Genomic DNA, 72,089 nt, shown 5'->3' on the forward strand with positions numbered 1-72,089 from the left:
ATCCTGTAGGGAATTTCATACCATGCTGACCAAGGTGGACTGCTATCACATTGTGAAAGGGAACCCCCATGCTGATGGTCTCCCCTTTTAGTGTGACCAGACCAGTCTGGCATAGTCTGGTGATGGTTACTGTTTTTGCAGGGAGACACTATGGTCCTTATCTTTACATTAGCAGTAACCAGCCCAGCCAATAGCACTGAGTTCATGATGTTCGTTTTATTTACATTTTTATATTTTTTTGTTGCATGCCGACAGCAGTTGGAAATGGCTGCACTTTAGATCAGCTCTGTGTCCTACCTTCCACTGGATCATCTTTTTACAAATATAAATCAATTAAAGATTTGTGATAGCAGTGGGAAATTACATAGTAGTATTGAGTGAGGAGTGTCGTCACAGTGAGGACACCGAATACCATCTCAGTTCAGTTGCTGGACCCGGTGAGTTCAACTGCCATTGCTGTCAACTGTTGCTTTATTATTGGTGACTAATAATGCTGCTGCCTTACAATAGACACATGCACTTGTCCCACTAGTAGCTACAATTGTTATACTGCTGCCTTATGTATCAAGTGTTCCCCACATATCTTAGATTGTAAGTTCATTTGGGAAGGCCATCTTTACCATCTGTTACATGTCATTGTATGTAACTTCTTTGTGATATGATCTCCTCAGTGTACAATGCTGTGTAGTATGTCAGAACTTTATAAATATAAGATAATAATTTAATTTTACAGTAAATTGAAATTAAATTTTAGAATTAAATTTAAGTTTAGAAATGAATGACTCTCATGTTATGAGGTAATAGTCCCCCTAAGCGGTCACCACTAGCACTATTGAATATTGACCTAAATTTTCTGCTCAAGTCAAATATTGTATTAGTTTCTATAGTAATTGGTTTTTAGAATATAAGTAGACATACTAAAGCCTACTCACCATAGTTTTCAGAGTTAAAGATTATAATAAAGACCACTCATACCCACACCCAAAGTCATTCAGCTCTATAAAATTCATTTTACTCATTTTTTATTACTTATTATCTATATTTTTAATTTTCTATAATGTACTAGATCTAGATACTTTTATATCAGATAAAAGATTGAAATGACGCCCACACATTTCATATGAGTCCCAATTAATGAGGAGGAAAAAAATCTGTATCTCAGCAGAAAATGTTTCAGCTCTCATTTCTGTGCATAACTAATTGAATGAATCCAGACTTTAAACACTTCCTTAGATAGACTGACAGATGTGGATTAAAACCAGATGCTTGTTAATGAGGTGAAACTACCATAAAACGCAGAAGTTTGTTTTTCACTTAAGAGCTACAAATAAAAATTTCAAATGGTGCTACACATGTAATTTTTTAAATAACTACAATTTTAAAATGTGACAATTACTACGTCCAGTCTAGTCGCTATACATCCTTCGAAATTGGCCCTCTCTACACTCTGGACCTCATTCATCTTTGAACGCAATGTGAATGCAACTTGCATTTTTTTGAAAAATGCATGAAACTTAGACCTGTATTTCCATTTCAATCTGGGTACAAATACGATCTGGCTATTTGTTACTTGTGGCATGTAGACAGACAGAATGCACATGCAGGATATGCACATGCTTATGTGCAATAAAGTCCCATCAGAATGCTTGGCAAAAAAATATTTTATAAATAAAATTAACAAATCTTAATACCATAATCATTAATAAAAATATGTTTTTGTATTTTTTTTACATGAAATACATAAATCCAGATTCATAATGTATAATATACGAAAAATGCGTTTTTATAGTTTCTCTTACTTGCAAACATATGTTCTGGTACGCATATATAGACATCACCCCCATTCTCATCCCCCCCAGAGAAATCTGCCAGTCTGCCCCTGGCACAAATGACATTTACTACAACTTGAGAGGCAGAACAGGGAAGGGGAGGGGAAGACTAATGCAGCCCAAACACAGTAAGGGCATTCTGGTAAGTACACTTGTTTTTAGACGTATGGTTTGCACCCACTCTAGAGCAATTGTAAGTTATAATGATGACCAAACACAATTTATTTGGAATGATTGCCAAATAACCTGAACACCTGATCCCACTCTTCTCATCAAACAACTAGGGATGTGCACCGGCGACTTTTGGTGTCTCGTGTTTTGTGTTTTGGATTCGGATTTTCGTGATGTTTTGGGTTCGGATTTGTTTCGCAAAACACCTGCCGAAAGGTTTTGGTTCGGATTTAAGGTTTTGGATTCGGATTTTTTTTGAAAAAAGCATAAAAAGTTCAAAAATCAAGTTTTTGGGCTTATTTTCACTCCTACGCTATTATTAACTTCAATAACATTCAATAACAAGCATTTCCACTAATTTACAGTGTATTCTGAACACCTCACAATATAGTTATTAGTCCAAAACGTTGCAACGAGGTATCTTTCTGGACTGCGTAGTGGAATGGTCCCCACAATATAATAAGAAAACCATCAACTGGTATGAATCGCACCGAATAATGTACCTGGACTACGTAGAGGAGTGGGTCACCACAATATAAATTAAAAACCCTGAACTTGTATGATTCGCACCAATAAATGTATCTGGACTGCGTAGAGGAGTGGGTCACCACAATATATATAATAAGAAAACCATCAACTGGTATGAATCGCACCGAATAATGTACCTGGACTGCGTAGAGGAGTGGGTCACCACAATATAAATTAAAAACCCTGAACTTGCATGATTCGCACCAATAAATGTATCTGGACTGCGTAGAGGAGTGGGTCACCACAATATATATAATAAGAAAACCATCAACTGGTATGAATCGCACCGAATAATGTACCTGGAATGCGTAGAGGAGTGGTCTGGTCACCACAATATAATTAATAAAAAACCCTCCACGGCTCTGAATTTCCCCCAAAAAAATTCTGGACTCTGTAGTGGGGTGGCCCCGGTACTAACTTTGATACCGGGGCCACAATATATAAATAGTTACACCCTCAACTGGTCAGAATTCCACCAAACAAGTATCTGGACTGCGTAGTGGGGTGGCCCCGATACTAAATTGGATACCGGGGCCACAATACCTCCTCTAAGTTCCAAGTGTAGTGTTTATAACATATTAACACTACACTAATTCTAGCACGTCAAACCCTCTTGTTTAAAATAATGACAGGGCATTTAAGTTTTGATAAATTTTTTTGAATTTGTTGACATTTTCTAATTTTCTTTTACTTTTTGAACATGGCAAACGACTGTTGAATGGTCACATAATGCCAAAAAAATAGTTGCAAGATGGAATTGTCCTTGGGCCCTCCCACCCACCCTTATGTTGTTGAAATAGGACATGCACACTTTAACAAACCAATCATTTCAGCGACAGGGCCTACCAAACAACTGTGGCTGAAATGATTGGTTTGTTTGGGCCCCAACACCAAAAAAACAATTCATCTCTCCCTGCACAAACTAAACAGGCTCTACTGAGGAAAGATGTCGTCCTCATCCTCAACCTCTGATTCCTCTCCCCCTACAGTGTGTACTTCCTCCTCCTCAGACATTATCAATTCGTCCCCGCTGGACTCCACAACCACAGGTCCCTCTGTACTATCTGGAGGGCAGTGCTGTACTTCATTGAGGAATTGATTATTCATTTTTATAAACATCATTTTTTCAACGTTGTGAGGAAGCAACCTCCTTCTCCGCTCACTGACCAGGTTCCCCGCTGCACTAAAAACTCTTTCCGAGTACACACTGGAGGGGGGACAACTCAGGTAAAATAGAGCCAGTTTGTACAGGGGCTTACAAACTGCCTTTTTTTTCCTGCCAGTAACAATATGGACTGTCTGACATGTCTATTTGGATGGTGTCAGCAAAATAATCCTCCACCATTTTTTCAATTGTGACAGCATCCAATGCAGCGACAGTAGACATGTCTGCAATAGTTGGCAGGTCCTTCAGTCCGGACCAGATGTTATCAGCATCCCCACCAGCGGCTCTTTTAGGAAAACTGAGCTTTTTCCTCGCAGCCATAGATGTGGAAGAAAATGAGGGTGGAGCTGTTGGCATGTCACGGTCCTCTTAAGAGGACAATCTCCTGACCAGAAGGTCTTTGCACCGCTGTAGACTTGTGTCTGCCGGAAACAGAGACACAACATACGCTTTAAACCGTGGATCGAGCACGGTGGCCAGAATGTATTCCTCTGACTTTAAAAGAGTGACCACCCGTGGATCCTGTCAAAGCATACGAAGGGCTTCATCCACAAGAGCTACATGCTTTGTTGGATCGCAATGCTTTACCAGCTCCTCCCTCACTTTCTCCAGCTGCTGCTGCAACAGCCTGATCAGGGGAATGACCTGACTCAAGCTGGCAGTGTCGGAACTGACTTCTCGTGTGGCAAGTTCAAATGGCTGGAGAACCTTGCACAACACGGAAATCAGTCTCCACTGCGCATCCCCACTCCTTTGCCTATGTCGTAGGTGGCTGTGTAGGCCTGAATGGCCTTTTGCTGCTCCTCCATCCTCTGCAGCATATAGAGGGTGGAGTTCCAGCGCGTCACAACCTCTTGTTTGAGGTGATGGCAGGGCAGGTTCATGCTTTTTTGATGTGCCTCTAGTCTGCGGTAGGCACTGGCTGCATGCCGAAAGTGTCCAGCAATTTTGCGCACCACCGCAAGCATCTCCTGCACACCCCTGTCACTCTTGAGGTAATGCTGCACCACCAAATTAATGGTGTGGGCAAAATATGGGACGTGCTGGAAATTGCCCATATTTAATGCCCGCACAATGTTACTGGCATTGTCTGACACCACAAATCCCCATGAGAGTCTAAGTGGGGTAAGCCACTGGGAGATAATTTCCCTCAGTTTCTCTAATATGTTGTCAGCGTTGTGCCTCTTATTAAAGCCTGTAATACACAATGTTGCCTGCCTTTGCACGAGCAGCCATTTTGTAGATGCTGCTACTGATGCAGCTGTTGCTGTTGCTGCGGAAGGCGATGCATCTACCCAGTGGGCTGTCACAGTCATATAGTCCTTCGTTTGCCCAGAACCACTTGTCCACATGTCCGTGGTTAAGTGGACAGTGGGTACAACCGCATTTTTCAGAGCACTGAGGACACTTGATCGTACTTCTCTGTACATTTTTGATATCGCCTGCCTAGTGAAGTGGAATCTCGACGGGATTTGGTACCGGGGACACAATACCTCCATCAACCCTCTAAATCCCACTCCACTGATGGCGGACACCGGGCGCACGTCTAACAACAACATTGCAGTTACAGCCGCAGTTATACGCTTTGCAATAGGGTGACTACTATCGTATTTTGTGGTCATGGCAAACGACTATTGGACGGTCAATTGTTTTGTGAAAGACTTAGCGGTCTTACGACTTCCCCTCTGGGAAGATGACCGACTGACAGCAGCAACAGCAGCAGTGGCAGTAGTAGGCGTACCGCTGCAGGATTCCTCGGATGAATCCCATATTGAAGAGGACTCAGTCTGGCTGCTGACTTGGGCTGCAGGACTCAATCTGATGGAGATCATGGAGGAAGTTGATGAGGAGGGTGTTGCGGTGTGTATCTAACTGGACCACGGGATTTAGGTGTCCCTGTACCAATGACGGTCCTAGCCCCAGTTCCTGAACTAACCACTGAACTATGAAGGTTATTCAGGTGACGTATAAGGGAGGATGTCCCTAGGTGGGCAAGATCCTTACCCCTGCTTATTTGAGCTTTACATAAGCTACATATGGCCATACATTGGTTGTCCGGATTTGGATAAAAATAACTCCAGACCGAAGAGGTGCATTTTTTTGGTCTTCTGACCAGGCATGACGATGGGTTTTTTCATCCCATGGACATCAGCTGTTTCCCCACCTGGTGCCTCATTTACAATAACTACTTCACCATCCTCATCATCAAGTTCCTCCACAGCGCCAGCTACATCATCAATAGCCTTCTCCCGAGCCACCTCTTCCCGTACAGTGATGGGAAGGTCAGGCTTGACAACCACCAACACCCTTGGACTCGCCTTGGGGATTTGTGATAATTTCTCTTTAGAAGGCAGAGTTGTTTGCTGTTTTGTTGCTGACAGCATAACTCTCTTCAATTTTTTGTAGGGGGGGAGGAGGAGGAGGGCTAAGATCCTTGGGTGAAGATGGACCACTAGTCATGAACACGGGCCAGGACCTAAGCCGTTCCTTGCCACTAAGTGTCGTAAATGGCATATTGCCAACTTTACGTTTCTCCTCAGATGATTTTAAGTTTCTCTTTTTGCTTTTTTTTGAGAACTTGGGCTTTTTGGATTTTACATGCCCTGTACTAGGAGATTGGGCATCGGGCTTGGAAGACGACGTTGATGGCATTTCATCGTCTATGTCATGACTAGTGGCAGCAGCTTCAGCATTAGGAGGAAGTGGGTCTTGATCTTTCCCTACTTTATCCTCCAAATTTTTGCTCTCCATTATATGTAGCACAAGATACTGCAGAATGGTAATATTGCAGTACCAATGGGCTTATACTGCAGGATTGGTTTTGCAAATTTTGTTGAAATTAATTTTTTTTAAAAAAAAAAAAATTTGTATTTTTTTTTATAACTTTTTTTTACATTTTTTAAACACTTGGGAATATTGGGGAAATAACTATGCCCTTAGAAGCACAGAGCACGGGACACAGGACCACTGGACTGAACAGGACACAGCACACAGGACCCAGCAGCACCACTGAACTCAAAATTGACAGAGCACAGCACACAGCACCACTGGACTGATACTGCAGAACACAGCACAGCACAGCACAGCACAGAACTAAACAGCACAGCACGAGATCTACCAGAACAGAGGACCACCTAACACACCCTCCCTCTACCCTGATAAATGCCCGAGTGAAGATGGCGGCGACTAGCGGGGAATTTATAGGTTCCGAGTATCGCGAGATCCGACAGCGGAATTATGACTCCGAGCCTCGATTTAAATTTTTCATTTGGCGCCAATACCCGGATCTGTCTCGGATCCGACTCGGATCGGCAAAGTTCGGGTGGGCTCGGATTCAGGAAATCCGAGTGCGCTCATCTCTACAAACAACACTATATAAAACCATTGCATGGGGACACCTATTATATCATTTTGTTTCATCACACAGACACTTGAAGTCCGTCTGAAAGAGGTAGGTGAAACTTTCACATATGCGTCTCAGTAACAACAAGCATTTTTTTTAAGTATTTGCATTCTTTATAATTAGCATCTTTATAAGCATTTGCATATGGGTTTTAAGTGTATATTTGTATTTAACAAAATTTGTCCAATTACACCCTTTGGTTATACTGAATTGCAATTACATTTTGTATTATCTAAAATATTTTTTAATTTCCCATACCCAGAATCTGAAAAAAAAACTATTATTAAAATATGGAAGATGTGCTACTAGTATGTATTTTTTGGCTAGAATGAAAAATTTTCAATGCATAAAGAAATGTATTCCTCTTTTCTCCCTTCTTTCTCACATTTAGCCACATGTTACAAGGTCGTCGGCAGCCCAGGAAGTGTATCTTCAGGCCACATGTCAGCCTCTTTGTGATGTCAGGTACTGTGGTGATCTGTCTCTATTGACTTCCATATTTTATCATCATGTATACTCTGTTCCTTGTGTAGAGTGGACTAAAGCCTCTGTGCAACATCCCTACAGTAATACCATTGCTGACCAAACTGTTTGCTGTGTTACATTTATGTGCGGCTGGGCTATTCCAGACCACAGGAGGTGTCATGGCAGGATTATCCGAGCCCATCTTTAGTGGTAAAAACAGAGAAAAATGTTGTTTATCGTGTAGCATTTAGAGATTTATCCGTCAAGATTTTAAAATAGAGCTGCGTATATATTATTAACCAAAAATGATAGTTTATCTGTGCTTTATTGAAGGTGATCTTTAGCATGTTGAATCCAAACTGATTACTTTGCAAATAATTTGTGAAGATTATGGTTTATTTGTGCAAAACTTGATAGAAACTGATCTTAGAAGACAAAGCCAATCACTTTGTCAAAATTATTGCACAAAGTAGACTGGGTTCCAGGCCAAGTGATAATTTTCTTTGTTTATAGAGTTCTGCCACAGTGGGCATCGGCAGTGCGCTGCTTTGGGGATCTATTACAGTCCATAAATATTGGGACAGCGACACAATTCTCATATTTTGCGCTCTATACGCCACCACAATGAATTTGAAATGAAACAAACAAGGTGTGCTTTAATTGCAGACTTTCAACTTTAATTTGAGGGTATTTACATCAAAATCAGGTAAACAGTATAGGAATTACAGTGCCTTCCACTGTTTAAGGGACCAAAAGTGAAGGGACAATCGACTCAAAAGCTATTTCATGGCCATGTGTGGGCTATTCCCTTGTTATTTCATCATCAATTAAGCAGGTAAAAGGTCTGGAGTTGATTCTAGGTGTGACATTTGCATTTGGAATCTGTTGCTGTTGACTCTCAATATGAGATCCAAAGAGCTGTCACTATCAGTGAAGCAAGCCATCATTAGGCTGAAAAATCAAAACAAACCCATCAGAGAGATAGCAAAAACATTAGGTGTGGCCAAATCAACTGTTTGGAACATTCTTAAAAAGAAAGAACGCACCGGAGAGCTCAGCAACACCAAAAGACCTGGAAGACCACGGAAAACAACTGTGGTGGATGACAGAAGAATTTTTTCCCTGGTGAAGAAAAACCCCTTCACAACAGTTGGCCAAATCAAGAACACTCTCCAGGAGGTAGGTGTATATGTGTCAAAGTCAACAATCAAGAGAAGACTTCACAAGAGTGAATATAGAGGGTTCACAACAAGATGTAAACCATTTGTGAGCCAAAAACACAGGAAGACCAGATTAGAGTTTGGCAAACAACATCTAAAAAAGCTATTACAGTTCTGGAACAACATCCTATGGACAGACGAGACAAAGATCAACTTGTACAAGAGTGATGGGAAGAGAAGAGTATGGAGAAGGAAAGGAACTGCTCATGATCCAAAGCATACCACTTAATCAGTGAAGCATGGTGGTGGTAGTGTCATGGCGTGGGCATGTATGGCTGCCAATGGAACTGGTTCCATTGTATTTATTGATGATGTGACTGTTGACAAAAGCGTCAGGATGAATTCTGAAGTGTTCGGGCAATATTATCTGCTCATATTCAGTCAAATGCTTCAGAACTCATTGGACTGTGCTTCACAGTGCAGATGGACAATGACCCGAAGCATACTGCAAAAGCAACCAAAGAGTTTTTTAAGGCTAACAAATGGAATGTTATGCAATGGCCAGGTCAATCACCTGACCTGGATCCAATTGAGCATGCATTTCACTTGATAAAGACAAAACTGAAGGTAAAATGCCCCAAGAACAAGCCGGAACTGAAGACATTTGCAGTAGAGGCCTGGCAGAGCATCACCAGGGATGAAACCCAACGTCTGGTGATGTCTATGCATTCCAGACTTCAGGATGTAATTGACTGCAAAGGATTTGCAACAAAGTATTAAAAAGTGAAAGTTTGATGTAGGATTGTTTAGTTTGTCCCATTACTTTTGGTCCCTTAAAAAGTGTGAGGCACATATAGAAACTGTTGTAATTCCTACACTGTTCACCTGATTTAAATGTAAATACCCTCAAATTAAAGCTGAAAGTCTGCAGTTAAAGCACATCTTGTTAGTTTCATTTCAAATCCATTGTGGTGGTGTATAGAGCCCAAAATATGAGAATTCTGTCGATGTCCCAATATTTATAGACTTGACTGTATATTCACTTTAAGTAGTGTGCTGAAGGTGGTGTTGCTGGCTTTCCTGATGTGCATCAATTAGTTAATCCATATGTCACTGAATAAGGAGTCCCTTGTGCTCATAAAGCAGCAAGTTTCCATCCTAATTGGCTTTCCGCACATTATAGGTGCAGTAGATGGTACATATATAGTCCTGATCCCATTGGGTGGAGAGTAAGCTATTTTTAGGAATAGAAAAACATTTCCACATGATAGATGTTCAGGCTATATGAGATGCATCTCTCCATATTCGATGCCTGGTTGCTAAACGACCTAGAAGCAGCCATGAATCTTTTGCCTTCAAGCAATCAGGCATGTGGCGCAGATTAGAATAGAGGCAAGGAGACCAAAGGCCAGATGGAGATGCGTGGCTATTACGTACTTATTATTTTATAATAATTGGATATCGTAAGCCCATTTTATGTCCTACATATATTGTTCAAAATTGTATCATTCAAAGGTTTGTTGTTTACCATTACAAAATGTGACAAAACTGTTTAAAATTGTATTGAATTGTGTTTGATTTTAATAGTGACGGTGACGACTATATATTACATCTAATCACTGATTGTTATTTTCCCTTGAATTTTCATGTATGACAATTAGAGATGCTCAGGCTCATTTCCCCGAGAACCGAACACACCCGAACTTAGCATATCCGAGTACGGAGCCGAGTTGGCTCTGTACTTTCGCGCTTTTTCGAAATCGAAAACAAGGCAAAATGTCATCATTACGTCGTCGTATCTCGGACGACACAAGTTTTGAAATCTATAAATACCGCCCTCCATGGTGATCTAGCGCCATTTGAAAGAGGGACACAGAAGGGGTAGCAGTAGAGCAGTTGGGCAGCAACATAGATAGAATTGAAAGAGGAGGGGGTAGCAGTGTTCAACAAAGTTTACAGTGACATTCAGGAGAGCTCCAGTGCTCCATTGCTAATTCTCATTGCAGAAAAATACAAATACTAGTGCTGGCAGGCTTGGTGTAATTCTGCAGTCATCTTCTACTGTGTTATATAGGTAACACATAAAGAGGAGAGCTCCATTGATAATTCTCATATCAGAAAAATGCAAATACTAGTGCTGGCAGGCTTAGTGTAATTCTGCAGTCATCTTCTACTGTCTTATATAGGTAACACACAAAGAGGAGAGCTCCATTGCTAATCCTTATTGCAGAAAAATATAAATACTAGGCCTAACAGGCTTTTCTTCTGACTTGCAGATAAAATGTACCGTGCAATATAGGTTACACACAAAGAGAAGAGCTCCATTGCTCCATTGCTAATTGTCATTGCTGAAAAATACAAATACTAGGTCTGTCAGGCTTTTCTTCTGAATTTGCAGTCACAGTGTATGGTGTTATCAAAATAGATTCACAGCAGTGCACAGAAGAGCAGGAGCACCAAGCAGCTGCTGGTACCAGTTACGATGATAGTAATCCATCTACGTCATCTGGTAAAGCCTATTTAAAAGTGCATAGTGTTTTTAAGTCAGGGAAACAAAAATATAAAAAACACCCTTTACCTTGGTAAAGAAATAAAGATCTGTAATCCAGGCAAAGTTATCTGCAGAAAAAAATAATATTGCCAACATGCCATTCTACACACGCAGTGGCAAAGAAAGAATGTGGCCTTCACCTTTCTCTATGAGTGTGAGTTCTGCAACTGTCACTGAGGCATCTTCTTGTAAGATCAGTCGTGACCAAGCAAGACCTTGTCAATCGGACAGCAAACGTGGTGCCCAAATCCTTTTATGTGTAAAAGCCGAGCTGGAAGAAAACAGTAAGGCATTAGAGGAAAATGTATGTTCAGATTCAGAAATGACACAAATCCCTGAGGAGAGTCTATCCACGAGTGCTATGTGTAAGCCTGACCTTTCGAATAGTGTACCCATAAAGAAGGCCCCTTTCAGCATTTCTGCAGATGTGTGCCTGAACAGCCCAAGTGTAGCCGGTGATTCACCAATTGAGGATGCCACTTTGGAATTGCAACAGGATGATGGGGATATTTGTGTAGCTGACAAGAGCGCTAATGTTGGATGTTGATGAGGATGATGGTGTTTGTGTAAGTCCTGCACCGAAGGAAGCAGTTCTGGCACGTGATAAGAAGAAGGCCATTGTCATGCCTGGACATAAGACCAAAAAATCCACTTCTTATGTGTGAAATTATTTTTACCCAAATCTTGACAACAGTTGTCTAGCCACAGTAATGTAAGCATGGATGTCTAAATAGACGTGTATATGTATTACCTTCCATTTTGCTGCTGTTTCATCAAGTGTTTGTAATCTGTATTTTACATCAAAGGTACCTAAATGGATTATAATTTTGTGGGATTTGGGGCCGATTTGAAGCTCACTGATGAACTCGTTGTTTGCTGGGAATTACAATGGCTCTTTTTAATACATTGTCTTGCACCCTGGATTGGTATGGGTCTAATAAAAGCATGCATCCCTGGGGGGGGTCATCGCTCATTGCCATGTATTAGCTGTAGAATTACCTCAGTTATCCAAGAAACTGGTGGAGCGATCAAATTAACCATAACTGGTTTCATGATCCAAGGACAATTCCATCTTGCACCACTTTTTTTTCTGCCACTGCTGTGTGCCAATGTTTCCTAGATGTGCTATGAACTGCTGTGCGTTTGAATCATTGCTCTGTCGCTTACCATCCAGCCAGGTCGCTGCAGTATTTGTCCAAAAGTGTATGAAAATAATATTGTGACCTGTAAGGTGGTCAAAATTGACTGCAAATGACTTGAAATTAGTGTTATTCAGGTTAATATTAATGTAGGAACAAAAAAAGTGCAAAATTATGTGATTTTAGCATATTTTAGGATTTTTTCTAAAAAAATACATATCCAAAACCAAAACCAAAACACACGAGTGCGGTTTTGCCAAAACCAAAACACGAAGCTTATCCAGATCCAAAACCAAAACCAGTTCACGGGGGTCAGTGAGCATCTTTAGTATATTGTATGTAACATTTCCAAACAGTGAAACATAATGAAAACACTTGAAAATTATTTATACACAATTGTTCCCCAATTTACTGTACATGTTAATATTAAATTTTTTCTCCCTTCCATTCAAAGAACATACATACCCTTTGCGACCTTGGCTCCTCACTCCAATTTTTCATCCACAAACAGAGCAAGAGGTTGCATACAATTCTGCGCATTCCACTATCAGATCAGTTATACAACAGACCTTCGGGCTTTTAAAAGCCTGAAACGGTTGCCTTGACCGATCTGTGGGAGCACTTATGTATGCACCCTTTATTGTATGCAATATCATTTCTCTGTGTGTTATATTTATTAAAATTGCTATGCAGAGTGGGGTTCCATGAGGTAAAGATGCCAAAGTGCCAGGAACCAGAAAAACAAATAAAGTAACAAGATTTTTTGTTAAACAGTAAAATGGTTTATTGAAATAGTCAATCAAAATAGAAACAAAAGTGGAGCACCCAAATCAATATGTTTTGCACAATCTCTTTGCCACCTGGCCCAATATTTGATGCATTGGAAGGCAGCTGTCTCAGAGTCACCTGAGCAGTGAATGGGACAGGGTCAGAAGCAGGTGGTACAGCCTCTGGCTCAGCCTGCTCAGGCTCCCTGGAAGCAGCAGGAGCAACAGGTGCTGGTGTGAGGGCACTCTGTTTAGTAAAATGACTGACCATTGTCTCACAAAACTGCTCCAAAGTTTGCTGCTTTTTCAACTGACAGTCTGTCAGGTTCTTTAAATACTGACATATCTGTCTTAAAGAATTTTGGGCTTGGCTGCTGGTCTCCTGTTTCACCAACAACATTTTTTGGGTGTCAGGGACATTTTGCTACTGATGAGATGTTGATAGAGGCCTTTCTGGAGGTTCTTCATCTCTTTCATCACTGTCACAGGATTCCTTGCATTGGTCACAGGGTTCTTCACCAAGTACAGCTCGCATAATTTATGTTTCAGGCTATTAAATGACTTTTACATTCATCATGAACATTATAATCTACTTTGTACAACATTTGACATCATATATTTCAATTTGTTTACTAGTAAACCTCATTACACACATTGCTAAGGTAATGTATCAAATGTATACACTTTTTGACATGTGTGTATATGTAGGGGTTAGTGGTTAGCACTTCTGCTTCACGACACTGGGGTCATGAGTTCAATTCCCATCCATGGCCTTATCTGTGTGGAGTTTTTATGTTCTGCCCGTGCCTGCGTGGGTTTCCTCCGAGTGCTCCGGTTTCCTCCCACACTCCAAAAACATACTGGTAGGTAAATTGGCTGCTATCAAAATTTACCCTAGTCTGTCTGTCGTCTGTCTGTCTGTGTGTATTAGGAAATTTAGACTGTAAGCTCCAATGGGGCAGGGACTGATGTGAATGTGTTCTCTGTACAGCGCTGCGGAATCAGTGGCGCTATATAAATAAATGGTGATGATGATGATGATGATGTAGGGTACTTTTAAAAACAGCCAAAAAAACAGTTATTTTTGATATCCATAAAGTGAAAACTACCATTTTGTGTCTTTGTAGCAACTTATGCAGGCATTTTAATTATTTCAAGGGACAATCACAAAAAATACATAATAAACTTAAGTGTTTTATATATAATGCATAATAACTACATGACTGTATGTGTTTCTAAAATTAGAAAAGCTGCTTTGTTACTTTTTTATCTTTATTTTAAAATAATGAGCTGCCAATGTCTGATCACTTCATTGAATCAAACAGTATTAAACAGCATCAAACAGCATAACATATATGAACAAGTGTTCACTAGTTTAGCTCCATTTATTTAGTCCCACCATTAAAGTGTTTTGAATAGTTAATGTATATGATATGCCAATGCTGTGCGCACTAACTTTATCAGGTCCAGAGATGCCATTGGTTCACCACCTGCCTCCCTCCCCTGCATTTTTGCGGTTCTCACAAGTTTCATTTTTAAAATCGTGCTACCCGTGTAACAGTTTAGAATATTGGTGTGTATAGTGACAAATATCTGCAAAATACAGGTGCAGATATATTTATAGATATACTGTATATCATTATTTATTAGCACACAACAATTATAGACAGCAACTCAGCCATAAAAATAAAAGAGGTCACAATTAAAATATGCAAAATGTTGAATTATTTGCTTGCTTTGTGGTTGATATTTATTACTTCAGAAGAGATCCTATGACAATATGAAAAACACCTGCCGTAGCATATTTTTTCACAACATTTTCGTTGATTTTTTGGATTTCACTCACAGATCTGCATATGGGAACCACAGCCTTGACCTGCTCGGTTTTCTGTTTCCAAATACATAATTTTATCCCTGAGGATATCTGCTGGAGAGTGCGGTGATTCCTATTTACCATGAATTGCACCTCAGCTTAACTTGTCGATAGCCGAAGCTGGGCTTTTTTGGGCGCTTGACTAGGCCCAGGTGTCTCATTCTCAGGCTGGGACATGTTTGCACACAAAACCCCCACAAACATCTGAAGTCCGCAAAATATCAAGTTGGATATGATCTCTCTCTCTCTCTCCCTCTCTCTCTCTCTCTCTCTCTCTCTCTTTCCCTCCCTCTCTCTCTCTCTCTCTCTATATATATATATATATATATATATAGCACAACAAATAGATATTACAGCGCGTAACTCTGAATAGATACAAAAGTCCCAATATAGTCTCCATAGAATAACGTACTGCCTTTGTACAGGCCAAACTTTTGTTTCTTTAATGAGGACTTTTTCTAAGTCCCAGAAAAGATTATCCACATTATTATGTGGTTCAAAGGGAATATTAACATCCTCAAAGATTTTATGACAGAATTCTGAACTTTGGCTCACTCTGTTACCTGTTCTCCACATGTTAGATAATTATCTAGTATATCAACCAGAGTATGCAGCTAATATCTATATTACCAATACAGAACGTAGAAATAGCACAACAAATAGATATTACAGCTCGTAACTCTGAATAGATACAAAAGTCCCAATATAGTCTCTATAGAATAACGTTCTGCCTTTGTACAGGCAGGTGTCGATTCCCAAGGTCCAGATGGTGAACTGAAAAAATCTAGAGCAAAACAGAAGGGATGGGGTGCCACATAGTTTAATACTGTATTTCTAGAGGCACAAATACAGTGACTGTTCCACAAGCCCAGAAATGACAACTTCCACTTGAATATGCTGGAGTGACAATGAAGGGTAACAGAATTTGCCCGGAGATCAGTGAAAAAGATGAAAATACAAAGAGTGATCACCACTCTAAAGCACCAACACCTTATATGTGCAATATCCGTACTAGATATTGAAGCTTTATAGCTTATCTGTACAGTGCTATATAAGATTATACACACTTTGAAGCGCCAACACCTTATGCATATAATATATGCGTACCAAAAATAAGATCTTTAAAGCTTATCTGTAACGTTTGCAGCAGGCATCTTTTATCAAGCAGGATATCTGTGTTGGTCTCAATATTAGAGAAAAAGAGCCATCATGGTGTAGTATATTAAAAATACAAAATTTATTACAGTAAGAACCTTGAGGTATCAAACTCACATTATAAAAAATAAAAAAACACAGTGTGCAGGAATATTCTGTCCACAATTCAGATCAAAAGCCAGAAGGAATGTATCACAGACAGAAACTGCTATTTTCAAATATACTTGCAGTCTTATACTGTGACTCCGCTGATATAGAAAGTCCAAAGTTCCTCAACGCGTTTCGTCTTGTTAATATGACTTCATCAGGAGGGATTAAAATTCTATGACTCTCCTAGTCACGGCCTTAAGTAGTGTGCGCCGCGCCATCTTGCGCTTCCGCACAATGAATGTTCTCCGACATTCAGCGTGGGGGCGGCACACAGACATGCCCTGAGTGGTCACATGACCAAGCTTACAACAAACTTTATGCCTAACACAGTGAAAAGACATCAGAGCTCCGTATATCTGCCCTGGATGTCACAAATTGTAAACATTACAGCGATATATCTGCCCTGATTATTATAAATTGTAGACATTGCAGCAATAAACTCACACAGAGCAACATACTTTTTAACGGTGATTCTAAGAAGGCGGTTACATGTATAAAATATATAAAATTCTCAAATCAATACAGGCTGAAAAATAAAGATAAGACATATTACTAATGTTAAAAATTATATAACATATTATAAAAATGGGGCTATATCGTAATTATCATTAAACCCTTGAGGTGATAGGGTACCTAATGTATATATCCAATACATCTCTCTTTGTGAGAAGTGCTTTTCCAAATCGCCACCTCTCACACCCAACTCCACATGTTCCAGAGCCATTAACTTCAGAAATTGAGGGTCTGATTGATGTACTTTCTTAAAATGTTGTGGTACCAAGTGACTAATTACTTTATTTTTAATATTTCTCACATGTTCCTGAATGCGAACCTTCAACTGTCTCTTAGTTTTTCCTACATATTTACGACCACAACTGCACTCCAAAAGATATATAACAGACGTGGACATTCAGTTCATCAAATGTTTAATCTTGAAGCTTTTACTGTTATTGTGGTTGTAGAACACCCTGTTGATAGGGGTTGTATATTTACAAATATTGCACCGATTGCATCTAACGCTACCTTTTATGTCTAAAAAGGAAGAAGTATTCGTGGTAGCTGTGCATTTCAGTAAGCTAGGAGCTAATATGTCTTTAAGATTTCAATTTTTATCAAAGATGATGTTCGGGTGTTCAGGAAGAGCTTCATGAAGGAATGAAGGACAGGATCTTTTTTAAGCACACTCCAATGTTTGGATAAGACTGATCTAATTTTTCTCTCACCACCACATTAAGTTGTAATAAAGGAAATATCACTATTGTTCTCAATAGCTTTTTTAGAATAAGATAAAAGCTCTTGTCTATCAAGTTGTTCCATTTTGACAAGCATTCTCCAGTAATTCCTGAGGGTACCCTCTCTTTCGGAATCTCTCAGAGTATATATTTAGTTGTTCCTTACAATGATTGTCATTGCTACAATTACGCTTGATGCAGTAAAATTGAGAGTATGGAATATTTGTCTTCCATTTTTTGGCATAAGAGCTTTGAAAATGTAAATAACTGTTAGTATCCACGGATTTGATATAATTTTTCGTAATTACTTTCTCTTCTTGTGCTATAAGGATGAGGTCTAAAAACTCAATTTGTGTAGGACCACACTTCATTGTAAAACTAAGATTAAAATCATTCTCCCCGATGTATAGCATAAAATTATTGAGAGATTGAATATCTCCTTTCCATACAATTATTATATCATCTATGTATCTTTTAAAAAGAATGATATTATCAGAAAAAGTAGTAGAATTGTACACATATTGTTCCTCCCAATCACCCATTAGTAAATTTGCGTAACTGGGCGCAAAAACTGTGCCCATCGCCGTCCCGCAAAGCTGTAGATAAAATTTATCAAGAAAATTAAAATAGTTATGAGTTAATATAAGTTCGATCAACTTACAAATAAAAGTCTTGTGTGCCTCTGTAATAGTGTCATCAAATTCAAGGAATTTTTTGACTGCCTTGATACATTTGTTGTGTTCAATGGATGTATACAACGATTGGGCGTCGATTGTTACCCACAAGTATTCACTATTCCATTTAAAATTATCAAAGATTTGGAGTACATATGTAGTATCTTTTATATATGACTCTAGCTTACTAACATATTTACTTAAAAATATGTCAACATATTTAGATATGCGTGAAGCCAAAGAGTCTATCCCCGCAATTATAAGTCTACCTGGTGGGATATCTAAACTCTTTTTTTTGGCAAATGGTAAAATATTGGTATGACTGGATTACTTGTCATTAGGGATTGAAATTCGTCTTTGATGATAATGTCATCATGTAGAGCTCTAGATAGTATAATTCTGAGATGGTTCACAAAGTCATTAGTAGGATCTGTAGCTAGGGGAGTGTAGGATACAGAATCATTTAGTAAACTAAGTGCTTCTTTTACATAGTCTATACGTTCTAGTATGACTATACTCCCTCCCTTGTCTGCTTGTTTGATGACTATATCGGAGTTGTTTTGAAGACTCTCTAATGCTTTTATTTCATTAGTATTAAGATTACGAGCGATATATGATTTGTCATCTGTCTCGCATAAATCTGTGGTGACCAATTCTTAAAATAATTCAATATGTCTACTTTTCGATTCCAACGGGAAGTACTTGGAAGTGGGTTTTAGACCTGATTTTGAATAGATATTATAATTATTTTAAACAGCCTGATCTTTTTTAAGAAAATGTCTCTTCAAGGTTAATTTTCTAATGAATTTGTTGATGTCTATATACATTTCAAATTTGTTGGCTTTTTTCACTGGCGCAAAGGATAATCCTTTACTTAAAACTGATATTTCTGGTTTGCTCAATGTATGTTTAGACAAATTAAAAATGCCTTCTTGTTTTAATTTTTCGTGTTCATTACATATATCTCCTCTTTTGGGGTCTTAAGACCTCCGCGTTTTCCTCTCCTTCTGTATGTCTGCGTTTTAAGGGAGAGGCTAGTTTTATATTCTCTCTGAGTGGCCGCTTCCACCTCTCTTTGGGCGTCAAACCTGGAGATAAAAAACCTTCAGTGTCACTGTCAATGCTTTCTAGTACAGAGAATCTGTTTTTATTATTATAGTTTTCTCTGTATTTGGGATGTTGTTTCTCCTCATATCTCGAATTTTGGAATAAATTGGGTCTTTTATAAGGAACCGTGTTCCATTTATATCTATCTGCAGTTGGATGTTATTTTACATCAGTATGCATTGAGTTCCAATTTTTCACCTGATTTTTTTCATAATCAGTCTTATCTCTGATAAATTTTCTTTGTTTGATTTTGATAACATCTGTCTCAACTCTTTCCAATTTTTTATTTAGTACTTCTTCATTCTCTGAGAATATCCGCGTGTCCTTATGGGACACAAAGCTTTTTCCTTTTCAGCAATTTCAGTTTCTAGATTGTGAAAGATTTTCTTTTTTTCACAAATAATAAGTTTTAAAAGGTTTTTAGAACACTCATGCAAAATTTGATCCCATTCTTTGATAAAATTTATGTCGTTAGTGCCAAAAGAAGAGATTTGTTAATCCTCAGGCCTCTAGGTATACAATCTACTTTTACATAGTTTTCTAGGCTTTTGATGTCCCACCAAACTTTTGTTTCTTTAATGAGGACTTTTTCTAAGTCCCAGAAAAGATTATCCACATTATTATGTGGTTCAAAGGGAATATTACCATTCTCAAAGATTTTATGACAGAATTCTGATCTTTGGCTCACTCTGTTACCTGTTCTCCACATGTTAGATAATTATCTAGTATATCAACCAGAGTATGCAGCTAATATCTATATTACCAATACAGAACATAGAAATAGCACAACAAATAGATATTACAGCGCGTAACTCTGAATAGATACAAAAGTCCCAATATAGTCTCTATAGAATAATGTTCTGCCTTTGTACAGGCGGCTGCCGATTCCCAAGGTCCAGATGGTGAACTGGAAAAGTCTAGAGCAAAACAGAAGGGATGGGGCGCCACATAAAATAATACTGTATTTCTAGAGGCACAAATACAGTGACTGTTCCACAAGCCCAGAAATGACAACTTCCATGTGAATATGCTGGAGTGACAATGAAGGGTAACAAAATTTGCCCGGAAATCAGTGAATTATACATATATATATATATATATATATATATATATATGAAAAAATATTCATTAAAATAATAATTGTGACCATTTTTTCAGAATGCCACCAACACCTCAGAAGGGAGTAGAGTGGTAGACGAAGGAGGAAGCAAGGGGGAGGAAATGCAAAAGTAGCCACTGGAGGAACCATAGAGGACCCCCAGAAGATACCTCAAAACGAGCCCCAGGAGAACCAGCTGGAAGGCCAGAAGGAGACAGGTTGCCAAGCTTAGGCCCCTAAAGAATGTAGGTATTTTGAATTAATCACAGAGTAGTATATTTTAGTGTGTTGTTTGTATAGAAAAGTATATTCCTCATAAAATGTGTTTTTGGTACTTCCTTCTTAGCCTGAGCAAATGTTGCTATTATACAGGTGTATGAATTAATGGGCCTAATAACTGGTTGCCCTTAAATAAAACAATCCCAATACAATACAGCTGCATGTTTCTCCAAAATGCAGTACTTTAGCTAGTACTGCGTTAACAATCAGTTCAATCTTTAGGATCATTTATAGTAATATATGACCTGTCAACTGTATAGAGCTTGAGAAATGTGGTATCAAGCTGCAGTAATACAGAAGCATTGTAATGTAAGAGCCATGTCCACGGCATACACCTGCTAATTAGAGATGGTCAGGCTCGGTTCCCCGAGAACCGAGCACACCCGAACTTAGCAGATACGAGTACCGAGCCGAGCAATCTCGCTACTTACATGCGCCCTTGGAATTGAAAACGAGGCAAAATGTCATTGTTACGTCATCGGATCTCAGGAGTTTTGGATTCTATAACTACTGCTCTCCACGGCGATCTAGCACCATTTCACAGAGGGACACAGAAAGGGTAGCACAGTTCTTGGCAGTCTCTAGGGCAGTTGGGCAGCATCATAGGTAGAAAAGAAAGACAAGGGGTACCAGTTTTCTTCAAAGTCTCCAGTGACAGTCAGGAGAGCTCCATTGCTCCATTGCTCCATTGCTAATTGTTTTTGCTGAAATAGAAATATTAGTCCTGGCAGGCTTGGTCTTCTAAATCTGCAGTCACATTGTACTGTGTTATATAGGTAACATACAAAGAGAAGAGCTCCATTGCTCCATTGCTAATTGTAATTGTTGAAATACAAATAATAGGTCTGGCAGGCTTGGTCTTCTAAATCTGCAGTCTTTGTTTGAAAGTCTATGGAAATAATATTGTGACCTGTGAGGTGGTCAAAATTCACTGCAAATGACTTGAAATTAGTGTTAATGAGTTTTTTAATAATGTAGGTGGGAAAGAAAGCAAAAATATGTGATTTTAGTAAAAAAAAATAGGGATTTTAGAAAGAAATCATAATCCAAAAACAAAACACGCAAGAGCGTTTTTGCCAAAACCAAAACCAAAACACAAAGTTAATCCAGATCCAAAACCAAAACCAGAACCAGGGGGTCAGTGAACATCTCTACTGCTAATATAACCCATATAGCAAAACAATGTATCTAACATGTCATAATGTAGCGCTGTTTAAATATAGTAATGTTTTTTGTTTTTTCCCCCAGTTTAACTACATGATTAAGTATACCAGAAAATTATATCCCTCCCTTTACTCATAGAAAATAAAATTCCCAAATTGTTAAAACATAAAGCAACAATTAAAAGTTATATTTCTCAGAAAAATATGTTTAATTCTGATGTTTATGTTATCTTTATTTGTTGCAATTTTGGTTGTTGTTGAATAAAATTTGTAATTTGGATTCATTCTTGTATGTTTGTTTAATTCATGAAAAGCAAATGTGTAATAATGAGACTTATTTAACAGTAAGGATGTGATAAACGGGTGGTTAATGAGACACTGCCTTGAAAGAGTTAATGGTATTTAATTGTCAGGAAACTTCACTGTTTTAGAACTAATAAGAGCAATTAAAGACATGAACACATATGCATTCAGACAGAAGAGAGTAAATATGTGTGTAGAGGAAAAAAGAGCAATTGCTCCAAACACAAAAGAAAACAAATAAATGTATACACAATTACACTTATGTGTGATTTTCATCTTGTAAATGATTTACTTCCATACTCAGCTAAGAACTTATGCAAGGAACCGTCATATTAAAAAATCAACTTATGCTCAAGTTTTGTTCCGATTTGAATCAGGCCCATAGTAAGCAACACCAATTGTATGTGTATTCAGGTTTATTGCTGGTATCATAATATAAGGAGAATTCTAAGACTGTAATGTAAAAAATATGAGTAATGTTCTTAACCTTTAACATTTTGCATTCTATAAATAAAATACTAGCCATCCTGATTGGTGGCTATGTCTTTGCAAAGCTTGAATGTACGCAAGCATACAAACAGATATTATACAACCACGTAAGTAAACCAAGTAGGAGCATCAGGTAATATAGTGTACACCTTAGAAATATAGCAGAAGACTAAAACATTAAAAAAAGGCTTCTAGCTTATAAAAAATTGTTTATTTAATATTAAGAGCAATATAATGTTAATAAGTTAAAACCTCAAAAAATTACTATTACATAAAGGTTCAACTGCTCATCAGTAGAAGTCAAGAATCTTGACATCAGTAAAATGCAAAAATCCCATTTACCATCATACATTTACTCATTATCTTATGATAGAATACTTCTATATGCAATATTGGTAATAACGTTGCTATTTATCAGAAACATATATACTGAATATTACAAGTGAAATGATGGTAATTGCAAACGTATATTTACAGTATCTCACAATAAATTGTGCTTACTACTCTGATGATTTCAATGGTACAGTACAGCGGTATTTCATATAGAAAGGGTTAATTAGGTAGAGGACATAAGTGGCCGGCTCACCTTACTCACCAATGGGCAGCACGGTGGCTTAGTGGTTAGCACTTCTGCATCACAACACTGGGGTCATGACTTCAATTCCCAACCATGGCCTTATCGGTGTAGAGTTTGTATGTTCTCCCGTATTTGTTGGGTTTCCTTCCAGTTTCCTCACACATTCCAAGAAACATACTAGTAGGTTAATTGGCTGCTATTAAATTGACCTTAGTCTATATAAATAGCTGATAATGATGATGAATACTGCATCCATTATGATGGTGATGATCCCAGCTGTAGTTAAGAGGTAACCAACTGTTTCAGAATGACTTGTCCCCTTCAATCAGTGATGGAAGCCGCTTGATTTGATTTCACCCCCCTCCCCCACAAGCTCCATCCTTAGAAGGGAGCTTATGTTTATGTACTTGTGTAAAAGATATACCGATGTTGATTACTTTATCAAAGATTTACTAACAGATATTAATAGATATGGTTGTTGAGGATGCTCAAATTATCAGGCACCAAGGGAGAACATATTTAAAGTGTGTTTAACTGAGTACCTTATTGTATTCAATTTTCATCTCCTGCTCAATTATGTACCAAGATTATTAGCCTCTCAGATCATCAGAATGTTTAGAGGATAGCCTGTCAGAATATTGGAATGTTCACAGCATTATTCAGAATCAATGCCAATTTATTAATTCATCTTGGCCACAAATAGGGGAATTATTACATTATAAAATTAGGTTATCTGACCTAATGCAGAATATGTGTACTTTTATAAAAGTACTAATGCAGACATCATTTCTGTCATTATGTGATATCCTGATTTTCTGCCAACAACTCCAGCAAAATATACAAATATTTAGTGTCTGTCTGAGTTAGCTCAATTTCTGTATTACGATCTGGATGGGAATCATCAGTGTTACTCTTAGAGAAATTTATTTAAGACCAACAACTATTATTACTATTATTGCAAAAATTACCAAGGGAGAAAGTCAGGCCCATACTTAAAACTTCTACTTAGATTTGGGAGAATATGATATATTAATTACTTGATTATGAAATATTAATTGCCTGATTTTAAATTGAATACTTACTATCATTATTTTTATTTCTTCCCCTAGTATAGTTCATTGCATTCCATCTTATGACTGTGTTCCACAATGGTCTTTTTTCACTTTGACCACCTAGATCTCCTCTTTTTTTAAAAAAATATTCTTGTTTTAAATTCATCAAGGGTGTAGTCGTGGATGTTTGTTAACCATCACTAACATCACTTTTTCAATGAGTCACATTACCAGAAATATTATTTTGTCTCTACTCTTATAGACCATCGCTACATTACTTTTAAAGTCTTTGTCAGATTATTATATGGCACTGAATTTAGTAAAGGTTTCTGTGGTTTGGAAAATACTCTACTATGGTAATCTTATCATTACTGCCTTGCTGTACTTTTAAATTACAGCACCCCGTTTAATATAGTATATTAAAGGAGTCAGTATACCAATCTATCATCACAAACAGACAAAAAACATTTCTATGACATACCTCCTAACTTTCTGTGGTGGGAACGAGGGTCAATAAAGGTAATTCCGGAACTGAAAATGGAAAAACAATAGCACAAGTGATTTGTGCTTTGTCAAGTGTCTACTTTTGTGCGAGTGCACCTAGTTTTATAGGATTTTCAGATCAAGGGTATAGCATCTGCAAGACGGGAGTGCAGACTAGGTACATGAGCATAACTAATCAAGGTTTAATTTTGTGGAACAGGATTATGTAAATGATATAGTAGAGGATAGGACACATTTACTGGGGCATTCACTGCATTGAGGAATGGCACAACTTTTTTCCAAGCAAAATTTTCTGAATTCTCCATCACCTCTGAGGTACCAAAAATCAGATTCTAATGTAATAAAAAGCTTGAAACACACAAAATAACAGTTGAAATGTTCCCTCACGCTCGCAATTTAAGCCATAATTAAGGCTAAATTCAGCAGTAGTTTAGGAGAAAAACTGAAAAATTGAATAAATAAGTAAATATGAGCGGTCCTAAAATGGTTTTAGGATGGTGTTAAGAAACATGGTTGTCACAAATGCCCAGCCTGCCCCAGATACAGCAATCGGAACAGCTGGCAGTGACTGATGTTACTTAACAATGAATACACCTTTTCTGCCACCACAAAGGATTTATTATGATGTCCTTACGTTCACCAGAACCACTTATTAATGTTTCACACTTAAATCACATAGACCTGTAGCATGAGCCTCCCTGGGCGTCGAAAGTTCACAAATAATCACGGAGAAATACGCTAAATTAAATATGTGTTTAATTTGAAAAATATTTCCAAGGCTTATTTACAAAAAGGTAATAAACAGACATACATTAGGTTGCACATAAGTTTAAAAAAATAAAATAGGAAATAAAATTAGAGTACTACTTACGAGGTAGTCTTGCTGTGTGTGAGGGAACACAAAGAAAAGTATGGGACATTTCAGTCTTGATAGACCCCTCATAAAATACACAAAGTTATCGTCTAAGGCAGAAAATTTTAAAACCTTCTTACAGGCTCTTCACCCCCACCTTAGGAATTTCAATTTTCACCTAAGTTAGATCGATGCCCAAAATGACATAGGGCTTCGAATAAATAATAGATGTCCTGAGACCCAGCATTTTCACAGGACCTGGAATCTCACCTCTGCTCTGCTGCTTAAGTAGTTTACAACTTTGGGCTTCAACTCACCCAAGATCCTATTTCTCCCTAGTCTGGATATTTCACAACACCATTAACACTTGCCTAGGTCAGACTCAGGCCAGTTGACAAAATAAAATTGGAAAGGTTACATAAAATATTCATAGTGTTATACAAAAATTCAACAGAAAATACAGTCATTAAATATACTACATTTCATCACAATGATGATCACTCTAGCAAGCCAAATCGGTTGCATAGCAACAGTGGCCAACGTCATCTCTGTGTCAGGCAGCAGTAGGTTGCATCTTGACGTGCTATGTGCTATCTGATCACCTCCGCATACCAAGTTGATACTTATGTCCTTTCGCTGTCAAGTGATTATGGATTGCACTCTATTATGCTCAGGAACTTTTGATCACCGTTTACCTGTCAGATTGTGTAACCGGTATTGCCTCCTGACACCCGCTTACAGTATGTGCCCTCATATGTTTCTTATGCAGTAGTCTCCACCGCATGTCCAATCAGTAGTCAGCATTCTTCTTGCTAAGCGGCAGTAGTTATGCTAAGATCCTTAATTCCGCCACTGCACTTTAGACTGTTGCTTGACAACCACACTAGCGTCCTTTCAGCTCATGCAGCCGAAGTTTCAGTGATTCAGTGGTTTGTGGGTAAATAGCAACCAGCCCCCCTTCAGCTCTCAGTCTGGCAGCATCAGCTGTACAATTACCATTACACTCATGCCACTAATAACCCTGCAGTTCTGATTGGTGCTGCTACCTTTATAAACCTCTTTCTGGATAAATACCTACGCTGGTGATAGTTACTGCTTGACCTAGTTTGCCTTGCATCCTGTTGCATCCTGACAGTTCTGTTATCAGTGTTTGACCTGGATTGTTTAAAGACTCTGCTGTCTTCTCTACTCCTGGCCCTTGGCTTGTTAAAAACACACACATATATATATATAAATATATATATATATATATATATATATATACACACACCTGTCTTGACCCTTGTTTAAAGGTACTGCTGTATTCTCTTATCCTGACCTTGGCCTGCATCATATTTGCAATAACTCCTGCCTGTCTGATTCTCAGTTGCAATACTAAGCCACCTGGTTGCATACCACCACCTACCGAGATCTGTCCACTTCATCAGGCAATTGTTAATCAACAACAACTACTACTCAGGCTTAAGTCCTGGGGACAATTGATTACTGTGAAACAAATCAAGCTCCTCAGGCAGTGGCTGCTATAGGCGAACATCTCAAGAAGCGGTTTTAATAGTTAAGGATCACATAAAAATTGCCCTTAACAGTTGGACTTTGATTTGAGGTACAGAATGATTTATAGGGTTTTTTCTTGAAATGTGTTTAACAGACATGAACGCACACATAAAGAAGTATTGTGAGACATTAGATTTTGTGGTACATAATTGATCCGTAAGGTGTGGGGCCACAGAATTTTTATACACGAACACTGGAGATCTTCATGATCATCATGACCCTCAATTTTCAGAAACCTCCAAGACAATTGATCAAAAGTAGCTGTGATAGGTGAGATATTGTACTGGGCAGCAACTGTCATGAGAGTTCCCCATGCCAGGACAATGAAGCACAATACTTGACAGATTGGGGGGCACCCATTTTATTGACACAGAAGGGAAACACAAATCAGTCCCTGTGTGGGGATCTATGCTAAAATTTAATAATAGCAAGTTTGTTAGGAGCCATTTCCATCATACATGTAATCACATTAAGATAAGAGTTGCTAATCTATTATTACTGAAAAATGAATAACCTTGTACATATGAAAAACATGATTGTGCCTACATCAAATGAACACAATAAAACAACATAATAGGGTGGAGTCGACAGATAATTATATATTGCCAACTAACAAAATGCTAACTGCTTCATTATAATAAGTGTTATAATTTATCTAGTAATGAGATTCATGGGGAGGGTTAAAAGTACAACTAAATATATTATAGTTAAGTACTAATAGATGATGGAGGCACAGCAGATATTTGAATTGTGGTTGTTTTCTCTTTTTTTCTTTACATGAAGTCCATAAGAATGTTTTAATTGGAAGCAAATCTGAAACGCTTGTAAAATTAACAATCCAATAGAGCCTAAACAATTACAGTATTATCTCTGTTGGGTGCATTCTTTTTAGGAGACATATTGATTGCTGCACATTCATGAGACTGTATTTTAATAAGTTTATGGCAGAAATCAATTTGTGGCATTTGATGTTTTGTACACACTTTGCAAGAATCATTTAAGCTGTAGAGAAAGGATTCAGGTTAGCATTTTCAGAGGCAATGCCACATAACCCAAAATACACTGAAGATAAGGTCATATGCTTTATTTAATTACTTATTTGTACTATTTTTAGTTAGAATATGATGAAAGTAGACAATAATATATTGGCTATATTACTCATGTTACAATATAAATTAAATATGTGGATAATACTCAGTTGGTATTTCAGTTACTGACCTCGAAATGACTTACAGGGAAAGTATTGGTTTGTGTGGAACCAGACAAGATTAATGAGTATGTGTGCAGTTCCATTTTATTCATGATTCAGCCAAATCCATTTGTAATAGGGTTGTGAAAAATGGACATGCACTAGAAATTGTTATTATAATTTTCCAGTGTGCTTTTTGGAGATTTTGTAGGACTATGTTAAATTGCTAAGTAATTTCTATTCATAGAAAATAATCATGTTCAGATTTCCCACAGACATTTGACAAGAGAATCAAGAAAATTAAGACTGGTGGGTTGCATGTCTGGATGTCTAAAATCCATAATAGGGATTCTAATGAATTAAGATTTTAGGCATTTATTTTGAAGCTGCTGTTATATCTTAATAATTACTTTTGCTCTTTGGCAAACCTGTAAATTCTATTTTTAATATGCCATACCAGAATTAATTACATTGGAGCAAAATTTTCAGATTCTGTACTGTGCACTTTAGTGGATGCATGTTTCTGCTGCAAATTAAGGAAAAGAACGACAATTGAAAACTGAAAAATACACATTTATCCCCTTTTTACATTCTTTATAAAACAAGCCAATCATAAGAAATAATCACATAAATACAGAGAGTGCCAAACAGCATAGGGTCAGCTATAAACCCAATAATCTATTATTGGTAATTTGGAATGTATAACTAGGTAGCAAAAGTGCAACAAGGTAACATATAATGTAATGAGGAATATATCAGAGTTAATAATATGAATAGACTCCCAATATATATATATATATATATATATATATATATATATATATATATATATAGTAATTTTAAAACATTTCACATTAATGTATCTTCAACAATAAAAATGCTATTTCACTGAAACTAGAACTGCAAACTTCAGATAGTGTATATTGGATATAAAAAAGCACATAGATACACGCAGCACAATGTGAAGTCAGAAGTATGGCAAATTCCCTCTGGATGTGGATGCAGTGATCTCTCTCTTGTGTCTTGATAACAATGTAAATCCATGTAGGTACTGTATAAATTTATAAAATGTAAATACGCTATATATACAGGTATATTTATTTTTTAATAAAAAATAAAATTACTGCCACATGTCAGAGAAAAAGCATGCAAGTATTTATTAGCTTTCAATAAAGAAGTGAGTAGAAAGTTGGAGACATGCATTTAGATTGTCACGAGCCGCGGCGGCTTCAGGCACCACCGCGACTCGCTTCTTTCTGTGCCCCGACCGGGATGTCACTTCCACTGAGTCTCGGGACGCTCTGTGCAGCAGCACCGCATCCCGGCTGTCCTTCCCTCTGATACGAGGGATTATTCTATTGGGCCACATCACATATATAAGGCAGGAAGGTGCAAGCCCTCCCTGCCGGTTATAGTTCCTGCTTGCTGCATACTAGCCTGCTGTGTCTCTTGCTCTTTGCTCTATTTGTATTTTGATTATTATTGCGGACCCTTGCCTTGATATCTGACTATTATTGTTTGCCTGTGCCCCTTGATCTTTTGCCTGGACTCTGACACTGCTGTTCTGCCTGTGACCTCTGACCTCAGCTTGTTTATCGGATACTCTGTCTGCTGCCGGCCCTCGACCCTTTCCTGGACTTCATTCTGCCTTCCTGGGTTCCCCCCTACTGGTACGCATCTCTCGACCCTCTGTTAGTCTGCAGCCAAGTCTGTCTCCACCACTAGGGGGCAACAGTGAATACCAGACTCTCAGAGCAGACTCCGGGTTTTGCCGTACTGGTTTGAAGGGTTCCTAACAAAGATAGATATCATCCATATATTAGTATATATTGTTTTTTTTAATTACTGTCACACAGATGAATGTTGTATAAATGAAATTAATTTTGTCTTATCTATACTTTACTGGTGGATTTTGCACAGAGAGATGTTTTTTGCCTAATCAATGCTTGGAGGTTGTCAAAATTTGTGGGTTTTTTTTTGCCCACCTGCCTATTGAGGATTGACCACAAGTTCTCAATGGAAATAAGGTCGGGGTAGTTTCCTGCCCATGGACCCAAAATTTTGATATTTTGATCCCAGAGCCACTTAGTTATCACTTTTGCCTTATGGCAAGGTGCTCCATCATGCTGGAAAATGCATTGTTCGTCACCAAACTGTTCTTGGATGGTTGGGAGAAGTTGCTCTTGGAGAATGTTTTGGTACCATTCTTTATTCATGGCTGTGTTCTTAGGCAAAATTGTGAATGAGCCTATTCCTAAGGCTAAGAAGCAACTGATGGTAGCGCTCACCTTTACTTCTCTGGACAAGTGTTTTTTCCAGATGCCCCAAACAATCTTAAGGGGGATTCATCAGAGAAAATGACATTACCCCAGTCCTCAGCAGTCCAATCCCTGTACCTTTTGCAGAATATCAGTCAGTCACTGATGTTTTTCCTGGAGATAAGTGGCTTCTTTGCTGGCCTCCTTGACACCAGGCCATCCTCCAAAAGTCTACGCCTCACTGTAAGTGCAGTTGCACTCACACCTGCCTGCTGCCATTCCTGAGCAAGCTCTGCACTGATGGTGCCCCAATCCTGCAGCTGAATCAACTTTAGGAGATGGTCCTGGTGTGTGCTGGACATTCTTGGGCGCCCTGAAGCCTTCTTCACATTGAACCTGTCTCCTTGAAGCTTTTGCTGATCCGATAAATGGTTGATGTAGGTGAACTATCAGCAATATCCTTGCCTGTGAAGCCATATATGTGCAAGGCAATGATGACTGCACACGTTTCTTTGCAGGTAACCAACTCTAACAGAGGAAAAACAATGATTTCAAGCACTACACTCCTTTTAAAGCTTCCAGTTTGCTATTCTAACTCATTCAGCATAACAGAGTGATCTCCAGCCTTGTCCTTGTCAACACTCTCACCTGTGTTAACGAGAGATTCACTGACCTGGTGTCAGCTGGTCCTTTTGTGGCAGGGCTGAAATGCAGTGGAAATGTTGTTTTTGGAATAAAGTTCATTGTCATGGCAAAGAGGGACTGAAATTAATTGTAATTCTTCTGATCACTCTTCATGACATTCTGGAGAATATGCAAATTGCCATAATAAAAACAGAGGCAGCAGACCTTGTGAAAAATATAATTTGTGTCATCCTCAAACATTTTGGCCATGACTGTATATAGGTTGTTTAGAATTGATTTAAGATTCAAAGTTGTGTTCCAGAACGCACAGATTAAATACTATTGATACAATCGTGGCAGTTGTAGATCGGATATTGTTGAGAGTGTCTAAAATTCTGTCCCAAAGTATTGAAGTTGACCACAATACCATTCTCTTGTATTCTTCTGTACAACAGGGTGAAGAACTTTTTTGAAGTCTGAAAGGATATTATCTTGCAATTCCTTAAAGAATGATCCTTTTTGGAAAAAGGAAAGCAGCAGCACGTTATTTAGATATTACTGCCCAAGACTGTATAATGCTATTATCTGATCACTTCAAGCCATACCATGATAGTGAACAGATGAAAGCTAAATCTTTCGTCAAATAGTCAAGGATCAAGTATCTAGCATCATCATTAGACTATATTTACCTCTATAATTTGTGCTACACCATGGAACAATTTGTCTTGAAGTGGTGGATTCTATGTAAATAAGTTGTTGTGATAAAAGTGATCACAAGGTACGTGAAGAATCTGGAAGCTTACTTTCAGTTCATCACAGCTAAGAATTAGGTCAATGAACAGGATACCTCTCCAAATAATACTTCTCAGAATCCTCACTACTCCCCCAACTTCAAAACAACCAGTATTGGAGATGCAATCAGGCCTGCTTGCGGCCACCTAACCACCAGGCCTACATAGAAAATTTTACCACAGTGGCCAGACAGAAATTTTCTATGTTCAGGAAGATATTGAATCAACAGCACAATATCTGACTCTTCCTGTTCAGAGGAGGATGCAAAGAGGCATCCTAATAATTTCCAAGTCTATAACTGAGGTTGTTATTAAAGTTCATTTTACATTGGTTTTATTTGATTTGATTTTATTAAGTTCCATTATTTGTCATATATTCTACTAAAAATATCTCAATGAGATGGCTTTTCAGTCTAAAGGACAGATGGAATTAGGAGTTTTAAATTCTAAATCATACTCAACTATTGAAAACCATCGAGTGACTGTGATCCTATGGAGACAATAGACAAGGTATGTGACACTGGTAACCCTTGTGCTGCCCCAGTAAAACTAGGCATCAACTTGGAAGCTGTGTTGACTTCCTTCAAGAAGTTCTCAGTGGGAGACAGAGTTACATCAACAGGTCAAAAGAATCTATCCTAAGGTTTCAAAACGTTTTGATATCTGTCATCAGCTATTTCAGAGCACTCATAGAAGATTCCATTATGATTAGAGGAGATTTTGCAAACAGCTTCTTCACATCTAAATCAATTGGAAATAAGAGCTGTGTCCTGACAAAAAGACCTGAAAGCATAATTCAAGGGTCATTGGGGACCCCAGAAAGGATTGGTGTTCACTGTGGTAATAGTAAATAACCTTTCACACACTTTTCATCTGGTGGTGATCATTCCCCACCACAAGATGTCTTATTTTCACTCTGAATTCCTATGCTAAGATCTTCAAGGTGAAAATAGAGTGAAGGACCCTTCCCTCCACATTATCTAAATGCAGAGAAACGCAGAGAAAATAGAAATGTCCTTTGTAGAGCAACTGGATGTGTAAATTGTACAGACTGCTCAATATGGCATCAAACTGTTTGATTCCATTCTTTCTTATACTGTAGGTCCAAGTGACACTGGGGGGCTGTGGAATATTCTATAGACAATGATTCTGAAAACATTATGAAGAATAGAAGAATCTATGCATTCATTATTAATAATCTTAGGTAGAAGGACAAGTCGTCCACCTATTTGTTGACAACTACACTATCCTTGATCAGTATACCATGTCCAAAATTGAAGATACTTTGGAAGCTTTAAATGATAGCAAGTGGTTCACTGTGCTGGACCTGCACTCCTGGTGCTGCAAAGTCCAAATGAGATCTTTAGGTAAAGAGAAGGCCATATTCACATGCCATGGACTTATCAGTTCAAAAAAAAATGCACCACCCCATAATAGGTGGATAGAGGTGTTGGCTTAGATGTTTATTAGCTAAAGATTTGAATTGCTGATTGGTCTTGTACATGGTTGGACAGCATGAATTACACTCATATGTCTAAAGAAAAAACAACAAGTAATTGATGCTATCACAAATCAAAGACTGGGAAAAATTTCACTTATTCAAAATCCTTTCTATAGTCCTTCCACTCAAAACCACTCCCAGCTAGGAAGATAAATTATTCAAAGCAATGTATGAAAATATCCTTTGTGGACTTTTTTCTAAATATTTAATTTGAGATGATTTCTTTGTGACTCAACCCATTTGATGTAACCTCAAGAAATGGGTATGCATAAATTGTGTAAGTGTGTATACAAAAAAAAGGTGCCACCAATAGTGTACCAATGGAACACATATGACCTATAATGTTTAACACACCCTCATTATGTTAGTATAGATAATTAAAGGGTCACCTTATATCCCCTTAACCTAACTAAAAAAAAACTTATTTATATAAGCAAACAACTTACATAAAATGTAATAATTCTTTATTGAATATGGAATACAGTTCTGGGCACCACTCTATAGAAAAGATCTTGGAACTAGAAAGGGTTCAGAGAAGGGAGACAAAACTGATAAAGGGTATGGAGTCATTAAGTTATGAGAAAAGGTTAGTCAGTTTAGGCATGTTTACCGTAGAAAGAAGGCGTCTAAGAGGAGATATGATTACTATGTACAAATACATTAAGGGTCAATACAGAGAACTTTCAAGGGAAATTGTTACCCCAAGGACTTTACACAGGACACGTGGTCACTCCCTAAGGTTAGAGGAGAGGAAATTTTACAACCAGCAAAATAAGGGTTATTTACTGTAAAGGCAGTAAGATATGGAATTCATTGCCAAGTAAGTTTGTGATGGCAGATTAAATAGATATGTTTGAGAAAGGGTTAGCACTGTACAATAGAAAAAACAGTACATTCATAAAATAGAGACATACAAGGTAGATAAATTAAATTCAGATATGAAAACAAACGGTATGGAGGGCCCTTCATTACATTCTAAGTGACAGAGGGAATAACTGAAACAAGAGGAGCAAGTGAGGCTCAGAGAAGAGATTAGGACAGTTGTGAGGGTGCATTAGTGTGAGTAGTACCATTGGGGATATAGTAAGCTGTAAAAAATGATATGGGTTTTCAGAGAGCGCTTAAAGGCTTGAGAAAGCCTGAATGGACATGGTAGAGATTTCCATAAGTGGGTAGCAGCACAGAGGAAGTCTTGTAGGTGGGAGTTAAAGGTGGTTACCAGGGACAAGACAATGTGCAGGTAAGAAGTAGATCTAAGAGGGCAAGAGGGAGAGTATTTTAGTTTGAGATTTGAGATGTATGGAGGGATGGTGTTGTTGAGGGCTATGTAGGGAAAGGTAAGTCATTTGAATTGGATTCTGTAGAACATAGGGAACCAGTGTAGGAATTTGAAGTGGTGCAGCAGATGTGGAGAGGAAGTCTTTCAGTTAGGATGGATTGAAAGGGAGATACATGGATTTCAGTATGCCTGATAGCATGAGGTTGCAGTAGCCAAGATGGGGGATGACGAGAAAATGGATAAGAGTTTTGGTAGCGTGTCAGGTGAAAAAAGGGCGTATTCCGGCAATGTTCCTAAGGTGAACTTGACAGGAGAGGGATAGAGTCTGGATGTCAAGAATAAAGCAGGGGGTGGTGTCAAGTGTGGCACCAAGGCAGCAGGCTTGAGAGACTGAAGAAATGCGGTGACAGTGATGGAGATTTGAGGAGAAGTGGTGACTCTGAGAGGAGAAATGATGATACATTCTGTTTTGGACATGTTGTGCTTTAGGTACCATTAGGATATCCATGTGGAGACAGCAGAAAATCAGTTTATTACATAAGAAGTATAGAAGTGGAGAGGTCAAGGGAAGAAATATAGATTTAGGTTTCATCAGGGTAGAGCTGGTATTGGAGACCGAATGAGAGAATTAGTTCCCAAAGAGAAGAGGTGTACAGTGAAAAAATTACAAGAGACAAGAACAGAGTCTTGTGGGACCACAAAAGATAGTGGTAGTGGAGGGGAGGATGTGCCTGAGGTAGAAACGTTATAGGAGCGGTTAGAAAGGTAGGAAGTGAACCAGGAAAGAACTGTGTCATGAAGGCCAATGGAGTGAATGGTGAGTAGGAGAAAAGGGTAATCAATAATGTTAAAAGCAGCAGAGAGGTCTAGGAGAATGAGTATGGATAAATAACCCTTAGACTTTTCAGTAAGTAGAACATTAATCACTTTTGTGATAGCAGTTTTAGTGTAACATTGGGGCAGAAGCCTGTGTTTAATGAATTGAGAATGGAGTGAGAGGAGACAAAGTGTGACATGTGGTTGTACACCAATCACTTAAGCAGTTTGAAGGCAAAGCAGAGGTGAGAAATAGGGCGGTTTTTGGAGAGACAGGTGGGATCAAGAGATGGTTTTGTTTAGAATTGGTGTGATGAGTGCATGCTTATAGGAGAGTGGAGATGTGCAGTGGAAAGAGACAGGTTACAGAGGTGAGCTCCAGGTGGGCATGTAGTGGCGGAGAGGGAGCAGTGAAGTTGAGAGGAAATAAAGTCAAGGGGACAGGTTTTATGTTATGATAAGATGAGTGCAGAGACTTCGGGCCTGAGTGATTAAGGCAAACAAAGCATAAAAAAGGAGTAACATTGCACCTGGGCAAAACCATGTTGCATTGGAGGGGGAGGTAAATTTAAAATGTGGGGACAAATTTATAGTTGGCGTAGGGAATGTCCTAGATCAACTTTAAATTTCAGTGTAAAAATAAAGTTATCAACAATTTGTCTGCTAGATGAAAAAACAGCCAGTATTTAACTTATGTGCAAAATAATAAACTAATTTGCACCCCTTGCATTATAACATGATTTGTCCTGGAGAACATTTACTTTTTTTGCCTTATTTTCCTTAATGATTTTGGCCCTTCATCTTCAGTTACCGGAGAGGAGGAATTGAGGGTGGTTTGGGGAGTGTAGGTGAAGATGGAAAGAGTGGGTTGAGTAGGTGGAGCTCAACATAAGAAAATATCTTGTAGAATAGTGTCAATTTTTTCTTTGAAGTAAGTGGAAAAATTATGGGCTGTGAAGTAGGAAAGGGGAGATGGTACAGGTGGCAAATAAGTGAGTTGAAATAGTAAAGAGATGACATGGATTAGAAGACTGGGTGGATATTAGAGATTTTAAGTATGTTTATTTGTCAATTGAAAGGTCTGTGCTATAAGATTAAATAATGGAGTTACAGTGGAGAAAATCAGGATATGAATGAGATTTCCTCCAGTGGTACTCTGCAGTGCAGGAGCACTTTTGCAGGTAGCAGGTCTATTTGGTGTGCCATGGTTGGGGTTTGGATCATGGGAGACTCTCAGCCTGATATTCAAATGCAATGTGAATGCAACTTGCATTTAAGAAAAAACATACCTATCTTGTACACACTTACACCCGTGCCTTGTAGCTGGTGCAAAACATACAGCTAAACAAAACATAATGAAGAGATACCCTAAACTTAAATCTTTTTGCATCTGCATTAGCATGCCTCAGCACGTCTTTAATGTACATTGCCTACGTCTGTCTGTTCCTTCCCACTCCCATTCCGACCTTCAAGTCATAGGTATTCATAAGTGTCAGTTGCTTTCAGACATGAATTGCATGCATTTCCGTTCAGGGGCATAAGTCCCATTCTGGCGCATGCATAGAGCATGCGCCAGAAAGGAACGCAAGATATACCATGCAAATGTACTTACGTCTGAAGATGAATCAGGCCCTGTATGCAATAGTTGGAGCTGCATTGCTTAGGGCAGGATAATGCAGTCATAGGAAAAAGTAGTTGTTTTAGTGAAAATGAAAAGAGGATTGAGTTAAGAGTAGAAATGAGTGGTTCGGACTCGGTGAAATCCAACAAGATTTGACATTGTTACTCCGAGTAGAACCAAAACATGACTCAGTTTCTCGTGCCAAAATCATCTCTAAAGCGAACCAAAATGGGAAAATGACAGTTCTCACGAGTTTTTAATCAAAATCTTTCTTTCAGGTATATCTCTTCTTTGTGTTCTCATCTGCCATTTTATAAAAGAGAATGCAGGGAGGAGATTGTCTGCGAGGCTGTGCTCCTAAAATCGCGTTTACTCTACAGTCTACAGCGTGAAGGAGGGACAGAGTAAACAATAGAATAGCTGTGATTATATTAACAAAGTTTATTTCTGTACAGATCAGTCAGCTAGAATAGCTAGCTGATCAATTGTGTTTCAGTCTGTCAGAGAGTTTAGAGTAGTGGCATTTATATATAGTACTATAGATATCATTCTGAACTAGTATTTAGTGGAGAAAAACAGGTTCTTTTGCTGTATGACTCTTCGCAGAAGAACCCAAAAAACAATTAGATGTATTTATTTTAAAATCTAAAGTGTTTTAGGTGAAAGTATCAGTGTCAGTGACATTTATTTAGCAGGTAAAAAACAGGGTGCTGTTTGAGAATCACCACCAGCACCCCCAAAAAAGCATACATATTTGTTATTTTTTTTATTTTAAAACTCTAAGGGGGGTATTCAATTGTTAGCGAGACGGGTGAAAATCCCGCGCTCGAAAAAATATTACCGTTAATACGGTAATTTGCGCGTAAATACCGTTAATACAGTAATTTACTCGCTGGATTTCAGCTCGCAGCTCAGGGAGCTGCGAGCTGAAATTCAGCGAGTAATTACTGTATTAACGGTAATATTTTTCGAGCGCAGGATTTTCACCCGTCTCGCTAACAATTGAATACCCCCCTAAGTTTATTTCTACCAGTCAAAGCAATAGTTACGTGTCTCTGAGTGACGTTCAGTGACTTCAGCTCCTCTGTGACTGAATGAAACTGGGTCAGCCGGTTTAAAAAAATCAAGATCCTGGTGGGAATACCAAAGCATTTTTATTTTCCTGACCAAAGCCTTATCTATGTGGAATTTGTATGTTGTCCCCGTGTTTGCAAGAGTTTTCTCCGTGTGCTCCGTCTTCCTGCCACACTCCAAAAATATACTAGTAGGTTGATTGGCTGCTGACAAAACTAACTTAGGTCTGTCTGTGTGTGTTAGAAACTTTAGACTGTAAGCTCCAATGGGGCATGAACTGATGTGAATGACCAAATAATATTCTCTGTACAGTGCTGCAGAAATGGTGGCGCTTTACCAATAAATGTTGAAGTGAAGAAATGAATAGAATGATGATTATTTTCCTTTCACTACCTGCCTGGTTGTTTGCAGACAACCTTGTACCCACTGGAACAAGCCAAGGAGATGGTGGCCTTGCAGCTGTTGAATGGGGATGACTGGGCAGGGGGGCAGGGGACCAACAAATCCTTATGAGTATGAATCCAGTTGCTGTAAAGTGTGGAGTAGACTGGACACAGCCCACAATGAAACTGTAAAAGCAGTCTGGAACACTTCTGCAGCCCCCCCCAACCCACCTCAGACATTTTTACCTCAAATGTTGAACTGTGACAGTAAAAATGTTTCGGCAATGTTGAACAACCACTTTTAAAGATAACTGTGGTATCTTTGCCTTTTTGCCTTTTCCGATTGTTTGTGCTACTGTACAGATTACAAATGTATAATTTCCTGATGTATGGGAGGCATACTGATCCTGACACTTTAACAGTTTTTTGGGCTACAAAAGTTGCTTATACTGAAGCAATTAATAGATATTGGGCTAGATTTGCTAAGCTGCGGGTTTGAAAAAGTGGGGATGTTGCCTATGGCAACCAATCAGATTCTAGCTGTCATTTTGTAGAAGGTACAAAATAAATGAAAGCTAGAATCTGATTGGTTGCTATAGGCAATATCCCCGCTTTTTCAAACCCGCAGCTTAGTAAATCTAGCCCATTGTCTTAGTGTTTTCACAGGCTTGAAATTGGTATCATATTCTGTAATGTTTGAATTGTCGCTATCAATAAATATTGTCCGCTACGATTATTTTGGTTCCAAAGCACAAAAGAGATATAATAGCAAAATTTATCAGATCACAATAATAATAATAAGTACAACCAATGCATACTCTGCGCAGCCCCTGGATGCGGAAACAGTCTGGATCCTTTAGTGTGGACTAATCTGTTACCTCTCCCCACATTCTTCTTCACTGGGAAAATTTGCCTGTTAGCTGTGCTGGATGTACGTATTTAAATTCCTTCTTGCAATAACCTTTCAATTACAGGATACACCCATAATTCCACCTCTGGTTTTGATGGGTTCTGTAAGATTCTTGGAGCAGGCCTGGCACTTTTTAAATGAACCATTACAGGAGTTACAGTTGCCATTTATACAGTGTCCTGTCCATCTTTGGTCCATGGGGAACCCGGTATTTGTGATAACATTTCCTCTACCTGAGATGGACATTGTTCTAGAACAGTAGAGTGCAGCATTAGCTTTTGTGGGGTGCCTAATATGTCCTGTACTTCATGTGCGAACTTCCCTGGAATATCCAGAAATACTCCATCAAGGGTGCAGTAAATAAAACATCCCATCTTGTACAATAAATCCCTCCCAGTAGGTTAGTAGGAACCGCTGCAGCCAAGAGAAATGAATGTTTGGTATGCAGGGGCCTGATAGTAACCTCCGAAGGTTTAGTCAAAGGGAAATACAGCACTCTTCCCATTACTCCCATAGCTGTAACAATTTTGTTAGTAACCTGTAAACTTAAGGGAGAAGTTATCAAAGATCTGGCCGCCCCTGTATCTACAAGAAAAATTTGTATTACACCAGATACTTTACTGTCACTGTGGGTTCTTCCCTAAGATTTTCAGTTAATCTAACTGGTTGTGGGATACAGGTATGACCTAACCCCTAGGGCTAGATTTACTAAGCTGCGGGTTTGAAAAAGTGGGGATGTTGCCTATAGCAACCAATCAGATTCTAGCTGTCATTTATTTAGTACCTTCTACTAAATGACAGCTAGAATCTGATTGGTTGCTATAGGCAACATCCCCACTTTTTCAAACTCGCAGCTTAGTAAATCTAGCCCCTAGTGTTGATCATTGTTTTCTCGCAAAGCATTTGCTCCTATAATGTGCACGGGCAACTGCTGGGAAACCTCTGAGGTTTGTGTATGTCTCCTTTGTTGTTGGTACCAATGTGATTCTTTCCTAGGTGGCCCGAATATTCTATTGTCCCTCTGTTCTCTTCAATCTGTTCTTTCACTACAGTTCCATGCTACATTTCTCTCCTTAAAGCTTCTGAAGCATCTCCTTGTCTCCTGCCATTTCCTTTCTCCGTAATAAGTGTTGTGATACTGTGGTCGGGTGTTTAGTCCTTCTAGTGCCTGGATACCTACCATCATTAACCTCCCACTCTGTTCCTCCTTCCTTTTATTTATATTTCTATTATGTTCTATAGCAGATTATTTGATGGTACTTACTGTGATCCCTCTCCAGTTAGGTAATGAGGTTTGCATCCTGATTTTTAAATTTTCCCTGAGGCCATCCATTAATACTGAAACAGAGTACTCCCATCAGCATACACCAAATGCCATCTTTCATAAAGAGTTTTCAGCTTTCACTTTGTAGCACTTTATCTACGCTCCCATGTGTTCACTAGAAAGAAATGAATGGGGAATAAAGGAATAGTCAGTCTTCATGTACTTTTGCATTGATAAGGCTCCACAAGGGTTCCGGAGCACCGTACAGAGCATGAAAGATAAAAACAAAGTATTGTTTAGTGGATAGATTTTATAGCCTTCTACTGTCTGTTGGGCCTGAGTCATTAAGGCAAAAAAAGGAGTAAATGTTCTCTGGGACAAACCATGTTACAATGCAAGAGATGCAAATTAGTTTATTATTTTGCACATAAGTTAAATACTGACTGTTTTTTCATCAAGTACACAAATATTTGATAGCTTTATTATTATACTGAAATTTAAAGTCGATCTAGGACATGTCCTACCCCAACGATAAATCTGTCCCCACATTTTAAATTTACCTCCCCCTCCAATGCAACATGGTTTTGCCCAGGTGCAAATGTTACTCTTTTTTCATGTTTTGCTCTCCTTAATGACTCGGGCCCTGTATGTTAGACGAAATGCAAAAGTTTCAAATTCGAGCATCTGGTGACACATCACCAGGATTATCAATGTGTTTACAGGTATGCTGTTCATTCTTGTTTCACAATATGCAAATCGACTTGCATACTTTAATGTTGGTTTTTCACATCTGGAGATTTAATGGTAGATACATATATACATGAAAAAAACCTGAAACAACTACCTCTCTGTAGTGCACATCATCTTTTATGTCTAATAACCCAGTGTATTTGGTCATTGTTGTCAGGGCTCTAGTAAAATAGTCTGCTGCAGTTTCACTATCTTTTTGATGGCTAGTAAAAATGTTGCTCCAGTCCACTACTACTGGAAAATATATACCCAATTGGAGGACTATGTGTTTCATATTTGTTTGGTTTTCTTCATCCGTTAAGGACTTATCTCCCTACAACATACAATCCTTAATAAACTTTTGTGTGTCATTATTGGGAGGAAGACAGGCCCTCACCACCACTCGCCAGTCATTAATAGTTGGCTTATGAGCATTACCTAAATCTTTAACAAATTTCTGACATTTGGCCAAATCTTTCTTTGGTTCTGGGAAATCAGACATAATTGAATGCAGCTAAGACCAAGTCCATGGCAATGCATTGTTACATGTTTTATGGGGACTACACCATCCTTGTCTGCTTTCCCATTAGAAACTGCTATTGTACGCACAAGATGTAAACCCACTAAATCACTATATTCAGGACCAATCGCTGGAAGCACTGTTTCAGTACAATGGATGTTCCCCCGCCTATTAGTTTCTACACCAATCTCAGCGATTTCAGCCACTGCCCCTGCTGGTGAGACCGCTCCCTTTCCTTGTCTACGTGGCACCTCTATGCATGGGCAATAGCTGAAATGACAGTGGGTTTGTCATCTTCTACAGAAACAGTATCTTGCATACCACTCAATATATATAAATTACTTATGTTATTTTTATAATTTTTCTCTTTGCTTTGCATTGCTATCTTTCGCTACGCATGCGCTATCATGCCACATACTCCTTTCCTGTAGCCAGTCTTAAGCAGTCAGTGTATTTTATTCTCAGTTTTAGCGAGTTTATCAAACAGATTTTATTTCTAACAGCATTTAATACCTCTGGATTAAATCTACCAACTTTGGAAAAGGGTCTTTAGCCATTCATCGGTCATCTTGACCCATTTATCACAGTACGCTGTTGTGTACACACCATTTTTCAAACTCATAATATACTTCGCCGTACCTATCCATCCTTGCTTTACCTGTAACTTCATTGGCCATCTGACATGTCTGTTTAGCACCCACGTGGAAACGGAATCCTCAATGCTTTGTAGTGCAAAACTACCGCTAGAGATTTGTAGTGGCCGTGCAGGAATTCCATAAACTGCGTCCATTCACTTCTTTCTCAACACCTTGCAGCACAAAACAATATCCCGCCTTTCCAGCAGAGGTACTGCTGAGTACTTTAGAACTGTGAGAACTGAAAGTTGAAGAATATCAGCCTTTCCAGAGAATTTCCTCCCACCATCCACAATTTCACAATCATAGTGCGTATACAACACATGCGGTCTGATCGCACAGCCTGCAGGTACTAATTATCTGTACACTATGAAATTACGATTGGGATTATGACGAAACCCCCTTATTTTTGTATCACCGTATAACTCATATAATGCCTTGACATCTTTTTATACCCTGTTTTCTCAAACAGAATGTCCTAATGGTTATTTTATACCCTGTTTCCTCAACAGTAACCTTTGTCCTTAACTTGTACTTTCACAAACACACAATTCACAATCCACATACACTAATGTTTTCTGTACAGAAAAATACCTTTTCAAATAGTGGTAATAACTTCTCAGAGATTTTAACAATTACTTTTACCGTAAAATACAACAGTAATTTCTATCAACACAACAGTTTAAACATGTGGAAAATATACAGGGAAATATATGCGTACTCTATGCAAAGAGACCACGTATTAATCTCAAATGACATGAAAAAGAAACAAATCTTCATGCCCCTAAGTCCTCGCCAGCACGCTTTTAGTTGCACAAAGCAAAAATTCAGTTTGGCAACACTGGATGATAAAAGGTATAGAACTATTTGCATTCTTACCTGTATATGACGCCTAGAAAAAGCTTCTAGCTAAACGCGCGTCGGCAGATGCCGCGTTTACTGTTCACCAAACCAAATCCTGGTAGTTTTAGATAGTGAGCGAACCTCTTATAGGAATTAGATTAGTTAATACCTCATTTATATGCAGCCAATCTAAGTCCGGTATGACAATGGGAGTGCTATACTGATCCCAAGAGAACTGCAGTCACAAACGGCTGCATTTCAATTAGCACCCATGTTATAATATCAATAGCCGTTTGCTTCAATAGATTCCTCCCTGCTGGAGGAGCGGGGAATATAACAACATCAAGCATTCACTCACGTGTTTCCCATATAGTAGATACAGCTTAAATGCAGTCTTGATACAGCAAGAGGGGACAAGTGAATCGGATCAAACCCTTGTACATAAGAGGGAATAAAAGCTTTTGATTATGCCATATGAAGGGCAGCCAAAAAACGGATCAATTTGGCTGCACATGAATGCCTCCTGGGCAGTGAAGCAAACAGTGCATTGTGTGGAACACATACTCTTATATTGACTGGAGGGATTACTACGGTAATCACATTATATGCCCTAACAGTCCGGAAGACCACAACTATATATATTATTAGGTTTAGGTTTGGTTAGACAATTGGGCTTATGTGTCCAGACTAGCTGGGGTATTATAACAATACCAGTTTTGTCCGGTACACGGTACTGGCTTCTTTATCATCTAGGAGTATAGGTATTTATTTTACATTCCAATTTTAAGAGGCTGAACCCATAGCACTGTTATATAATATAATAACCAGGGAATTGACTAACCACTGGAACAAACGTTATAACCAATATTTAACATAATTAATAAAGTCCTAGTGGATTATGGCGCAGTAACGCGGCTGGACAAATTAATTTTGTCCTTTTTACCAGTTTATATATCCTATTAGTCTCATTCAATATCCACTTTTTATATTTCGCTATTAGAATGTTTTAAATAATACAAATAAAGAAGTATTTAACAGAATATAGTACATATTTATTAAAATGTCAACATTTAGTCCATTTTGAGTGCCCCATACGATCATTTCTTTTTCTCTTCCTAATCCTGTATATGACGCGTCCGCACCCTTTCTTGGTAAACCGAAATCCGGAGCCCCCAAATTGTAATGTTCGTATTGTTGCTATCAGTAAATATTGTTTGATGCAATTAATATGGTGTCAAAGCGCAAAAGAAATTTTATATCAAAATTTAGCAGATCACAATAATAATAATAATAATAAGTACAAGCGATACATACGCTGCGCAGCCCCTGGATCCAGAAACAATCCGTCAAATATGATGTTTGTTGTTAAGTTTAGAGAAAACATTGATGACGTCACAAAATGTACAGAGATAACACTAAGAGAGGTCTTCATTGGTCCATGGTTAACTATGTTCCAGTAGACTGCTGGTCATAGGTCAGTTCATTTGACCTTCTCCCAAAGGAGGGGGCCGCTCATTCCAACTGTTGCCTATGTGTCTTCCCGCCAAAGAACCAGTTTAAACTGACCTATAAAAAGAGTGCTTTTGCGTATTAATCTCTTATTGCTCATAACTAGAGACCAAACTCTTAACATTTTAGAAGACCTGAGCCATAAATACCTTTATTATAATATTATCTGTATAAATAACCTTTAATTAATTTATTAAATGATCGAGTGTAAATTGGAACTTTTAGAAAATGTGTACTATTTACAAATGAAAATCTGAATGTAAGTCTGTGTGTTATGAATCTGTGCCATTGTGTCATTACATGTGGCATACTGATCACAATCACATGGGAAACAAAAATTAATTAATTTAGCCGACTTCATCCAATTATATAACTTTCACAATTCATACACATATATAAAGGAATTTGCAAACTGCTCATCAAACGGCTCATTTCACAATGATGCCTTTCTTGATACATGACTGGAAAAATTTGGGTCTGGATCCAATGCTACTTTCATTGCAGAACATGTGTTAATTCTCTTAAATTTGTCACACAGCACTTTACTAATGACCACTATGTTTGAAACCCTAATTCTCTGATGAACAATTTATTATAGAAAACACACATGAGAAGATTTGAAGTTGATATCTACATCTAAATATTTAAAAACACTTCAGTGTTGTTTTGTTAGACATCCTATTATCTTTATATATATATATATATATATATATATATATATATATATATATATATATATACATACATATATATATATATATATATTTATATATATATATATATATATATATATATATATATATATATATATATATATATATATATATGTATATATAAATATATATATATATATATTATATATTATTATGATGTGATAGATTGCACTATGATGTGTCTTTGTCTTACATATTTTTAGATGGGACACGGGAAAATCACATCTGGACAAGAATTTTTTTTTTGAACAATCAAATTTGAATTATTTTTCCCCAACTGAACTGTGAAAGTTTTGGCTTTACTCTTCACATTTTTTATATTTGTTTTTATGGATACCAATTATCACATACCGTATTTGCCCACATATAAGATGCACCTTTTTTTCAAAAAATGTGGGGTCTAAAAACTGGGTGCATCTTATACAGTGGTAGCGGGGGGATCCAGGGGGGGGGGGCAATGGTACAGCAGCAGTGGGGGAGGGGATTGCAGGGGCTTGCTGCCGGCGGCTGCACGCTATGTGCAGGTCCTTTTGGCAGAGAGAGAAAGGGAGAGTGTGCTGGCCGGCTGCTCTGATTGAGCTTAAAACACAATCAGAGCAGCCGGTCAACACACTCTCTACCGAACGGACCTGCACATAGTGTGCAGTCGCCGGCAGCAAGCCCCTGCAATCTCAGCACAATCTCAGCACACTCTTAGGCAGTGGCAGCGGGGGGATCCAGGGGGGGGCAACGGTACAGTGGCAGCAGAGGGGGCGAGTGCAGGGGCTTGCTGCCGGCGGCTGCATACTATGTGCAGGTCCGTTCGGCATAAAGCCCCTGCAATCTCAGCACACTCAGCACACCTTTTGACAGCTAAGGCTGCAGGCAATTACGGTGCGTCTTATACATGGGAGCATCTTATACAAGGGGAAATTTGGTATATATGTTTGTAACATTTGTGTATATTCTGTTTTTCACTAGGTAATTTTTGTATTTGTTTGTGACTTACTAGCACCATTTTTCACTCTATTGTTTGTTTCCAGCAAAGCGGGAAGTAGTGATGGAGATATAATAATAGGGGAGCGATACAAGGGATGATGGAGAAAAAAGAGGAGTTTGGAGAGAAGTGTGGTAAAAGTGAATAGGAGAAAGAGAGAGTATAAACTGAGTAGGTGCATAATGGAGAGATGTGAGAGATATAGATGAATGTATATTAGCTAGGGTAGGTAATGGGAGAGTGGAAAGGAACTTTTGATCCAAATTGTGCAAGGAAATGGAGGAGGTGAGGGATACATTATTGTCTCCTGGCTGGGGCTATTAGAGTAGGCACTTTCTGCAGCTCTGAAATGACGAGTTCCAAGATGCTAACAGTTGGGTGCAGAGGGTATAGCAGCCAAGCAGAGATGGCAACAGCAATTGAGCACAGTAAGCAGCTGAATAGATGTTGAAACAATTGCTGCTCTTAAGGGGGTGATGCGACCATCTGGCTCCAGGATAAGATGCAACTGTTAATACAAAATCTAAAATAAAAATAATAGGGCTGGTTTTTATAAACACTATTCACTTTGGCAGCAGTACAGTTAATAACATTTATAAGACAGACCCCTACGCTTTTTATATATTTTTCTCTGCATCTAATACTTATTTTTTTTCACTGGCAACCATTTTCTAAAAGATCAATTTTACCATATTAATGTTATAACAGTACCAGTGCCATATTAGGGAAGAACATAATGATTATATGGAACTCTCCATATTTAGAAACGCTTTCATCTGTACGAGCCGGGCATTTCCAGTTTGGCTGATGTGATCCGGAAAGGGATTTCCATCCTTATTTATGATGAGGTCTGTTTGTTAGGTTTGAGGTTTGTTAGTTTGGGATTATTTTGTGGTATAATACAATTTAAGGAGAGGACAATCAAAAATACCTTTGCCATTCAGGTATGTGGTTCGTTATGATTTTTTAAAGAGGGCATCTATTAGCTTTATACATAACATTACAAAGGGGTATGTACTTGTTTGACACATGTAGTGTTTTATAAAGAGGCTTTATAAGGATGCTGTTTCAGTTTGGACCTCAATTTTGGCTTTTTTTGTGGATTTCTCTGTGACACTGCTATCTGGTTCCTGATTCTGTAACTCGTGGCAGTGAAGTTTTGAGATTTCCCAAACTACAGATAAGCTTTAATCTTTTTATATTGATGTAAGTGTATTCACTCTAGTTTTTATTGTCTAATAAAAAAAGTGAATACTGCACATAAGAGGCCCTTTGTGGCCATATTTTCTTCTTTTGTCCTGATTCTATGTTGGGTTAGAAATAAGAGCTCTGGTGGAGAATACAGCAAACATCTGATGTTGGGTATTTAAATTGAATGGCATATTAATACTATTACAATATAAGGCAATTTTATTCCATATTAATGTATGAAGCATTTTAGTCGGCTCATTTGTTGCGCTCTCCTTTTCCTGTTTTGTATTACTACAATAGGTCCTATTTCTCTGGTTGGGGACTACATTGGAGTACCTGCATCTTGACATCTGGGACTATTAAAGAGATAACATAACTTATTACCTGGTGTATAGTGGCGCAGTGATTGTTTTTTCCTGTCTGAAAAATATGCATGTTTATTATGTTATACAGAATTGCTAATCGGCAATGGAGGAGGGGCAAGAAAAGAGGCAGAGATGGAAAGGAAGAGCCATATATGGGGGAGGAGGAGCCAGAGGGGGTAACTTTCCCATGTTCAATGTATAACACTTTTTTAGTTTAATGCCAAAATATTACATATGAGTAAAAGGGGAGGATTCAATTGGGCACCTTACTTGAAAAAGTAACGTGGTCTGTGCACTATTACCGATATTAAGGTAGTTTTAATGCCGGCTTTTTGCTCGCAGATCCCTGAGCTGCGAGCAGAAAACCAGGTTAATATTACCGTAATAACGGTAATAAGTTTAAAGCGGCGGTACTTCGGGCGGGATTGAATTTCCCTCAATATGTGTAACTTCGGAGATTATCTAGCATTTTGTATTATCCCTACCATAATTGCTAAATTAATGGTCCATGTTGGAGGATTTGGCAGAAGAAGGAGGCATTAACAGAAGAGGCACAAGTGGAAAGCAGCAGCCATAGGTTGGAGACAGGAGGACCCAGGGGTAGTGGAAAAAAAAAACAGAGGTGGAGGAGAAAGAGCTCTAAATTGAGGAGGTTAATTATATGTTCTATGTGGAGATGGTGGCTGTAGACGTGAAATTTCCTATAATATATTACATAAATCTCACATGTTGAATTTATGACACTTTGAATTTAACAGCAAAATGTTGCACAATTTATATGAGTATATATTTGTAACTTCGGAGATTATCTAGTATATTCATTTTTTTCAGCCATAATTACAGAATGGTTGGTCCATGTTGAAATAAACCCAGGTGTTTAATTTGCTTCCAAATCCAAGGCACCCACTTCCAGTACTACGCCATTCTACAAGATACATACTTATTACAAATCAACTTGACTAAAAATAGTGGGGGACATACTTACTTGGCAGAATATGTGAATATGTTGAGGTACTAATCACCACAGGTTCATTTTTAGTGTTGGGGGTAAATGTATCAAAGTGCGATTTTGCAACTCCAGCGATTTTCTCGGGAGAGTTGAAACTCGCCGATGTATGAAGCTGAGATTTCATGCAAAATTGCCAGAGATGTGCTTCTGTCAAAATCGCTATTTGCAAACTCGCCAGAGATCAAACTCCCGACTGTTTGCCACTGCAGCTATACAGCTCTCAAATGTATGAAGCTGCGAGTTAGCAAACACAGGAGAGTTTGCTTTAAAACACGCCAGATACAACACGCTGCTTGATAGCAGCATGTTGTATAAACACATCACTGTTACACTGCCCTGGCAGTGTTAAAATGTTAAAGAATAGATAAAAGTTGAAAAAAAAAAAAAGCGTGAGGTCCCCCCGCTATTCCTGCTTAACCCTAGTGCTGCCTGACTAGTGCTGGTCCCGTGAAAATCGGGGAAAAATTTTGCGTGGGTCCCCCCGATTTTCACTTTACCAGCACTAGGCAAACCAGCCAGGGTTGGCAGCACTATAGCAGTGGGACACACGGCAGGGGTCCCCCTGCCATAATGACTAACCAACCCTAGACTGTTCAGCGCTGGGCTGGATTCCCTAGGGAGTGAGGTCCGCCGAAAAAAACAAGCGGGCCCCCCCCCCTAGAAAGAACCAGCCCTGTGCTGATAGCACTAGGGCTCTTCCTACTATCCCTGGGCTGTGGGTAGTAAGGTAATATGGCGATAAAGAATGAAAATAATAAACGGACGTCATTTTGTTTTGTGGAACTACAAGTCCCAGCCAGCCAGGTTGCCAAAAACAGTGTGGCCATGCTGCTGCTTGTATAACTACAAGCACCAGCATACCCACGGCAGCCAGGGCATGTTGGCACTTGGAGAATTTGTAAGATCCCGACACTGTAATCTTGATTGAAGAAAAATAAATAGAGCTTACGCAAGAAACGTAGCTCATTGCGCATGCACTACGCTACTTGCGTAAGCTATATTTACAGTATTATAGCTTACTCAAATAGCGTAGCGCAAGCGCAATGAGCTACGTTACTTTCGTAAGCTCTATTTACTGTATTAGGTGATTTCCCCACTAGCGTGGGAAAATCACATAATACAGTAGTTATAGCTTACGCAATGAACGTAAGTTCATTGCGTACCGGACCTCCTACCTAGTAGGAGGTGTTAGCGGCGGCTCCAGAGTTTTTTTATTTTTCTTCAATCAAGATTACAGTGTCGGGATCTTACAAATATGGGGCCCCCCTGGCCAAAGCAAAGAAGACTTCAATCAACAAAGGGCCCATTCTGGGCGAAGTGATGAAGATATTATTCAAGCTATTTTGGAAGTATAATTTTGCTGGAACTGGGGCAAGCCAAAACTTTTGGAAGTATAATTATTAAGGGACTGGGGCAAGCACGGACCTTTGGAAGAAGAAAGAAGACATCTTTGGTGAGTATTTGGGGTGTTTTTCTTTTAATAAATAGATGTGGTATAAATGAGGGTGGTTAGTGTATTTATTGTGTTTTTTTTTATTTTTAATAAATAGATGTGGTGTTTACTAGGGTGCTGTTGTTTATTTAAATTTTTTTTTGTGGAACTACAGGTCCCAGCAAGCCAGGGATGTCAGGGCATGTTGGCACTTGTTGTTCTCCAAGTGCCAACATGCCCTGGCTGCCGTGGGTATGCTGGTGCTTGTAGTTATACAAGCAGCAGCATGGCCACACTGTTTTTGGCAACCTGGCTGGCTGGGACTTGTAGTTCCACAAAACAAAATGGCGTCCATTTATTTTTTTCATTCTTTATCGCCGTATTACCTTACTACCCACAGCCCAGGGGTAGTAGGAAGAGCCCTAGTGCTATCAGCACTGGGCTGGTTCTGTCTAGGGGGGGGGCCCGCTTGTTTTTTTCGGCAGACCTCACTCCATAGGGAATCCAGCCCAGCGCTGAACAGTCTAGGGTTGGTTAGTCATCATGGCAGGGGGACCCCTGCCGTGTGTCCCACTGCTATAGTGCCGCCAACCCTGGCTGGTTTGCCTAGTGCTGGTAAAGTGAAAATCGGGGGGACCCCGCGCAAAATTTTTCCCCGATTTTCACGGACCAGCACTAGTCAGGCAGCACTAGGGTTAAGCATGAATAGAGGGGGGACCCCACGCTTTTTTTTTTTTTTTTCACTTTGAACTATTCTTTACAGTTTTTACATCTGCTGGAGCTCCGGCAGCTGTATGACAGGGCAGTGTAACAGTGACGTGTTTACAACTCACTGTTACAACACAGGAGAGTTTGCCAAACACAGGAGAATTCGCTAAACTCGGGAGTGTTTACATCGCACAAAATCGCCAGAGATGACCAGCGATTATGAACATCAGTGTCAAAATCGCAGCTTGATACATTTCAGTTTTTTTTTTCAAAACTCGCGGGTAAACACCCTCGATTTCCCGCGATTTAAACACGCTGGCAAACTCGCACTTTGATACATTTACCCCTTGGTCTTTTTTAATATTATTATTATTTGTTTGTAATTTATTATTTAATAAGTAAATAAATGTTTTTTTTTTTCGGAAGATCTTGCTACATTTTTTGAGGTATTTTACATGGCTTTTATTAATGACATTAATAGTGCCTACTATAAGGTTAGGAAATATATGTACACACCACAGAATAGTGTAGGCACAGTGAATGGCTTAGTGACAAATGTACCATTTGCATTGTAGCAGTAGTACATAGCCATAATATAAGGCTAGAAAGTTTGTGCTACACAACATAACATAGTCTAGTTTACAGTGACAGCTGTTTAATGATGAATTCAGCATTCACGGACCTATAAATACCAATCAAAGATATGTGGCATTCTAAATGAGCCATATCTCTCCTTTGGATACAACTTTGCGCAAGCCACCACTTTATGCTATTTTTCAAGTTGGACACAACTTTATGCCAGATCTATTGATACACTGTATTTTGAATTGGACCTATATTAAATATGTGCTAAGCAAAAAAAACATGTAAGACCACAATTTTGACGTAATAGTTTAAATAAAAATGGAATAGGGTTGGTACATTATATTTAGTGTGAACCAAAGTGCAAAAGATGTGTTCAGCTAAATGCAGAGGAAAAACACGGTTCCATCTGTTATTGTTGGCAGTGGAACAGTAGATTCATTTTAACAGTGCACTAATGGCTGTATGTAGCTGACAAAATAAGTCTATATTGGGAGAGTTTGTAAAAATTTCCGATTACAAGCATATTTGGCACACTCACCTATTAACTGCATATGTGCCAAGCTGCGGTTATCACTTTCATATTTCAGTCACAGTAAACATAGAAAAAGAAAAAAAGAAAAAACAAGTTGCTTTCATGGGGTGCTCCTGATACTAAAGCTTGATTTGCCATCCCTAACAAGACTTCTGGTGGCATTTTTTTTAATTAAGTCTTTTTCTGTTTTTGGATGCTTTTGATAAGCACTTAGGGCCTGATTCATTAAGGATCTTAACTTAAGAAACTTCTTATTTCAGTCTCCTGGACAAAACCATATTACAATGCACGGGGTGGAAATTAGTATTCTGCTTTGCACATAAGTTGAATACTGACTGTTTTTTCATGTAGCACACAAATATCAATTTAAAATTACAGTGTACAAATAAGCTATCAAGTATTTGTGTGTTACATAAAAAAACAGTCAGTATTTAACTTATGTGCAAAACAGAATGAAATAGGCCCTTAATGTTAGTCTATGAATTTTTTTCCTTAAAATGCACATGGACTTTTTTGTCTATTTTTACTCCTTTGCATAACATTTTATTTTAATTTCAAAGTCCAGCACGTTGCATTTCTTGTGGACTTTTTCATTTTTGTTTTACAAGTTTTTATTGAGGAGGGATGAAATATAAATAGGAAATGGATGAAATATGGACTGAAGAAGCAAACAAGAACTGATCATTTTTTTTACAATTTTCACTATGCTTTTCGTGAATTAGGGTATGCTCACACATGCAACTTTCACGCTCTAATTTAATATTCCGTCTCAGCTGCATTTAACCACAACTTAATTATTATTACTTAATACTATGAAACTCCTGACTGTGCAACTTATGACAAGTTAAAATCATTTCTCGTGTGGCTGATTATACAAGGTATCGTAGCAAATGCCAGCAAATACCAGTTTAAGTTAAGTTATATTAACAATATAAACTACTGTCATTGGGCCTGATTCATCAAGGCATGTAGCTGACGATTTTGAGCGCATCGTGCGCAAAATCACTATGCACATACCCAGAACCGGACCTTATGCCAGTAAACATAGCCATGTCTGCTCCGTTTTCATATGCAAAGGACACTTACTACATTCTATGATTTCTGGGAGTGAAAGGGGTAGGGAAGGTGCATATGGCTGTAGTCAATTTACAGCATACTTGCCAACTTTTCCTTGTTGGCTTCAGGAAGATCCTGGGGAATTGGGTGTGTGGGGGCGGGACTTGATTGATCACATCATTTTAGCCCCACCCCCTAAATGATTGTCACAATTTTGGCCAATTACAGCAGGGAGCGGGTCTAAGATGACGTAATATTTGCGTCATTAAGCCCTGCCCCCATTACTTATCTATTGCGAGGGTGAGAACCGGGAGGTTGCCCTGCCCTCCCGCGAGCCTGGCAGGTCTCCCAGAAAAGCAGCTAATGAATCTCTAGAGACTGAAGTGTATTTTACATTTCTGTCTCCATTACTGAAGTCATGTTGTCTTACCTATCAGTCTTTGATTAAATCTTGGTCTCCATGAAAATGGCGACCCCATAGGCATCAATACATGGACATAGGACACCATTTCTGAACTGTGTCATCATGCCTCAGAAGGCAACCACGTCTTGTACTGGCTCAGCATCAGGGAGAATGCCAGACTCTTCAGGGAGTGAGGGAGATCACCCCTATTTCAGGGAGTCTCCCTGACATTCAGGGATAGTTGGCAAGTATTGAACTCCTTGTGCCAAACACAAGCATACTCAGCCATGTTCAAATCAAGCTCTGGGCATCTCAAAGTTACTCGCTCTTCTGCCGAATCTCTTGTTCTAACTACACGGCTATTCAAAATCCTGATTACTATTGATGGCAGTCGCGTATGAATGCTATAACAAGTCTTTGCAATCAGGAGCAAATGTATTTTATGTTCAGTAGACAGTAAAAATATCATAAGAAACTCATTTCAAATAGAAAAATGTTTAAAAATAATGTTTTAATTTTTTTACTCTTTTATCATTAATGCCTATATTATAAACAGATGATATTATATATATATATATCTCTATAATATAAAAGCCTAGTGGCGTGTGTCTGTGTGTGGAAAAAAAAACAAGCTGCAGCGCCACCTGCTGGGCGGAGTTATACACTGACCTACTAAATTCTTAGTGTGTGTGGGGAAAAAAACTCAGAAAGGGCTGAAATTTGGTATACTAAAATGTTTTTAATTTGTTAATTTAATTTGTTAATTATTAAAAGTGTTTATAAAGATTTTAAAAAAATATATATATATTTCTTGAAGGAGAAGTGACAGTTGGGAGTGGTTGGTGGTTGCCGGGGTTGACAGTTGGGAGTGGTTGGTGATTGCCGGGGGTGACAGTTGGGAGTGGTTGGTGGTTGCCGGGGGTGACAGTTGGGAGTGGTTGGTGGTTGCCGGGGGTGACAGAGCGAGAGGAGTGTGATACTCAGGACCGCTGAGAGAGATCCCTGTGTCTGGATAGACATCTGGATAGATGTGGCGATAAAGATGAAGGATGAGTTGATGGAGAAAAATGATGAGGTGGTGACATGTGGACAAAACCACGTTAAAAAAGGGCTCTTGCGTCGGGAAGTAACGCTCTTCCCCTGAGGAGGCCTGGGCTATGGCCCACATGCATGACAAGAACCTTTTTAACACCTTAAGTAGCTTGATTTGACTAGAATGCATGAGTATCATGCACGGGTTAACTTGTATATATATATATATATATATATATATATATATATATTTCTGTGCCATATTTTATGAATTTCTATTCCACATAGATATTGGATGTATCCTGAAGTGTCTTGTGTAGTAGAGATGAGCAGACCTACAGACAATTTCCTCAGTGCACATACAGTATGTTCAGATCCATTCTTTGTTGAATTCAGGAGTATGCAGAGGCGATTTATGTGCGTTTTTAAACTGACCCACGTTACGCTCAGAATCCTTGCCTCGATGAATCAGGCTCATTATGCTAAACTGTTCTGCACAAGTTATATAAAAAAAGTGTTAAAATGGATACAGCTGTAAGCTATAGTCTTTTGACATGTTGATGATTAGAGGCTGGAATATAAGGAAACCTATCCATGCATGTAATTTAATCAGCTGTTACACAAAAAGGACAGCTGTATGGACAGATCTGGGATAGCACAGATCGCAAAAGTCCTGAATGACATTTAGTCAAATGCATGGTCCTTTGACAAAACCATTATTGATCTGTTTTAATTGATTGCTTAGGTAGCATCTGACTGTCACAAAACAAAGCGCCTTATAATTTATTATTGCATTTAATAGACTAGGTTAGGAAATAAAGTTAAAGGGGCTTTTAAAAACCTTTACCTTCCTGCAATTGTCATCATAAAGTATCACAAATCACCACAAGTAGGGTAGACACTGACTTTTGCCACTGTTAATCTTTTATTTTTAATTTTTCTTATTAATTGTTAAAGGAATTATTAGAAACAGAATTATTTTTCTGTGTTTTGTTATTTAAAATTTTTAGAGAGTTTTTGTAGAGTATTTTTGGACTAGCACTGATTCCAACTGTCTATACTCAAATAAATGTGTATTTATCAGAGCATGTGTGCTAATATGAGTTGCGTGATGCTACATTTAGATATTTGACTTGTGATTGGTTTATTTCTTTGACTGGCACTGCATTTATAAATGTAAAGACGTTTGCATGGTGCTGTGCTTGTGTTTGATATTTAAAAGTGTATGGGAATAGAAATACATGCATCTGTGTAGTGCTGTGAATGTGTACATGTGTGTAATGGTGTGACTGGCAGTGTGTACATGTTTCTGTGTTTTGACTGGCAACAGAGTTGTAAAAAGTCGTTTTAGTTCCTTGAACAAGAGAGAATATTGGGATAATAGATGGACTATGAAGAAGACATGGCCAATCTACTGAGGAGACATGTCTCCTATTTTTCATGCATTTGGCTGTCCCCAACACCATCCTTCCCCAACTATTTTCATATTAGTAGGTTCTTAATGATCTTTGTGTCTGCATAAAAGGGTATGTCTTTCTTTGGGCTAAGCCAATTTCCGACTCTTCCCCTTCTCTTGAAACACACCAGAAATTCAGCAGTCACCAGTGGTGCACATGGCTTCCCCTTTCTAAGTAGACACAGTTCTGAAAAATCAGTAATCTCCCACTAAAATTGGACAAATTGGCAAACTGCTGTTTTGCCCTACCAATTCTTACAATTTTGACTACCTGCCATTCCTGCTGGTTCCTTAAGCTCACATGCTGATTGTCTGGATCCTGGATTGTTGGGGCACTGTTTGTAAAAAGAGTAGGTACTATACATCTCCTGGAAGAAAAATAATGAATGAACGAATACCCAAGGCTACTTCCACAAACAGCCCTAACATTAAATTAATACCACCCACATTGAAAATGTAGGCCTCCCTGCCTTCAAATCAAATCATAGCACCCGTGTTTAATAATGAAGTCTATACTCCAACCAGGGTGATTAAATTTATTATTTTTACATTTAATAGGCCTCCCTCCCCCAAACTAACCCCCCCAAAAAATAGCATACATATTTAATAAATAAACATAGTGGGCTTGAGTCATTAAGGGACGCATCTATGTTTTGAGTGTGTATCGCATTCTTACAATGGGGACACTCGAATGTAAGTCCACTGTGTAAACCCATGCAACGAACTCTTACTTAGGGGCATGGTGCTATAGTCGATGAGGGCGTTCCCGTGCAGTAATGGTTCAGGCAAACGTAGTGTGTTTTCCGGCGTAAGGTGTGCACCTGCCAGGGATCTAGTTTAAATCCCCGCTGCCAACCGCCAAAATATACAGCCTTATGTTTATCATCATCATCACCGTTTATTTATATAGTGCCACTAATTCCGCAGCGCTGTACAGAGATCTCACTCACATCAGTCCCTGCCCCATTGGAGCTTACAGTCTAAATTCCCTAACATACACAAAGACAGACAGACTAGGGTCAATTTGTTAGCAGCCAATTAACCTACGAGTATGTTTTTGGAGTATGGGAGGAAACCGGAGCACCCGAAGGAAACCTACGCAAACACAGGGAGAAGATACAAACTCCTCACAGATAAAGTCATGGTCGGGAATTTAACTCATGACTCCAGTGCTGTAAGGCAGAGGTGCTAACCACTACGACACCGTGCTGCTTATGTTATGCAATTGTGACCTTTGTGTATTTGAATACAATGTTATTACAGTCCCTGTTGGTGCAATGGTCAAGCATCCAAATCCTTTTGTTCATAAAGTATATGTATTACTTTAAACTGGTAGCCAACCCATAAGTTAATAAGTGAACATTACTGACAATATATTGTATATAGTAATGTTAATATTCATGGCCGTAGTTTTATAACTAAGTATACTTGCAGCTTGGCAGGAAGCATTTCAATATGTTTCCCCATTAATTTTTATTGTGATGTTTATCTAGATATACCATATGGCTAGTTTCCTGAAAAAAATCTGTCTCCACATTTCAGAAGGACCTAACCTCATTTTATTAAAAATATGGACCTCTTTGCTTCTCTGAAGAAATCAGTCCGCTATCTTGACATTGCAAATATTGCATTGTTTGTTATCAAACATGTTGTTTGTGTTTTTTATGGACCTAAAAGTCTGTCATTCATATTTTGCCCATTGCCTTTCGTGTCAATCCTCATAGGAGATAATACGTACCCTTTTTGCCATTGGCTCCTCATGACTGTTGCATGGAGCATGAGTTTGCATACAACTCGGCACATACAGCCGCTAGATCGGTTGTGGAGTGGGCATTTGGCCTTTAAAAGGCTAGATTCCATTGCCTCGACCGGTCTGGTGGTGATCTAATGTTTGCACTGAGAACTGTGTGTAACATCATTGCTACGTGTGTGGTGTTCCATAACATCGATGTTAGGAGTGGGGTTTCTTGTTTGGAAGAGGCCGAGGTTGCTGGCCAGGAGATGGTAGATGCTGACTCCAGGCCTCCTGAATCTGTTGATGTGGCCACATTTAAAGAATATATCCTGGTCAACTACTTTGCTTTGTTAAACAAAAAAAATACAGATATGTAAAGTATATCATTTTTAACTTTATTTAACACATGTTATAAGTGGGGAGAGATACTTAAATTACTGAGATTTTCTTGCCCACTTTGCCCTTGCTGGCATATTTTGTTGTGGTAAGGGATAGCTTTGACTTCTGGTAGCCTGTGATGTGGAAGCCAACATTGGGGAAGAAGCAGAGGCCAGTGGACCAGCAGAGAATGGGGGTGCAGCAAATGTTGCTTGAGTGATTGAGGTGGCAAGGGACAGGTGGGACAGAGATGACAGAGATGCCAGGTGGGGCAGAGATAACAGGTGGGGCATAGGTGGCAGGTGGGGAAGAGATGTCAGAAGGGGGAGAGATGGCAGGTGGGGGAGATATGGTAAGAGCAGGTGTAGCAGGGATGGCAGGAGGGGCAGAGATGGCAGGAGGGGCAGATTGAGATGTGTAAATAAGTATTATATTTTGGATATGGATACATGGGCTCCTTTTAAAATAGAGGGGGTCAAGGAAAATTATGGTGTGGAAAGTGTTTTCTGGTCCAGAAATCAATTGAACCTGAAGAGGGGAGTGGTGCGGGATTTAATAATGGGTGAGGGTAAGGGGATTGCATTTGTGTATGATTTTTGAGCCTATAATCTGGTGTGGAGAAGTAGGGTGGATGGATTGTCTGACAGTTGGGGATAAAGAGGAAGTAGAGGCAGGATACATGGGAAATTGGTGCTGGGAGGTTGGTAGTGATGTATTGTGAAATAAAGTCAGTAAGACATGGAGGGTATTGTTGATTGAAGTGAGGTTACGGTCTAAATTTTCCTCCATACGGCTGAGGGTAGTGTGCAAATTTTTCTATATACAGGTGAAGGTTCTGCTCATTTTAGTGGTGTTCTTCTGAATTGTGGCATTGGTATCCATGACATTCTGTTAGCAGCTGCACATTGATTCCTGACCAATGACTTGTGCTTTTTCTTCCATATGATGCTCTCCCACATCACGAGCCTCTTCCACCAGCTCATTCAGGCAAGAATTTTCATCTGCATTGGCAACTGGAATGAAGGGGAAAAAAGAATAAGTCATACAAAAAAAATATATATCATCATCTTAAATTATGTGTCACTGTGTAAAGATAAATTTTGTGTGTGTTTATATGTGTGTATAGCTTCTTTACATCTGATTGTATACACCAGCATCAATGCATGACTTTTGTTTTTAGTTAAGGAAAACAAAAATTAAATAACATAAACCTATACACCACTGAAAAGTACAAGGTGATGTTAGAGGCTCCGTGAGGGGTGGGCTTTGTCCGGTGTCGATGCAGCCCACCCCTTGCACCATCTCATCATCAATACAGGCCAATGCAGTGGTTTCAAGGGGACTGAGGTCTAGTTTGGGAGGAGCACCACCATCTGTCCCGTGAGCATGCTGCGGTGGGCAGTCAACTTGTCTTTAAGTCTACACTTAAAATCTTGCCACCTGAGAGAAAAATTCCCCAAAAAACAATGTTGACAATATGCAAAAATACCTTGCTACATTTTAAAAAAAATCTCTTAAGTAGTGATGCACGATTCCGTAGTTACCTTTTTTTTACCTCAGCCACCGTGCGTCCTTAAACAGCAACAGCATTGACCTGAGTAGCTATTTCATCTCAAATTCTAGATTTTGATGGGGCTGAAAGATGACAAGTGGTGGAGTGGAGCCTCTCAACAACAGCCAGCTCAACTAATATCTGTATTTCTTGGATGAAAAAATTGGGTTTACTCCGCTTACTTCCTGCGGAGCCTGCAGGAGGCAGACGAGCCAGAGGCCTGACTATGTTCCTGTTCAGACATACCTTGAAATATAAACTATAAAGCATTAGTCATTCTCCTTAAATGCTACGTAAATTGTCACACATAGGGCCATGTTACTTACCACACAGTGGATTTTAATTCTTCCACAGAAGCTGCAGCTTGATAAGTACTGCACAAATAGAAATCTATAACAAATATAAGAAACCTCAATGAGTCATTTTACATAAATGCTATGTAAAGTGACACACATAGGGCCATGTTACTTACCACAAAATCATATGGAAAAAGGCTCTCCCTTTTAAGAATCCTCTACCCTACAACGCAAACATTTTCACAAAATGTCAGAGCTGAATGACTGATTTAGCAGCAGTTTTATTGTGGTTTCAGGTGCGTCCTCCAGTGTAAGCCACAGTAGACTAGGCCCAAGCCCCACCCCTGATTGCTTGGATACAGCAGAGAACTTAATTTAATTGACAGATTAGTCAGCCATCTTATTAAGGGTATTGAAATGTTTCACGAGTGACGTGCAGAATCAACTACGTGCAATGCAAACCAATAGATGTGCAAAATGTTGAAAAGTCTCATTCACTTGCAAACATCCAAGCAGCAATGTTCACGTGTGCTTAGCTGCGGGTCTTGACAGCAACACTTGAATGTTTTTACTAAATTTTATTAAGTTCTTTTGTAAATAAAATTGATTATTTAGTTGGAAAAGCTTGTGTGTGTTTGATTTAGGTTTTACTAATGGGTATTAAGGTTTCTGAATTTAAAATTGTTGGGCCTCAAACCCCCCAACCCTCTGCAAGCTGTACCCAGCTCCATGCTGATAGCACTAGGACTCTTCCCACCCACCACCCAGAGGACCCCTGGATGGTGGGTGGGGACGGAGGAATAACAGTGATTTAATTATGTCCAGCAGTGGGTTAAAAGGCAATGAGGGAACAGCCCGGGCACAGCCTCTCAATCATAGGAGTGAACCACCTATTAGTGCCAGGCCTAGTGGCAAAGTTTGGCAATTGTAGTAACACCAAGCACCTATTCATGACTGCTAGGGCAATGGACATGCTGACACTTTGGGATTCACAAGGGCTAGAATGCTCTGATAGACAGAGACCACTGTTGCCTATATGTGAAAAAAGTAGCATAAAAAAATGGGGAAAGATATTTTAATGTAAATTACAACCAACACTAAATGACTCTCACTGCATTCCTTGTATTGTTTGGTAAATAAATAGGAGACACTGTCGCACTAAATCATATCTTTAGAAGCTTGCTACCCAATAAATTGTATATATCAAAATTACATCGGTATGGGGTGCCACCTTAACTTTTAATACATTGAAGGTCAAGAGAAAGAAAAGAGGTTGATTTATAAGTGCACTGAGGCTTCTAATTATCCAATTGATATTAAGTAAAATGTAACTTTTATTAAGTAATAGGTTTAAAATAAGCGAAATATAATAAAATAAACTAAAAACAAATGCTGTCTGCATGTATAACCTCCATAATATGTGGACTTATGCTATGGGTAGGTTTCTCGTATCACCTCTGGTTGTAGTAATATATTGCTGGGTGATGCTATATATATCTCTCAGGACACAGTGAAACCTCCCCACATTAAGCTGATTCCGTAATAGGATCAGTTAGTTATTTCACAGTTTCACTGTGATTAAGACACTCTCACATTGGCCCATATATTCGAGCAATAGTGTCTCCCAGCAAAAACGGGGAGTGTATTGCTGTCTACCTAAGTAATATCTCCGAACTAAATCTGGTCTTATCGGAGTATTAAGCAAGCTGCCAATCTAAGAGGTATAGTATCTGCAGACAGTGAGGACGCAGACACGCGTTTAGCTTAGGTCTGCTTTATCCAAGGCAAGCTGAGCCACTGTTTGGCATTTCTTAAATACACTAAACAGCATTTCTCCGTTGTCATGTGATCGGAGTTTCAGCCAATCAGAATTCATCGGTATAGGGGTGGGTGGAATTTACAACATGTTGTAAATTCCACCCACCCCTATACCGATGAATTCTTAATTCCCCTATACCCATGTTGAAACCCTTCACACTACACTTTGGTCCCGGGTATATCCAGGGTCGCAGCCTTTCACACTGGACCCGTGTCTGCCCTGCATTTTCAAGTTGAGCCCCTCCAATGAGCTGCTTTTAACTGAACATGAATCGAATAACCAGGGAACACTTTTCTGATCGCAGCGTATCCGGCTCCAAAACAGGAATAAACCCGGTCAAGTCGCGACCACCTTTTAACACTCTTTATATTTTTACTGAAGCCAGGAAATAAAATGGTTCTTTGCCCCATCGCTGTATATGCCAGCTGTCATTAACAGAGATAGTTGCATGATGGGATGATCATGCATTAATGAGGTTTTCCCATCTCCATTATGATTTTTTTTAAATGTCAGCTTGTAGTATGCCACTCTGATTACTTTTTTAAAAAGTGACATTATGTGAAGGGGTTAAATAATGTTTAACCCATTTCTCAGAGCACCTTGGAATCTAGACATGGCCAAGGTACAACATTGATTCACAAGGTCCCTCAGAGAGACACAGCCCCAAGTAGGCTAGCATCCTTATGTGACTGCAGTAACCATTTCCTACCTTTGCCTTATCTTTGGTATGCACAGTATGTCTTTACTTACAAATATAATTTAAAGGCCTCATTTTGTTTACATTACAGTTGATCTATTTTGCAGATATATTTTGCATAGAAAAAAAGTGTGAGCATTTATATATGTTTTAATATTTGAGATTTCAGCAGTCTCTTTGTTCAAAATAAAAAAATCTGGCAACATTTTTAAACCACAGTAGTTTTCCTTTTTCAAATGCACCGTTATGTGAGTTCTTTATGCTAAGATTAAAATATAAGCATATTTAATTTTTCTACTGTATCAAGGTGTAGCGGATATTATTTTTAGATACTTTAATACATTAAAATGACTGGAACATAATTCAAAGTGGTATCTGATTTTCCATGACTGACATACAATTTAATTGGGTTGGCTTTTAATTCACCTTCTCATGCCACCTTTTCAGATTAAACCTGACACAATTTAATAAATGTGTCACTGAATCACATATACATTTCTTTCACTCTTATATTCTTTATTATTGTATTTATCAAAAATAAACTAGAACAAGCAACCTTAATCTAATATTCTATATTTTTTTGCAAAAAGTAGAGTTTTGGCATAAAATGATCACTAACATAAATGGTAAATTATATATATGTAGCAATAATGCTATAATAACTGAACTAAGGAAAACCATGTTATATATACAGAAAATTCAACACTCTACAGAAATATGCCTCCACTTGTTCAGTCCAATATTTAATGAAAAGTAATAATGCTCATTGTAAAATCCCTATATGTAATATCCACATGTGGAATGTCCTTATTAATATAGCCCACAACACCCATGATGGGAAATTATGATAAATTAGTACACAGCTCTATCGGCTCGAACTGCAACCAAGCCACCCATGCCACACACATTTCTACAAGACAATGCCATATCTATCTGCCTTTCAAAAATCAAGACTGTTATGTGGTATTTTGAAGAAAATTTAAAGTTGCATTCTTATGTGTTAAAGATGTTTTAGAAAGCTCAAGAAATGTTGTATTTCACAATTAAGTGAGGGGTTCGAGGGTGCTCCTGGGCTGCTGGGGGTGATAGAACTATGTCACAAACAATGTAGTGGAAAAGCTCAACAGAGCAAGACTATGATTAATGTTCTATGAATGTCAAGAGTTGAGCTAATACAGTTGCAAGGGAAAGTTGCAGTGTTCAAGCCAAGACTTTCATGTAATAGTGAAAAAATGTACTCCACGAAGTAGGTATGACTGACATTATTAATAAGCATAATTATTGTTGGAGGTGCTGACTTTTCACTTATAGGAAATTAAACATTTAGCCAAACTGAAACTATATATAATTAATTTACAAATGTGTTCCTGAGCATCATGGACTGGGAGGAGAAGAAAAAAAATATTCAAGAGCATTTGGCAACATGATGTTTGTGATATTAACATTAATATCAGAAATATCTTTCCAAAAAAATTGTAAAGTCGGGCACTCCCAACATATTTGCTTAATTGAGCCTAATTGACCACAATATCCCCAGTATGTGTTGGAGGGATAAATAGAGTTTAATCAAGTAGGAACCAAATACCATTGATCTTGTACACGTTTTCTTTAGATAAACATAGATAGATATTTTGGATAAATTATCTCTAATATTGGACCAGTCTTCATGCTAAGACTAAACCCATCTCCTGTGCCCTTTTAGTTTTGAGGTTCCTTCAGGTGAAACGAGCTTACAGCCTAATGGTTGTACAGTGTGAGGATTTTTTTGCCATTGTAATGGTATAGGCATAAATATCAAATGTGTGTTGTAGAGTTGAGAAGTTGGCAAACTTGAAGAATTGCTGATATGTTAGTCAAAAACATGTGTGCAATTATCCATTACCAAGGAAGGCATGAAGCTGTATAATGTCAGAACTTAATCAGATATTCATATTAATCCATGGTAGAAAATCAAAATCGGTCAAACCAGGGGTCTGGGTTGTTCCATAAAGGAATGATCCTTTATGGAAAGGAGAGTAACAAAAAAGTTTGGCATGTTCAGTCCCAAATATTGCATGAAAAGGAAATTATTGGACAAGCAAAACATCTAAGTGAATGATATTGCTGCAGCAACCATCAAACCATGGGAAAGAACTTAAATTCTGTTTAAGGGGTACATTTTTAGGCTCATGGAATGAAGTAAATCAGAAGCAAAGGCTGCCTGGGGCTATCCCATGACCAGATAGGCAGTGGGGAAAAGGGAAAGAGGAGAAAAGGAAAGCCAAAAGTCTTTAATTGCTATTGGCATCTGAGTAAGCAGATGCCTGACAGCTAGAAATAGGAAATATGAGTGCAACATAGTTTTTTCTTCATATAAATAGTGAATTGGAAAGCAACTGAGTAATGAGTGTAAATTAAGAAATTAGAGAAAAACTAGGTCAATCATGACCAAAAAAATAAATAATAATAAATAATAATAATAAAAATAATAATAATAAGAATAATAATAATAATTAAAAAAACAATTGTCAAATGAGCAGTGTAGAAAACAAAAGTGGAGATTAAGAGAGGTGTATGTAAGCAACAGACAGACTGTCAAATTCAGGTAAACAAAATTAAATTAATATACAGGGTCCAAAGACAGAACAATAGTCTTACCCTTGGCGCGACATATTACACTTCAGACATTACAATGTGCAGTAGGTGTATTTATTTTCATTATGATATCATTCTCAATTAAAAACAACAGATTAATATGACTTCATTTCTGTCAGTCCTTGGTCTTTCAACACTATTGTTATATGATTTTAACCTGAGCAGTTCAGATACTACTCATAACCTTGATACTTTACAGTCATTGATATTTGTGGTATGTATGTTACTGTACTAGTATAAGGTAGCAGCAGTTACATTTCAAGGGAAGCGCTTTTTTCATTATTTGTTATACTATTCCAAGGACAGAACAGATTGAACTATTTCACTTTTAGAATGACAATGGCTTCTTCTATGCATACAAAGACAGAAAATAGCATACATATAGGGCCTGATTCATTAGGACACACATTCTGAGTGCAACTCACACGCATGCATCCATGAATTATGGACTCCCGAATTCATCAAGGAATGGATCTCAAGATACATCCACTGTTGTATTCAAGTGTAGGTCTGCTGTGCTCTACTACACAAAACACTGCAGGAGATGTTCATTCTCTATGTTGATTATAACTTCTCAAAAGAATCACAGGAAATAAAAAAAATATATAAAATTAATGTCACCTGGTAATAATAAAGACATTAATAATAAAACAGTAAAAAAAAGTGTTAAAATACATGTATTAGAATGTTGTCAATGTCTACTGAACATACAAATAAATTGTACAGTTTTTCGTGTTTGCAAAATCATGTTACAGGATGTATACTAGATATGTTCCATGCCCCCGTGTTTTAGTTTTTGTTTTTGTTTTGGATCAGTGTTAAGTTCATATTTTGGCTTTGGTTTTGGATCTGTATTTTAACATGGGTCTCCAAATTGCCTGTTTTTCCTCCCAGTATGTAAAAGGACTGACTGACATGTCTATTTCTATGCTGTCCTTAAAATAATCCTCCATGATTCTTTGGATGTTGATCAGGTGACGTTACGGCAGAGGTGACATGATTTTTGGGCAATTCCTTTAGACCAGACCAGGGGGTAAATGTATCAATCTCCGGTTTTGTCAACTCGCGGGAATTCGGCGAGATGACAGATAAAATTTAAAGCGGCGCTGCCTTGTAAAGGGAAGTTTCCCTTAACAAGGCAGCGCCACTATAAATTTTAGCTGTCATCTCGCCGAACTCCCGCGAGTTGACAAAACCGGAGATTGATATTTACCCCCAGATGTCAAAATGTTCTGCTGAATCATTTGCATCATTCCTGGGTCTCTTGGAAAAGCTTCATTTTCCCAACAGAAGTAGCCTGAGAAAAGGAAGGAGGGGACGCTTTGTGTCTCATACCACTTCAGCTGTCAACTTGCTCACCAGGAGCTCATTGCATCTACGAACTTGTACATGAAGTACTCTATTCGCTTTGCCAGGATCGAAGAGTTATCAACATCTTGAAATCGGATCACTACATTTTTGGAAACTGTGCATGATCCTAGGTTTAAGAGCTATGTTTTCTGTTTCTTTCCAACTGACCTAGATCTCAAGAGATGCAATGAACTCCTGGTCAGCAACCTGACAGCTCAAGTGGTACATGACATGACAATGTCTTCTCCCTCAGTTTCTTTGGCAATTACTGCTAAACAAAATCTTAGCTTTTCCAAGACACCCAGTGGTAATGCAAATGAGTCAGCATAACATTTTGACATTTAGTCTGGTCTAAAAGAATTGCCCAAAAATCGTGACAGCTCTGTTGTAAAATGAACTACAAATTCTACGAGGAAGGCCATTACCGGCAATTAAATTGCATCAATGTACAGAGACTTCTGTAATGGTGGATTCCAGCGGGCATGAATTACTTTAGTGTGAGGATGATGTATACACTGATGAGGGTGAGGATGAGGATGAGGATGATGACTGTGTAGCTTGCAGATTTAGCTGAAAGAAGGTAGCTAGCTAATGCTGTATATGCTGTATATGCTGTAATGCTGTTATACTTGTTAATATTTAGGGTAGAATGGCATGTTGGCAATTCTATGTTTTTCTGCAGTAAAGTTAAAACCACTATGCACTTAAACATAGGCTTTAACACTGCCACCTGTCCTGTTTCTGTGTGAACTATGGCACAGAATAATGTCACTGGAAAATTTTAAGTACACTGCCAGCCCTATTATTTCTGTTTCAGCACTGAACACTGCCATCTGTCCTGTTTCTGTGTGATTTATGGCACAGAATAATGTCACTGGAGACTTATAAAAAGATTATCATCCCTATTATTTTTGTTTCAGCACGGAACACTGCCATCTCTCCTGTTTCTGGTTGAGCTATGGCACAGTAGAGTGTGACTGGAGCCCTCCTCTTGCTCTTTCATTAATCACGCTGCCCAACTGCACTGGAGACTGCCAAGAACCCTGCTACCCCTTCTGTGTCTCTCTGTGAAATGGTGCTGGATCTCGTGGAGGATAGTACTTATAGAATCCAAAACTTGCGAGACCCGACAACGCAACGCAATGTTGACGTTTTTCCTCGTTTTCAGTTCCATGGTGTGCGAAAGTACTGAGCCGGCTCTGCTCGGTACTCGGATCTGCGATGTCCAGGTGGGCTCGTTTTTCAGAAAACCGAGCCCGAGCATCTCTAATGTATACAAGATTGTCATCATTACTGATAGGGACTTAGAGTAGGTCCAGAGCTGATGCAAGAGATATACAGCAGAAAACCAAGTTTATTTTATGACCGTGCAGCTTGATACGGCCGTGGTTGCATTTTGTACTCCCCTATTATACATTGAGTATGGCAAAATGCTCCTTTCCCGCCCACTTTACTCCACAAAGACGGAAGCTGTAGTAAGTGCCCTCAGTATTAACCCCTTGCAAGCTTTCTCATCCGGAACTAGATTCCAGCTGATTCCTGTAGAGAAAAGAGGGGGAGAATGAATGAACTAAAGACTCCTCACCTGTTTCCTGTAATTGTACCCAATCCAATAATAATACATAATAGCATCACTGTAATAGCAACAAACACATTTTTTTACAATCGTTAATATAGAATGAAAAAGTCTTGTATATAGGCATGGTTACAATGTCTGGTTATCTCCATGTAATGCACTTGCACTCTGGTGAGCTGGGGAACAGTAACATGGCTATAAAAAGTACATTTTGTTATATTCCAAATTTTTTGAGAAATGATTGACAAGCTGTTTAAGTTGATATCACACTTGTTTTGTTACTCCAATAAAGCAGTGAAATATGATCAAATTTGTAATCGATTTAAAATTTTTCGACCATCTGTAGGCAGACATTGCTTGGGTGGCCACAGTCTGTATGTGCCCCAAATTTATTGGCTGTTAGGAAGACTACAAGACTACACTGCAGGTGAGTTGCATGTTACATAGTAACATAGTAACATAGTTGATGAGGTTGAAAAAAGACACCAGTCCATCAAGTTCAGTCTATTTTGGATCTCCTGCGATCCTGCACTTATATTTGAAATTGATCCAGAGTAAGCAACCGCCAATCTGTTTCAATTGTGAAAATCTCCCCAGACTCAATATTGCAGTCCTATTTTTACCCTATATCCACTACTATCCTTCATTTTAATTAACGGTCATATCCTGGAGACGACCGTTAAAAATTTTAAATTATTGGAGAGTTTTTGCTAAATCTACATCGGAGACTGTTCTGATAGTCATCCAGATAGCATTCATTAACTTGAGTATCCAGAGGATTCCAGTGTCCAGGAACTAGCACATTATTGAGAATGATTAATGACTATCATCCAGCTAAAACCATATTAAGTACTGAAATTTAAAGACAACTATATTATTAAGAACTGAGATTCTGAGATTTTAAAGAAAATTAATACCATGCAATGCCTAAGACTTAAAGACTTAAAGACTTACTATTCATTTGATACCAGGAAAAACCTGGAAGAGAGACACTACGTTATTGCATTCATGCAGTTAACCCAGTTCCTGTGCACCAATTATCGACCTGCCGTACTATCAGTTATTAAATGTTAAAATTTCATGCATTTCATCTGTGGAATTTGGCCTAAAGTGTTCCCAGTCTTACACCAACCACAGAACAGAATGAATTTACTATCATTGTCCTGGCTCAATTCATAAACTATACATTCCTGAAATGTACAAATAAAGTGCAGAAAGGCACTCCGTAGAATGGTGAAGCAAAAGTATAATTGAAAGATTGTATGAAAAGTTTGTAAGATCTCTGAGAAATGATTGTTCTACTGCAAAACTCGATTTTCATGGAATTTCTCAGCATCTTCACTCATCTGTTCTTACAGTGATTTGCAAGCAGATTCCAGCATAAGTGAAACATTTAAAAGTTAAGTTAAATATAATTACTATTATGTTTACTTTCACTAGTAAAATACATTATTTACTAATCAATATGTGCAACAGCCCATAGCAACTAATCAACAAATAGCTTTGATCCACCTAGTGCAAGTAAGATAATGAGAAAGCAAATTTAATTTTCCAAAAATCCTAGTATCAAATTATCATAGCATTGGCTGTTACATTTCACAGAACATTTGTTTGTTTGTTTTTAGTTCTTAACACTTTTTCTCTATAAATTTATTGAGAAATTTAGAAAGAAAATTGTTACTATTAATGTGGATGATACAATCCATTTGAACATTTTTTTTGCTTTCAATAAGTATCGAGTCAACATATTTTTTAGATTATTCTTGATTTCTGCTGAGTAATGGTAGCGTATGTAACACACTTTTCTCCAGATCTCAAGAATTAGTAAACTAAAGTAATAATTTTCACATTAGTATCATAAATAAATAAATCAATGTGTTCTATAAAAGCATGTGGTACTGACACTTCAAGCTTATAGGTTAAATACACAGAAGAGATAAAAAATATATTGTGCGTTGGTGGCCATTCTTGATTAAAACAAATATTCCAGTTTAAAATGTAAGGCTGAGGTCTTATAGTTGCCTCTGGCTATCAAGCAATAATAAGCACTAGCTACACTACGCTTTACAGTCAATCATATTCCACTAATATCTCTATATAATGTCAGAGCATATCACAGCAGTATTACAAAACACACTATCCTTGTCTCAGCATGCATCTGTAATATCTTAGTATTAGCATTCAAAGATATCCATTTTATTAAGGTGATATATTTTTCCTGTGTATCAGTGTAACCTAGATCTTACAGCAGTGTACAGGATAATATTACTGTACATTGTTGCAGAGTATTATTCCTAGACCCTATAAATGTGGCAGTTTTTGTGTAAAATATACACATTTAGAATCCCTATACTTGTGAGAAATAGCTGATTAAATGCTGTAAATATTTGTGGTTTCACTAGCTACATGAAAGTAACTATGGGAAAATTAATGGAAATGTGTTTTTTGGCCATTATCCCTATATAATTTGCATACAATAAAATCTATATTTAATATGTACCCCAAATAAGCAGTTAACGGTTAAGAAATAAGCAATATAAAGTTAACTAAGGTATTATCACTGTCAAACTGGCACATTGATACAAATAAAAAATAGGTCTGGTCATGAAAGGGGTGAAAAGCCTTTGGAAGCCTTTGACAAATATAGACAAAGGGTTATTATTTGCATTGATCTACTAGGAATTATAATCTGTCACGTGCCATGAACATATATTTTGTATTATTAATTTAAGAATGCTGTCTCCTGGTGCTTGCTTTGTCATTGACACAAGTGACCTGGCTGATTTGAATACCATTGTATTTGTTCAGGATCTGTTACATAACAGTTGCCAGACACTCCTACTTCAGTGTGAAAGCCTTTAATACTAATTAGTGGTTAGTGAATCATAGCAAATTTAGGATCAGTTTGGCACATAAAAAGGAGATAAAATCTTGTAAATTACAAACCTTGATTTTTTTTTGCATATCTATTATTTAGCCACCACCACCTTTTATAAATGATTGTTTTAGTGTCTAATATAACAGATGCTACTTTTCTTCTCATCTGTTTTAAATGCTTTTAATCAACATCCTATATTTTCTTTTAGAAAGTTTAATATAAGACACTAATTAGAGAGAAACAATGCTAATCTTGGGTCACATCAATTTAAAGTTAACATTGCAAATAAATAAATGACAATGGATGCAAGCACACATTCAACTGCTATTTTTTTAATCAGCAGTTTAAAAAGCATGTATAAAATAGCTTATAGGAAACAATATTTTCATTTTTTGTGTAGCTTAACTAATTATATACAGTACAAATAATACAAGGCCAAGCTGCTAGTTACAATTTATCATATTTATTCCTTTATAAATAAAATGGTACCTGGACCTATGTCTCACAAAAAACAGAGATGGGTAAAGG

Source organism: Mixophyes fleayi, chromosome 5, assembly GCF_038048845.1.
Source record: "Mixophyes fleayi isolate aMixFle1 chromosome 5, aMixFle1.hap1, whole genome shotgun sequence".
NCBI classification, from domain to species: domain Eukaryota; kingdom Metazoa; phylum Chordata; class Amphibia; order Anura; family Limnodynastidae; genus Mixophyes; species Mixophyes fleayi.